The 72,089-nt window shown below is 30.7% G+C and overlaps 7 protein-coding genes across 7 annotated transcripts; 4 read left to right on the forward strand and 3 right to left on the reverse strand.

Annotated features, from left to right (window-relative positions):
• The first annotated feature begins 3,595 nt into the window (after positions 1-3,595).
• LOC107631257 (HMG-Y-related protein B) lies at positions 3,596-5,016 on the forward strand. The gene is made up of 2 exons (XM_016334641.3): positions 3,596-3,817; positions 4,307-5,016. The coding sequence occupies exons 1-2, from the start codon at positions 3,767-3,769 to the stop codon at positions 4,811-4,813; spliced, it is 558 nt and encodes a 185-aa protein (XP_016190127.1). The 5' UTR covers positions 3,596-3,766; the 3' UTR covers positions 4,814-5,016.
• A 5,429-nt stretch (positions 5,017-10,445) lies between these two features.
• Positions 10,446-12,156, forward strand: LOC107631258 (HMG-Y-related protein A). The gene is made up of 2 exons (XM_016334642.3): positions 10,446-10,767; positions 11,297-12,156. Exons 1-2 carry the CDS (start codon positions 10,726-10,728, stop codon positions 11,774-11,776), a joined length of 522 nt encoding a protein of 173 aa, XP_016190128.1. The 5' UTR covers positions 10,446-10,725; the 3' UTR covers positions 11,777-12,156.
• Positions 12,157-24,830: 12,674 nt separating this feature from the next.
• On the forward strand, positions 24,831-26,920 carry LOC107633744 (uncharacterized). Its single transcript, XM_016337344.1, has 2 exons — positions 24,831-25,363; positions 26,065-26,920. Exons 1-2 carry the CDS (start codon positions 24,831-24,833, stop codon positions 26,918-26,920), a joined length of 1,389 nt encoding a protein of 462 aa, XP_016192830.1.
• A 1,519-nt stretch (positions 26,921-28,439) lies between these two features.
• On the forward strand, positions 28,440-32,684 carry LOC107631256 (THO complex subunit 4D). The gene is made up of 7 exons (XM_016334640.3): positions 28,440-28,848; positions 29,476-29,764; positions 30,585-30,728; positions 30,829-30,897; positions 31,352-31,539; positions 31,781-31,843; positions 32,342-32,684. Exons 2-7 carry the CDS (start codon positions 29,513-29,515, stop codon positions 32,508-32,510), a joined length of 885 nt encoding a protein of 294 aa, XP_016190126.1. The 5' UTR covers positions 28,440-28,848; positions 29,476-29,512; the 3' UTR covers positions 32,511-32,684.
• A 1,205-nt stretch (positions 32,685-33,889) lies between these two features.
• LOC107633743 (alpha/beta-Hydrolases superfamily protein) lies at positions 33,890-38,208 on the reverse strand. The gene is made up of 6 exons (XM_021119562.2): positions 37,487-38,208; positions 36,734-37,039; positions 36,383-36,441; positions 36,095-36,223; positions 34,532-34,667; positions 33,890-34,415 (listed from the first exon to the last, which is right to left on the reverse strand). The coding sequence occupies exons 1-6, from the start codon at positions 37,880-37,882 to the stop codon at positions 34,098-34,100; spliced, it is 1,344 nt and encodes a 447-aa protein (XP_020975221.2). The 5' UTR covers positions 37,883-38,208; the 3' UTR covers positions 33,890-34,097.
• A 1,087-nt stretch (positions 38,209-39,295) lies between these two features.
• On the reverse strand, positions 39,296-42,322 carry LOC107631254 (glucan endo-1,3-beta-glucosidase 2-like). The gene is made up of 4 exons (XM_016334638.3): positions 41,917-42,322; positions 39,889-41,139; positions 39,764-39,791; positions 39,296-39,668 (listed from the first exon to the last, which is right to left on the reverse strand). The coding sequence occupies exons 1-4, from the start codon at positions 41,981-41,983 to the stop codon at positions 39,530-39,532; spliced, it is 1,485 nt and encodes a 494-aa protein (XP_016190124.1). The 5' UTR covers positions 41,984-42,322; the 3' UTR covers positions 39,296-39,529.
• Positions 42,323-64,904: 22,582 nt separating this feature from the next.
• Positions 64,905-66,510, reverse strand: LOC107631253 (uncharacterized). Its single transcript, XM_016334637.3, has 3 exons — positions 66,244-66,510; positions 66,030-66,159; positions 64,905-65,849 (listed from the first exon to the last, which is right to left on the reverse strand). Exons 1-3 carry the CDS (start codon positions 66,374-66,376, stop codon positions 65,159-65,161), a joined length of 954 nt encoding a protein of 317 aa, XP_016190123.1. The 5' UTR covers positions 66,377-66,510; the 3' UTR covers positions 64,905-65,158.
• Between the last annotated feature and the right edge of the window lie 5,579 nt (positions 66,511-72,089).

Consider the following 72,089-nt stretch of genomic DNA (forward strand, 5'->3'; position numbering starts at 1 on the left):
TCCAACGACGATATTTTGCGATAACAAGTCAGCTATTGCACTTTGCAAAAATCTTGTGTTTTATGGAAGATCGAAGCATATTGATATTCGATTTCACAAAATCAGAAAGTTGGTGAATGAGAAAGAAGTTTTTATTGAGTACTGTCCCATTGATGACCAAGTTGCAGATATCTTTACAAAACTGTTAAAGACCGAGTTATTTTACAAGTTGAAGAAAATGCTTGAAATGATAAATTTTACAAGCTTAATTTAAGGGAGGCAATGTTGATTAAAAATTTTAAATCAACTTGCATGGACTAAAATCTTCATGAAACATGGTTAAAGAATTGAAGAAGCAAAGTTTGAATTGAAAACAATAATCGTCTATTTACTAGAAGATGTTGAAAATTTGAAGAATTATCAAGAATATTCAAGAGATGTATTTGATTATTAAAAGAAGGGTTAAGTATTTTTTTTCTTCCTTAACGTCTTGGGTCAAAATCAAAATCGTCCCCAACCTTTTTTGTTATTAAAATCATCCCCAACGTTACAAAACGTTATAAAATCATCATTTTTACAAAAAATAATAATGCTTTGACAATTTTGCCCTTAAAACAAAAATAAAAAAAACCTCTTCCCCTCCTTCGCCACTAACCCCCTCCCTCTGTCTCCCTGCATCTTTATCATCTACGCATCAGTCACCTCTCTCTCTTTCTCTCTCTTAACCACCACCACCACCACCACCACCACCACCACTACCACCGCCCCACCCACTATCCTTAACTCTTTTCACTTGAATCCCTTACCTAACACAACTCCAACAACCAACATAAAACCACACTCAAACTTCAACAATGCACAATCTGGTCAGGAATCCATATAAATACCAGGTGCATTTTTACATATATCACATCGAGGAACATCACTAGGATCAACAAGTCCAACTCGAACATGTCTACATAACTTAACACAATTCAATTCCATTAAATCTTAATTTTAATTCTATTCCTGCTTAAGATAAAAATAAAATAAAACAAAACTCAATTCAGCGGATCAGTAGACTAATAGAGAAAAGCTTTAGATCTTGTTTAGCAACCAATGGCCTGAACAATTGTATTCATATAAGTGAATCAAGTCGAACGATGCAATATACTTGTCCTAGGCTCTTAGTATACAATAAATTTTAAATCCGTGCTAATAATTTCATCTATTATTTTTGCTCAATAACAATTCAATTTGTGTAGTAAACTAATCGAAATGACTAGACATTAATGAACGGAAGAACAATAGCTTGATAAAATTGAAGTCAAACCTTGTCATCGCAAGAGTGGCAAAGAACAGCCTCGTCGATGGCCCAGAATAAAATTGAAGCGGCGTTTTGGCATACATTGCAGAGGATTCTCATTGTCTCTCTCTTAATAATTATGCCTTTCAAATGTCAATTATTCTTCAGCTGCACTGCTTTCTCACTCTTTCTTCTTCCACAATGACAGTGCCTCAACGCAAACTTTGCGATTTGAACAAGTGATTCAGGTAGTTAGCATCATTAACAGAAGAAGAATAACGAATAGAAGGAATGAATAAGAAGGAAGTTGAAACTTGGAAAGCAGGGTCAGGGGGTCTGAGAGTTTGGTTATGTTGGTAGTGGGGCGTGTCTGAGAGTAGGAGGAAGGGGATTGGGGGAGGGGTGGGGGAAGAGATCGAAGAGATGCTGGGGAGTGGGGTGGAGTGGGGTTTTGTTTTTTTTTTTTAATATTATTTTTATTAATAGTGAAGGATAATTTGGTCAAAAAATATAATTGAAGTAGAAAAGGACGATTTTATAACATTTTGTAACGTTGGGGATGATTTTAATAACAAAAAAAGGTCGGGAACGATTTTGATTTTCACTTCAAACCTTAGAAACGAAAAAAAATACTTAACCCTTAAAAGAATGATGACAAAGCATGCAAGCTCTACAAGCTTCATGATCATCATCAATGTAGTCTTAGTTGTTAAGAAAAAAAAATTATTATTTTTTTAAAAAGTTTAGTCTATATAAAGCCATAGTGAATTCTATGGTGCCTAACTTTTGCCTAACTTATTTTTTATGGCAAATTTTGAATATTTAATAATTATTTACTTTTATATTTTTAAAATTAAATATTAATTTTTAACCATTTTTAGTAAATTAGACAAATATTTTTAGACATCATAGCAATCACTCAAAGCCATACATGCTTTGTGTATTATGTGTGTTCTAAATAATAAAAATTGTGTTATGAGAATTGAGAGGTGCTCCTTTGTTTTACAAATATTTGTGAATTTGAGATGAAAAATATGATAGTGGTATGTGAGTGAGTGATTCTACTGTCAATATAGTGTGAGTATTATACTGACAAAATCGAATGAGACATTATTAATATAGCATTTTTGGTAATAAATCGAGTATACCTGTTTTAATTTACTATCAAAAATATTAAATCATAATGTCTAATTCAATTTATATAAAAAAAATTCTTTGAGAATATACACCTAACGTAATTTTGTTTAAGTGATCTACGTAATTTTTAAGTGCCATTAGTTTATTAAGATGATTTGTCCAATTTTTTTCATATACCTTTTAAAGTATTATCTAAATAATAGTCTTGTAAAATTAAAATCATCAAATACACAAATAATTTATCAAATATAAAACTTATTAGTTACTTATAAAAAAATATATCATATTTTCATAATTTCTATCACTTTTGTTTTTTTGGATGTATTTTTATCGTGTTAAAATATATTTTAGTAGTTTACTCAAATTGTTTTAAGTATTTGTGATTTTAGTACCCGGATAAAAGCGTTATTTCGTTAAGTATACTTATGACTAGAGCCTTGTAATAATAACCGCTTACTTGTTTTTCTAATTCCCTTAACAGGCTAAAAATCTAATATATATTTATTATTTTAAAAACATAAAACAGAAATACAATTTTCCTTGTTTAGAATTAATGATGATTTAATATGGTACTAGACTACTAGTATATCATTATTCATTAGTCCTATGCTTGTTGAACCTAATCAACCTATATTAATTGACCTCACTCTCTTTCAGTCACTTGGATGGAACATCATTATCATGTGTGTCAGTATGTGATACCTTCTTGTTGGTGGTGTTGTACAAATAAATGCCTGGGCGTAGCTGCCACTTATTACTAGTGACTAGTGAGTGCGGAGTAGTGACTACTGACTAGGGAACAACCATATCTGAATCTAACGGACTCAGAACACACGTGATCCTCCCCCCATAAAATCGTCACCGTCGGTTTAGTACGGCTCTCTTACATCAATTTGGATGCTACATCTGTTGAGGTCACGAAAACAAGGAGCTCCCATTCCGGTTTTGGGCTTCCAATTGGGCCCCACCTTTCTACCGAGTTACCCCGTCCACCTTCAGGGACATCTCTGTACTTTCACACTATATTATTAAAAACAATAAAAAAACATAAGCCACGTCAGCGATCCGTGCGTTATTCCGGTGGCAATACCCCACCGTCTGATCACTCACCCTTCTGCGAATCCCAACCGTTCGGATTTTTCCCGAAAACATCAACAACAGCAATTGCAAGAAAAAGAAAGAAGCTCTTGCGTTTTTTTTTTAATTAATTTATTTTTTATTTTATCTTTTCTTCCTTCAAATCAGATCCTCAATTCTTTGCAGGTTCTGCTCAAACGAACGAGACAGTTCTTGTGTGAGAGAAGAGAACCTTGAATCTTGGAAGTTGTATTTCTTTGCGGGAACGAGTGTTCTGCCAAACCTTTAATGGCGACTCCAGAGGTTAATAAACCTCGTTCACTCCCTCCATACCCCGAGGTAACATTCTTCCCTTCTTCAAATCTCCATTTATCTGTTAATACTTTACCTAATTCAAAGTTTTCAGTTATTATTTGATCTTAAAACTTTCAGCTATGTTTTTAATTGTTATTATTATTATTATTATTTTTAGATTTTTTAGATGATTTCAGCTGCATTCAGAATCTTCCCTTCTTGCTTTTTCTTTCTTCATTTTCTTGTTTAGGTTTAATCTTGATCTGAATTCTGAATATTTACAACTGTTCTTGCTATGCTTCCATTGGAATTTCAAAAACTTGGAGAAATGAAAAAAAAAAGAAAAGAAAAATATATTGATTAATTAAGCATCTCCCCCGATTTTGCATTTATAGGAAGCTAGAGAATGGAAATGAAAATTATTTCACTGTATTACGGGTGAAATTAACTAAACAAAAATGACTATAGATTATTTTAAATCAGTGGAAACTGAGTGAGCTTTGTTTACGCGTGTTTTTGTTTGGATTTTCTCAGATGATTTTGAAGGCGATTGAAGCTCTTAATGAAGAGAACGGTTCGAACAAAACGACGATATCAAAGTACATAGAATCCACGTACGGAGGTTTGCCTCAGGGGTACAAGGCACTGCTCAATGTGCACCTTGCAAAGATGAGGGACAGTGGTGAGCTAGTGTTTTGGAAAAACAACTACACCATACGTAACCCCAACACGCCGCCACGGCGGGGCCGGGGCAGGCCCCCAAAGCCCAAGGACTCTCTCTCCCCGGGCATTATCATTGCACCCTCCAGGCCCCGGGGACGGCCCCCAAAGGACCTAAATGAGCTGCCACGCCCACTAAAGACTAAGACCTCGGGTGGGAGTGGCAGACCGAGAGGGCGGCCAAGGAAAATGGCCCGGCCCTCTGGGGGATTTGATGGCTCTCCACCTCCAATGGTGGTTGGGGGTACGCCTAGTGGCAGGGGGAGAGGGAGGCCTCCCAAAATGAAAGGTCCATTGGCGGAAATTAGTGTTGACCGATAGGGTAACCCTTTTTTGTTCTTGGTTGTTGAATCATGGTAATGTTTATTTGGAGTGTTGGGGTTAGAAAAGTGTCTTTGAGTGTCACGTGTTTATGTACAATTTGTGTAGCGTTAGTTGATAATGAAGCTTTGGTGGTTTGTAAACTGTAACTGTGAAAATAGGACAATCAACAATGGATATATAGGACTTCATGGACTCTAAAATCTCTGAAATTCATGACAAAAAATTTCTCGTGTGTGTAGATTATTCAGTTTAAGATTTTTTTTTTAATCTGAAATTACTAATAATTAAGTTTGTATTAGTGGTCTGAGCCTCTGAGGCTATGTGCTGGTTTACAAATTGTGAATTCAATTATATAATATTATTTGAACAATGCTAGGGCCAGTAACTTTTGTGATTGGTAGTCATCAAATAGCTATTAATGATGATTTAATAGTGTGAGATTTCATTCAATAACTCACCTTTCTCTGCTAGTTACATGCTGCCGAAATTCAATAAAATTGCTTCTTAGACTTTTCCATATTATTTTTCAAGGCATGTAGTTTGTTGGCGAAACATTGTTTGAAAGTTGAAACACATTTTTCTGATTTCCAAAGCAATTTATGCTTTTTATGTGTTAGAATATAGAGAAAATGACAAATAAGTCCCTGACTTTTTGTTCTGGGAACATTTTTGTCCATCACCATTGAAAAATACTTTTAAGTTTCTGACCTTCACAAAACTTGGACAGATCAGTTCCTCCGTCCAAATGCCTCCGTCAGGGACTGATCCGTTCAAGTTTTGTGAAGGTCAGGGACTTAAAAGTATTTTTCAATGATCAGAGACAAAAATATCCGCGAGGCAAAAAGTCAGGGACCTATTTGTCCTTTTCTCTAGAATATATTAGGATAATTCTAATGAATGCTAATTGATATATTATAACATTATGGACTATTGTTTTTTGAATAAGAAACCAAGATGACCACATTAACAATCTTCACTAGTAACTAATTTGGATTGGTCGATTGGTTAGTTTATTCGTTTACTTAAATAAGTGTTAGTGTGTGTTTGGATTTACGTTTGTGAAATTGGAGTTCGAATGAAAATGATTTTGTAGAATTGATTTTGGATAGAGGTGAGTTTATGCTAACATGATTTATGTTTGGCAATTTTATATTAAAATTGATTTTGATAAAATAAATATTGTTTGGATAATATTAGTTAAAATCACTTTTAGATAAATAATTAATTCATTACTAAAAAATATAATATTAAATTATAATATTATTTTTTAAGTGTATTTAATTTTTTTTATACTTCTTTTAATATTTTTTTATATAATATTCTTTATAGTACTCTATTTTAGTATATTATAATTTTTTACTATTATAATAAAAATTGATATTTATTTAAGAAATTAAAAATAACATATAAAAATTGACAATTTTTTAAGTAATTTTTTATATTAAAAATTAATATTTATTTATTAAATTAAAAATAACATAAAATAACACTTTTTAGTATTTTTTTAAGTACTCTTAATAATCTTATTTTTATTGTTATTTTAGATTTTAACTTTTTATTAGTTATATTTTTATTATTATTTATTATTAATTTTTTATTTAATTTATCATTTTTAATAGGAACAATAATACATATTATAAAAAATTAAAATAATAAATAATACACACAAATTAGAATAATTATTTTAATACTCTTCGTATTCTTTTATTTAGTATTATTTTGGATGATAAAATTTTATTACTTAGGATTCTATTGTTATATACGATCAATCTTTTATTTATTTTGTCTTTTTTAATAAAATCAATAATTGATATTATAATAAAATTACAATAAAAAATGTAATAAAAAATTAAAATATAAAAAAAAGTATTAAAAGTGATTAAAAAAATTATGGAGAAAATCTACAATGAATGACCAGCAACAAACCTAAACGTACGTTGAGTGAATGCAGAAGTTATAATTTTTTGTTTCAAGTGAACGGTTTTTTGGATACAAAATTACTTCTGCGTTCAGAGAATAAAAGTTGCTAAATATCAAAGAACAACGTTAAATGAACTTAAAGGCAATTATATCCTCTCCAACGTGATTACAAAATACACCCTTAAAAATTTAAATTTTATTTTGTATATGCAACAATTAGTCTTTAGTATGTTGAAGATGTGGTGTGCATGCTTTTAAGTCATTTATATTAGAATAGGTTGCGTGATTAAAATAGTTATATTTGTGTCTTTCTTTTAAGTATAATTATGGTTTTAGATTACAATTTAAAAATATATGTAATAAGTAGTTTAAAATTATGATTCACTAAAAAATTTATTCTGAAATTTTAGTAATTTTTCATAGAATTTAACAAATGAACAATCATAGTTCCCTTTCGGCTTTCACTCTTTACCTTTTCACAAAACCTATCTCATAAAGACATAAATAGTGGATCACATCTTCTAAAGTTTTCTTTGTAAAAATAAAACTTATTTTAGATTTTTATACATTACTAATCTATTTAAAACTGCTAAATCATATTTGTTAATAGTAATGTAACCATTGACCGCATAATTAATAAGCTCTTTACTCGAGAAAAATAATGTAATGAAAAAATGATTTTAATAGAAAATAAGGAAAATATTTTGTTAGATATATAGAAAATCAAAGGAAAGAAGGTTGACAAGGAACATTTTGATTCCGTGTCGAAAATAAAATAAGAGGAAGTATAGAGAGTCAATAAAATATTTGTATAATATATACAATGAAAGTTTAGGGATATTCAAAAACTCACGTGCAGTTATTTTCGTATAAAGTTGATATTCAAAAATTATTACATGATTTGATAAATTTGACTAAATTATCATCTAACAACTATTAATTATCAACTTTATATGAAGACGACTGCATCTGAATTTTCACCAAATAAATAAAAAAGTTGGTCCCACAGTTATCAAACTAGCCCATCGATGGAACTGAAAATCCGGTTTGATTTGATTGTCAATTCGAATTGAGTCATTATTTAAATCGGTGAGAATTAATTCAATCAAATTTAGTCAAATTCAATAAAAATTAGTCAAATCCAATTTTAATTCGGTAAAATCCAATTAAATTAAACAAATAATTTATATACATGAAATTTTTTTATTAAATATATTATATAAATACAATTAAATTATATTTTTAAATTAAGAAAATAATATTTAATAATTATAATATATTTTTTATTTATATATTATTATTTGGATAAAATATATTTTTTGTTTCTAAAATTTATTAAAAATATTTTTAAATTTTATTTTATTTTAATTTTGTCTCATAAATTTTGTATTAAATATATTCTTGGCAACCTTTTTTTTATAATTTAGGACTAATTCAGTAATAATTTTACAAGAATAATTTTCAACACATGTAAATTAAATATAGTTGTCATGCATAATTAGATTGGCCCTAAACTTTCTGTAAATTTAGCTGTCAAGTATATACTTGATGCAAATTCAAAAATTTTTTAGACAAAATTTAAACAAAATAAATTTAGGAGCATTTTTTAAACTTTTTGACAAACTTCAGGAATAAAAAATATAATTTATTCTTATTTTTATTTTTTCTATATATACTTAAACAGTATAATAAATATAAACTAATTGATGAGTTATTAAAATTTTAAAATAATAATGAATTTAATACAAAATAAAGCTAAAAAGATATTTATTATGAAAATAAGAAAATAAATTTAATTTTTATATAATTATTTAATTATAATGAGATCAATCGTTTTAACCTATAACTTATAGATTGAACCGACAATCTAATAATTCAATAGTCTAACTAATTTAATTGTTTAATTATCGGTTCGATTCTGATAATTATAGTTGGTTGAAATTCGATATATATATATAAAAGAAGGTCGATCTGAATATTTAGATACATATTGTAGATTGATCTATATTATATTATAGAGTAAAAGTTTTTGCACTACAATTATAGAATAGATAGGATAGATAATATGGTAGAAAGAAATCAATGGTCTTTCATTTGCTTCTCTTCGATGGAAGTCTTATTTTCTCAAAATATATCCTAATTTTTGGCCTAATTCTTCTTCTGATGATCGATTCAACCTCTGATAAAAAAGATCTATCTTGGTTCTATTTAATCACTAAGAAAATCCCACACCTAGAAGCCCATTTACTCCAAAATTTAGACAAAAATAGAATTGTTATCCCTGGATCTTGGTAGAAACGGACGATATTTTAGTAGGGAAATTAACGCCTCATAGTTTCGAATCGAATATCTTTAAAAAGATCTTTTGTCTCATGGTAGCCAACTCCAAAGAATCATTTGTGTTTAAAATAAAAGTAGAACAAAAAAAATGTGTAGACTAATGATGTATTGACAATATAAAACGTTTTATAGAGTTATGTAATAACAACAGTTTTTTTTATGATCATTTACATAAAAAGTAGTTATTTTTGTCAACGTAGTGTTATATAATTAAATGTACATATAAAACGATTTTACGCTCACAGTGTATCAAAATTAAATTCTTTTACCAGTGAATCAAAACTTTTGGAGCTTAGTAGCTTACAACGGATGCTCTTATGATTCAAATCTAACACCAAATATGGCATTCGTATATGGTTTTGGAGAATCTAAAAAAGCCAGAAAAAAAAAGTGGATAGCATGTTTCTCCAATAAAAAACAACACGAGTGTTACCTAATTGTTGCTAATAATCTGTAGACTATGGGTAACGGTGACAAATTTTGATAATAATAAAAGAAAATGGATTAGTGTGTTGGTGCTTTTTGTAAAATATTATTATGTTAGTTGGTCACATAGTGTGTACGTAATATTCCCTTCCATCTTTTTTCCCCTATTTTGTTTAAGAAGTTGGGGAACACAACACTATAGCTAGAGCATATGGAAAGTAAGATACTAAAATTTATAATAAAAAAAATATAAAAGTAACTAATTACATTTCAAAATTAATATCACATCAAAAGAGCATATGTCTATGCTAGAAGCGATTCCTCACATATATAAATCTTGGGTGGAAAATTATTATTAGGTGCGAAGTGCGAACAAATTTTATGACTTACAAATCAAAGTTTATTATATATTATTAATTTGTCTAATATGTATATTAAAAATTTGATTGAAAGATGAATCAATTTGTCTGACAATAATAATTCTCAAAAATTTATAAACAATAAAAATTTATACTAAAATAATCTATTTAAAATGATTAGGAACCAATTTGAGTATTTATTTATTTGTTTAAGTGTTGCATAGTTAAACATATATGACCCTACTTTCATATCATCATACATTTATACTCAATTTTTTTGGTGACATACATTTATACTCAATTTTATAAAGAAAAAAAAAACGGAAAGAAAAAAAAAAAAAAGGTTAGAAAAAAGAGAAAAAAGAAGAGAGTTAAGAGGGTCACTTCATCCAAAAACAAAGCCCAAAGAACAAGGGAACCTTAAAAAAGATCTTTGAACTTCAACATAATTGCCATGTCATCGATCAAGGTTACCCTGTAATAACGGATCCATCACCGTCCGATCATCATCCATCTCTTAAATCCAAGCTGTCCATTATAATCCCCAAAAAGGATGAAGGAAGAAGGTGGGTGAAAAAGGGGAACTGTTTGCATCTTCTTTTTTTATTTTATTTTTATTATTTCCTCTTTTTCCTCTGCTTTGCAATTTTTTTAATTTATTTATGTTACCTCTATATCACACCATTAGATCTTTGCAAGTGCCACCCAAACCAAAAACTGTTCCTTTGGGTGAAAAAAAAAATTGAACCCTTCCTCTTACAACCCCAAAGTTTTCATTTTTAATATTTGGAGTTAGTGACTTAGTGGGGTGTGCACTGTGCCAGCTAGCTACTCAGCTGCCTCATCAACCTGCAACATACATCAATGGCGACAGAAGAGGATACTAAACTTCCTCCATACCCTGAGGTAAACTTAGCTAGCTTTTAACCAAGCAATTTCTTCCCTCTTTTTAAACCCTAATAAATATATAAATCAATATCCAAAGAATGTTCCTAGTGAAGCAAGTAGAATTTTATGAGGATCAAGGTCGTTTGAATGTTTTTTTTTTTTTTAAAAAATTGGTTTCATTTTCTTTTTTGGCCTACATCTTCATTTGAGTTTCCATGTTCCCTAACCGTTATAGGCTGATTTGGTTTTGTTCATCAACTTGAATCTACTTAGTTGAATTAGAAGGCATGTTAGGAAAAAGAATTTAGGGTTTGTAGAAATTTTAACAAGAATGCAACACCCCAAAGTTGTTGTAATTTTGACTGGGAAAAATATTGTTTATCGTTATTATGGGATCTGAGACTTGAGACTCATTTCATGCAATTATTACAGTTCCCATATGAACATGGCAGAAACTCATCGATTTTATTTTATATATATTATTTTTGAATAATACATGTATTAAGTTGTATCTGTTTTTGTGTGTTGGGAATGGCATATGGTGCAGATGATAATGAAAGCAATTGAAGCTACGGGGGACAGCAATGGCGCAAACAAATCAGCCATATCAAACTACATAGAGTCCACCTATGGGGAGCTGCCAGCAGGGCACACAGAATTACTCTCCCACCACCTCAACAACATGAAGGAGAGTGGCGACCTCACGTTCTTGAAGAACAACTACATGAAGCCTGACTCTAATGCCCCACCAAAGAGGGGCCGAGGCAGGCCTCCAAAGCCCAAGGCCCCTCTCCCTCCGGGGACAGTCCTGTCCTCACCAAGGCCCCGGGGACGTCCCCCCAAGGACCCTAATGCCCCACCTACTGCCAAAGTGTCAAGTGGCAGGCCTCGAGGCCGGCCCAAGAAGGTTCCTAGGACCACGGACGAGTCTTTGTCATCGGTGTCACCTTATGCTTCCTCCACTGGAAGGCCAAGGGGCAGGCCTCCTAAGATGAAGCCTCACATGGCAGAAGTGAGTGTCGAATAATGAGAAATATTTTGTGTATTTATTTTGTTGAGTATGAGTATGTCAAACTAAACATACATTTGGTTACTTTTAAATGAGGTATGGATGGATTCTACATCCTATTTGAGAGTAACCAAGTGTATAACATAAAATAAGTACGAGGAATATCCCGGTGAACAATTGAGATATTAGAGTTGGCCCTTTCTTGGGGTGACCAGCGCTGTAGGACAACTTTAATTTCCTCTTTAGTAGTAGATGTGGACTTAATTATTAGATTTGTGTTTAATTTGCAATGCTGTTTTGTAAAATTTGTGTAGTGAGTGATTAGCTTTTGAATCTCAGATTGTTAGCCAATGAGGACAATGACTAGAACTTGTGATGATTTGCACTGGGTTCCTGTCGATTGTGGTGTTATAAGTCTTAACATCTAAATTATGATAAAAATGGGTGCTGTTCTTGTGAAATATCATCAACGTTAGATGAATGTAAACACATTTAAAGTTGAAAAAATATTTGATATACAGTATCTACATATAACATTTTTATATATAAACCTTGTTTATCATTTAGCTGGAAAAAACGCATTTAACATTATGGATAATGGGGATCAGGAGTTAGAATAAGAATTATGACAGGCAAGAAGCGGGAAACGATGTTATAAAAAATTGTTTGACGATGAAGTTTGGTGGATATTAAGATGTGGTGTGCAACTGCAAAAAGTTATTGCTCCTAATCTGTTCCCTTTAATATGGTCCCAGCTAGCAGAGTTGAACGACATTAGTGAACAAACTGGTGTCACATCTCGCACCACCCAATTAATTGTGCATCTTCTTGGGCATTACCTATGGTAGTAGACTTATAAGGACCGGTCAAATCTTTTTTTTTTATTTGGACCGGTCAATTTGTCGTTGCCAAATTTAGTGTATACTGGGAATTTGTTAAGTTAGAGACGGATTGTTTAGATTGTTTCCCTGATTACTGGGGTACATCTCTATTTTTTTTGGGGAAATCAAATAAACAACTCATTAGGATTTATAATTGACGTGAATGTTCTAAATATAAAGAGTGGACGTAAATGTTCTAAATTGATGTAAATCGAATCTATATAATTCGATTTATCTTATTTTATGTAAATCGAAGTAAACTAATTTGATTTATCTTAATTTCATATATATATATAGAAGTCATTACATTTGATTTATGTGAGAGATTTTTAATGGTTAATGTATGTAATTCGAATCAATATGATTCGATTTACACGTAAAACCTAATCATGGTATATCGAACATAATAGATTTATTAGCAACACTAATCATTGTGCATCTTCTTTAGCATCCGTTACCTATGGTAGTAGACTTGTAGGGATCAGTCAATTCTTTTTTTCTTGACTTGAGACCGGTCAATTTGTCGTTGCTAAACTTAGCTTATAATAGTAATTCTTAGGTTGAGAGGGATTGGTTAGTTTGTTTCCCTGAGTATAATAATACGTTCTCTATTATTTTTCTTTTGGGGTAAAAAATTAGATGTAAGTGAGAGAAAGAGAGAGAGCGTGGGTGGGAAATACAGAGAGGGGTAGATCTAGGAACCATGGCAATGATCCCAGGGTTTGGAACAGAGAAGAGTATCGGCGGCTGGAATATGAGTCCTATTTGGTTTTTGTGAGCAACCTCCCTGCAGACATATCGAAGAGAGAGTTATTCCATTTGTTCAATTGGACAGGACGCATCAATGACATATACTTATCCCGAAAACAGAAGAGTGGAAATATATACATTTTTGCTTTCATTCGCTATACGACGAAAGGAATGGCGTTGAAAGCTATAGCGGAAATGAATCAACTGAGACTAAGAGGGAAGATAGTGTTTGTCGGAGAGGCTAGATACAGAAGAATGGCGGAACCAACACACAAATCTCTGAGACCAGGAGGAGATGACTTGCAACACCACACCATTTAGAAGCCGCATAGAGAGGTAGTGCCGATTGATGCTGTGTCAGATGGACGTGCTTCACGAACGAAGAAGGATGGAAAGGACCCGCATGGCAATGGTTGGACGAAGGAGGTGGAAGTTGAAGTGGAAAAGGAAAATTTGGAATGGCTGCAGCGAAGTCTTGTTGGGGGCACGACGAAACCTATTAATTTTGAATCTCTGAAGGAAGTCATGGCTAAGAACCTATCTAATGTCGTCCAGGTTAGGGAAATGGGAGTGTACAAAGCTCTACTGACTTTTGATAGTGCTGTGCATGCTGAAGAAACGTACACCTTGAACTTGAATTGCCTCCTACGTTTATTCCACAGTGTATGGCGGTGGGAAGAGTCGGAACATAGTGAAACTCGTAGGGTGTGGCTTGAGTGTTTTGGGGTTCCGTTATACGCATGGTCTGCGAAAACTTTCACCACGATAGGAGGCCAGTGGGGGGAAGTAGTTGGGTGTGCTCGAGAGATAGAATTGTGCAATTCTTTCACGGTAGGTCGCATCTAGATTGATACATGCATAATGGACGTTATTCAGGAATGGATCCATATAACAGTGGGTTCTGGGGGCTTTGATGTGTTGGTAAAAGAAGTTGGACATGAGACGTGCAACCTGCAGTGCACGGAGAACCTGGGTAATGAAGTTATAATAACCGGTGGAAAAAGAAACTCTGGCAACACAAATACAAGCTTAGGAGTGGGTATGGAGCATGGATTTCAAGTAGGGCCGGCGCACGGGGTCACTCAAGACGAAGCCATGCTCATACAGGTTAACCGGGAAGAGGAAGGAGACAAGGGTAGAGTGGTAATTCCAATGACAATTTTGAATGAATGGTTTAATGGTAGTAATTCTCAAAATCGCTTGAATTTTAAATCAATTAGTTAAGGGCGATAATCAAGGGATGGCTGATTTAGGGGGATGCAGCTGATTCAGCGAGGACGTTGTCTTATGATTATAATGGGCTGAATGGGGGAGTCAATAAGGGGAAACAAAAAAAGGCTTCCCATAACTCAAATTGGGCCTGCCAAAACAAGGGGAGAGGTGTGGACCCCTTTAGTTGTTGATGGCAATGCCGGAGATGACAAGGGCAATTCTTTTAATGTTACTGCATTTATTGTAATTTTTTTGTTTTTGTTTTATTTCTATTTGACTGCTCCACTGTACTGTGTTGAGCTCTTTGCATTCAAAAAAAAAAATTTCTTTTGGGGTAAATCACATAAACAATCCATTAAGGTTTATAATTTCTAAATATAAAGAGTAGATGTGAATCTCCTAAATTTATGTTAATCGAATCCACATAATTCGATTTACCTTCCTTTCATTAAGCTAATTCGATATACCTTGGTCATGTAAATCCAAGCCACTACATTTGATTTACTAGCAACACTCGTAATTCGAATCATATTGATTTGATTTAATTATACGCCTATAATTCGAATCTTGTTGGTTCGATTTACATGTAAAGCTAATCATGGTAACTCAAAGATAGTAAATTCAATTTATTAGCAAAGCAATGCATGTGATTAAATTAAATTGACTTAATTTGATTTACGTAAGGACCCCGTGCTATATAAGATCATAACGTGGAATGTTGAATAGAGATAAATTTACAATGGCAAGTAAAGAGAGTTTTATAGTTCTTGTGCACTAGAAAGACATGATTAAGAAAAAAATATTTACTGATAAGGATCTGTTGAGTGTTTTTATCACCTTCTACAAGCCTTGTTGATTTTCAGAATATCGTACTACAGAAATTAGGATTGCATGAAATGAAACGGATAGAGAAGTTATATTATAGAATTCCAAGGTATGTTGTTAGCGATGGGGTGAAGTACGACTCATTTGTGATAGACAGTGACGAGGATCTACAAGTTTTATTTCACTGTCGTCGCCAATTTTCGAAGGTGAGAATCCCTGAACTATTGGCCAAGCTTGTGGATGTGGTCTCTAGCTCAAGAAGATCAAACTGGAATCATCAATTAGTAGCAATGGCAACAGCCTCCAATTCAACTCTATTGTTGTGTCTTCATCTATCCTGGCATCTGCGGGAGATTCGGGAGATTTGGTGGCATTTTTGTCTTTCGCATCTGATCTACACCGAGAATGCGGAAATAGGTGCTAATTAACATAAGTACTACTGTTATGATCCCAATTTCTAGAAAGATTGGAGAACCAGATACGGTGGAAGACGTGCTAGGGGATGATGATAATGTTGAGCCTACCATGATTCATGACGACAACATGATAACATAGGGAGGAGTATTCCTATTGGGGCTGGTGGAGCATGGAGCTCGGGAACTCAACAGTACCACTACACTTTTCGACTCTAGACTTAGATGCCATGAGACAGCAGGTTCCAGATGTAAAAGCTGGTTTTGGGCCAAAGGTTCACAGGATACCATAGGTCTAGCTGAAGTCCAAGCCAGTCAGCAGTTTTAGAATAAAGAGTAAGGCGTCCTGTGTGAAGACTTATAGTATCCGCCGTGGGATTGAGTACAAAGTGCTGGAATCGAACCATGCCAAGTAATACAGAAAAGCATATGAAGTTTGGAAACAATTGCAGATGGTTGATTCGAATCACTCTATGGCAGTGGAAAGGTATCTGGGAGCACTACAAGAAAAAGTAATATTTGTAAGAAAAAATTGTTAAAAAAAACGAAATTTTGAAACAAAAAGAATTTGTAACAAAAAAAGGGGCTGTTGTAGTATGGCCATTACAAAAATTTTTTGTAACAAAAAATGAAATTGTTACAATTCAAAGTAATATTTTTTAACAATTTTTTTTATACAAAAATCAAAATTAGTTACAAAAGTGATAACAAATTTTGATCTTCAAAATATTTTTTGTGACAATATATTTTTTCTATCATAAAATTTTGTTACAAAAAATAACCTAATTTTGTAACATTTTATTTTCTTTAGTTACAAAAACACAATTTTTATTTTGTAATATTTTTTTATACAAATTACATACATAATTTACCAAATTAATTTTTAATTAATTAATATATTATCTACTTTACTGAACAAATCAACATTTACATAATATGTAAAAACATAGATAATTCAAACATGCTTCATTTAACTAAAATTGTTTTAAAACAAAATAACATTAATGTCTACATTGATTAGTTCTACAAGTTATATTTATTACACAAGTTCAACCAAAAGTTAAAAGTCTAACATAGATTAGTATCTCTATGAATCAAAATATTCTTGAGTTCTTTAGGTAACATGTTGTCACCATTTTAGCACTCTTGTAAATGAAAAAAACCGAAACAAAAAATTAGAAACAAGATATAACACCAATTATAATTCTTTCTATTAACTTCTATTCTAAATTTTTAGAAAAATTTTGACAGAATCTCCCCTAAAACTTGGATATTTCTACAGTCTACGGTTCTATCAATAACAACCAATTCATTACTCATTTCTCAGCTATTACACAATCAAATTTATCAAACCAAATAATAGGACATTTGTCATTTATCAACCATGACACAAGTAAAATGTAATAAATAGATCCATATACAATTAAACTATACTAATAATATATGAATCATCTATGAATATGTATTAAAACTATAAGCAATTTTAGGGGGTACCTTTAATTGTTTAGTTTCTTTCATTGTCAAAGCATACTATGAAAGAGTTCACAACGGCTTGTTGAGCTTCCAATTGAGCTTTCACTCGAGCTAATTCTTCCTCTTGCCGTATTCGTTGCTCTTCAAGTTTTTCTTTGAGCACATCATTACACAAGCAAAATTCAACTAAAAAATTCAATAAATAAATTCATTGTATCTACCAAACAAGTTAATGTATCCTCTAATTTGATGACCTTCATCTAAGTTATCACATACTTAAATAATTTAGTTAGATGATTTATATGAACAAATACAAAACTTTTTTTTGTATAATTATTCATTGATAAACAGTAAATGCTACCTTGTTAGGTACTTATTGCAGTTGCTGCACAAGATGGATTTGTAAAATCTACAAAACAAAGAATAAGAGGATCTCCACCACGCTGCAATGAACATGCATTTCAAACTAAAAGAAGTCACAGTGAATTTCAACTAATATTCACACACTCAAAATTGAAAAAGCTAATAATGTTACCAACAGTACACTTACATGTTTGGATAACATCAAAGAATGTGAAAAACTGAATTAAAACTAAAGGAAAGCTCATAAAACAAAAGTAAATAAGAGAATTGAATCCTAAAGCAGTGTATCTGCAGAAAAAGGATACGAGCCACTTTCCTTCTTTTACTATCAAAAGGGAGACCTTCAACATATAAAGTACTTTAAGCATCCGAAGGTAGAGGAACCGTTTCTGACCTTGGCCCGAAAACTGCATCTCCTAGTATGCCCAAACAAAATTAAAAGAATCCAACTTACCAAACTGCAGAAATATGTCCAAAAAAAGTGAAACCAAATAATTAGATAAAAAATTATAACTGAGAACAAATTCAGAAAAAGAAATCCTAAGGAAATAACAATCAAAAACATCAAAAATTCAAAAAACTTAAAATGACCAGAGGAAAGTGCTGTTGGTAACATTATTAGCTTTTTTAAGGAAAGTGGGATTCTCTACGTCAGAGTGTAGAGAATTCCCAACGAGGCAACCTGTGTAAAGAAAGAGTAAAACACTAAACAATTAAAGCTACAAATTTTCGAAAATGATGACTAAAATTAAGCTAGGAAATTCGAAATTTATAAAAAAAAATTAAACAGAAAAATTAAAATAAAACTAACTAGGTAACACCAAACTTAATTCAGAAATTAAGAAAAAATAATAGCACCAAAATTTCAAAAATTATAAAGCAAAATTAAATAAAATTAAAAACTAAAATTCCTAATCTAAGCAATCAAACAACTAATATTTGTCCATCACAGTCAATCCCCGACAACGGCGCCAAAAACTTGGTGCGAAATTTATAACCCACAAATTAACCGGTAAGTGCACCGGGTCGTACCAAGTAGTACCTCAAGTGAATGAGGGTCGATCCCACGAGGATTGATGGACTAAGCAACAATGATTGAATGATTTACTTAGTTAGACAAGCAGAAAATGGTGTTTTGAGAATTCAAAAACATTAACAGTAAATTCAGAATATCAGACAGCAAGCAGTAAATGGTTTGTGAAATATATGGAGAAAACAGTTAAGGCTTCAGAGATATCTATCTTCCGAATTGACTTTTCTTACCAACTATTTTAATCATGCAAGATTCAATTTATGGCAAACTATATGTGACTAAACCCTAATTCCTTATACCTTCTTAGTCTCCTCTAACCTTCATCAACCGCCAATTTCTTGGTCACTTGATTTCAATTAGAGGGTTAATTTCAATTCTAGTTTATATGCCATAGAAACCCTAATTACCCAAATATAAGAGGATTATATGTCACGTATCCCGTTAAGTCCAGATAATTAGAAATTTAGGAGAAATTATTTTCAAGCTGTTGTTCAAGTAAAGAGCTTTTTCAAGTTTTACAAGAACTCAATTAGACAAGGGTCATACTTTCGTTCCACCCAGATTCATAAGATAAAGAACGAAAACAATTCTTGAAATAGAAATCAGTACGTGAATTAAAATAGAAAAATAATAGTACCAATCCATATAATAGACAGAGCTCCTAACCTTAACAGTGGAGGTTTAGTTGCTCATGGTTCAGAGAGAAAACAAGGATTCTGTAAAACTGTAAAGTGCGGAATGAGGGAGAAATGAAGAGATGAGCTCGAAGGGCTGATTCTTTTCCCTTTTATATCTAATCTTAATTAATGTAAAATATATTTTCTAAAACTAAAGAATATCTTTTCCTATTTATAAATGAAATAAAAGTTTAATCAAAATTAAATGATGATCTTCATGCATCTTCAATTGATGAATGGAGACCACTTTGATTCCTATAGCTGGCGCCTAACTTAGAGGACTTGGCGCCTAACTTGGAGGTGGCCGAATCCAAGTGAATGCATTTGTTGTACTTGGCGCCTAACTTGAGAAACCTCAAGTTAGGTGCCACCTTGGCAGTGTCCCTTTTAAGATTTTCCTTTGTCCTGGCGCCTAACTTGGTAAAACCCAAGTTAGGCACCACCTATGCAGCCTTGACTTGATGGATTAAGTTTGTCTTGATGTCTAACTTGGAGAATCCCAAGTTAGGCGCCACCCTTGCCGAAGTGCTGGAGAAGAAGTATGAACTATTATACATCGTTGAAAAGCTCTGAAAGTTAGCTTTCCAACGCTACTAAAATCACGTCAATTGGACCTCTATAACTCGAGTTATTTATGTTAGAGTGCAGAGAGTTCAGGGTTGACATGTACAGCATCATTCGCTTTCTTCTCTTTTTCTACAAAAACTCCATCAAATCCATCTGAATGCCACCTAAAATAAACAGAATTGCACATGACTCAAAGTAGTATCCATAGTGGCTAAAAAATATTTAATTCTTTAGTAAACTCAACAATTTGAATGCATATTCACTAGGAAAAGATAGGAAAGATGCTCACGCATCACCTTAACTCCTGGTTCGTATCCAAGTTCAATACTACATCCAATATTTCGAGTCCTAAACTTCTCAATTCTGTTATGTAACCTAAACGAAAGGAGGGTCCCAGCTCCGAACAGAACAAATCCGTTCTACGTATCCAGTATCACACTTACCTCGATCCTGTTGCGGCCAACCCGCACCTATGGCTCTTCCTTGCGGACAATCCTTAGACATGTGCCCTGGTGCCCCACATCGGAAATACATCTCCAGTCCGGCCCTGTGCGGCTCATCTGGAGTAGTCTCACCATAACCTTCCTGTAGCAACGCCTACTTCATGGAGCAATCTTATGCGAACTGGCTCTTCTTAACTAACTCAGTGAAACTCGTTAGTCTTTGTGGATATACATAGTTGAAGATATCTCTCTTAAGTCCTCTTTCATACTGATGAGCACACATCCACTCTTCATAATCGGCTGGATTTCCTTGACAAGCTTTTGAGAAACGGCACAGGTTATTGAATTCCCGGGTATACTCAGTAACATACATATCCTTCTACTTCAGCTACATTAGCTCCAACTCCTTTTCAGTGCAAATTGCATGCAAGAAATATTTTTCGTAAAACTCTGTCTTAAATCTGTTCTAAGGGATATCTGTTAAATCTACCTGCAAGGTATGACATAGCTCCTGCCACCAATTCTGAGCACCTTCCTCCAACATACAAACGCTCTGTCACAGTGGATACTAACTTCCACCTGTGCAACAGCGTTAACAACATATTAGCCATGTTGACCGTAGGACAACATTGATTCGATTTAAAAACGCTAGGAAAATAATTAAATATGACATTTTAAATGTTAACGACAAATTTGAGACTTACCCCATATGTTGGAGACAAAAATGATACTTTACTCATTAATCATTATTAATTAGTGTTGTTTATGTTATTTAGTGGGAGTGTTATTTCCTTTGACTTTTCTTTCGTAAAATGTACGTTTTATAAAAAAATTTAAAATTTTGGCCTTTTGCAGCCACTGCAACATTATTTTTGTTGTAATTTTCAAAGAAATGATAATTTTTTAAGAATTTTTAAGTTATTATAAAATTTTTCAAAAATTCATTTATTTTTTTTCTTTAGAAGCCTTCAAGCTTATAGCAATTGTTTTCAAAACCTACTTATCTTCTAAAAATGTTTAATTTCAATTAGCATTACTATGTCTGTATGCCATTTTTTATTATGGGTTTGTTTGGGGTCATTTTCAAAAAAAAAAATTAAATGATATTTTTTTAAAAGATTTTTTATAAAAGAAAAAAATAATTTTTTGTTTTGATATTTCATATAAAATGATCTTTTTATCTATCAATTATATTTTGGTAAAATAAGATAAAAGTACTTTTTTATTCATTTATTATATGAAAAATATTTTTTAAAAAAAAAACTTAAAAAAAATATAAATTATAACTTTTCAAAAAAGATATTTTTTATTTTTTTAGTACTTTTATTTTTATTATTAAAAATTTGTCAAATATATTAAAATATAAAATATTTTTTTATTAAAATTTTTTTATCGATTTAATGACGTTTGAATATACACTATGGTAACGTTTGGTAGAGAGACAGAGACAGAAAGACTGAGACTAAGAGACAGAGACTAAGAGACAGAGATTAAAAGACAGAGATTAAAATAAATCTCAGTATTCTGTTTGGTGCAAAATGGGAGACAAAAATTGAAACAAGAATAAAATTCTAATTTAATTTGGACAAAGGTAAAATTAGAATTAATTAATTGAAATGAGGGTATTTTAGGTATAAAATGTTATTAAAGTTTCAATCTCTACTTTTTAGAAGTATTGAAATACTAAAATTTTGGAGATAGAGACAAAAATTTTAGTATCAATCTTTGAACCAACAAACATAATACTGAATCTCAATTTTTTAGTCTCTGTCTCAGTACCTCAAAATAAACGCTACCTATGGCTGCGTTTATTTATTGTCTTTTAAATACATGGACGCAGACAGAAATACACAAAGAGACATATACACAAAGATACACAAATTTTTTTATTGTGTTTGGTGATACTGGACAAAACACACAGTATAAACTAAATATCAATTTTATCCTTATATTATCACCAATGGAATAAGGACAAGAGTAAATTACTAAGGATAAAAGAGTAAATATTTGTGTCTCATCAATGTGTCTCCGTGTCTCATTTTTTTTAAGGACACCAAATACATGTATTTTATGTATGTTTGGATATTACCGTATTCTTGAAAATTCCGTGTCTCAACAAATAAACGATGGATGTGTACCATCGTATCTATATATTAGTGTATGTGTCTCATCAAACAAACACAACATATCTAATACTAAACTATTAAGAGAGGGTTGTCAGGTAGTGGAAATCCAACGTGTCTTGAAAGAAAGAGCTTAAGAGTGGGTTAACTGTGGTACTTTCTATAAGAGTTGTATCATCTGTGGTCTCTCTTCCTTCATTTCTTGTGCATCATTATTAGGTAATATAAAAGGTAATATTAGCTTCAATGTCTTTAATACTTTCTAACAAATCCTCCTCTTATTCTCTTTAACCATTAATAATTTGTTGTATTGTCTCCCTTATTTCAATTAATTTTTTCTTTTTTTCGTACATATTTTTCAAATTATTTGTTGATTTTCAAATTTTGAATTTCACCCCATACATCATATCCATTACTCTTATTTATTTATAACTCCATGCTTTCATTGTATTTTGGCATTTGCTTCTCCCCTCTTCTATTTTTCCAAGTCGAAAATGTTAATGTTAATGTTCCTTAACTACAGGAGTAAAATACAGAAAAAAAATGACCATTTATGTTTCTAAAATGATTTAGGATTAAAAAGTTCTTAAAAAACTTGCTCATGTGATTGATAAAATGTTCTTGAAAGAGTTGTGTGCTAATTTTGATTTGTCTCTATATATCTACGTATTCTTTTTTATTTGTTTTTGAAAGAGTTGTGTGCTAATTTTTATTTGCCTATATATTGTATTTTCATTTTTTTTATTTGAAGGATATAATTTTGGCTTTAAAAATTTTTTATTATCATATTATTAAATTGGTTTATAACAATTTATAGAAATTAAAATTATTCACCATCTGTATTTTTGGATAATAGGTTTGGTTTGATAGGACAACTTATTCTATTTATTTATTTATTTATTTTTTTGCAGTTTTAGTTTAGTAGCACTTACCCAAAAGAGTACTTTGAGAGGCTTCTCAACTTCAATCCATTAAGAAGTAGCCTATATATACAAATTAAAATTTGTTGTATCATTCGCTTTCATTGTAAATCTAATAAGAGACCAATATTATTTCTAAAGTTTATAGAATATACAAGTACATTATTGATATATTAAGTAATTATTGACACAAGTATTGATGGTTTATTTTGAATTTAATCACTAATAAAATGGAATACCACGCCTTTGTGTTTATTTTTAGTATGGTCAGTGACATTTTACAATTTTTTTTGCGAGATTTAAATAAATGGAACAAGTTAAATACATATTTTAGTATTGTAATAATTATGGTTGCAATCTTTAACAAATTGTCTAAAACTATTATAAGTAATCTATAAAATTTTTACAGCACCCCTAATATTTTTAAGTCATTTTTTAAATTTCACTTAAATTTCACACACGCTTGCTATAATCTTATTTTTAAGCGTGTGTGAAATTGTCTAATTATGATATGATTTTTAATATTTTATAATTTATCTTTTTAGTATATAAAAAATAATACATGTTTAACATTTAATTCTTTTAACTATTATAAAGATAATTAAATTTATAATTCAATATGCATTATGTTGTATTGTCTATGCATATTATCAATATTACATCGAAGCAATATTTTTTTTAGTAGAGGCTAATATTAGAGTATAACTAATAAATCATGGTTTTAATGAAATCCTAAATATTTCTATATAATTATTAAAGTACTAACGTTCTCCTATGTTTTTTTTATTATGTACTTCTAAATAAAATAACTCTTCATCCATTTCATGTTTAATTTCATTTGCTTTCTTATCAACTTTTGTTTGTCTTTTTTTTATATGCTTTTGAGATCCTTTTGTTCCCTAATGCATTTATGGCCTTTGTGTATTTATCATTTACGATATATTTTGTAATCATTTCTACCTGTATCTTTAATATATACCCTTTTTGTTTTCTTTGATAATCGTAATTGAATCATGCCGCATGCCTCCTGCATATTAGCTTATTGGGTGGAATATTGCTTTAATATAATAGCTCTTCAGTTTTCAATTTAATGCAAGGAGATGAGCATGATTTGATTATCCTTACTCCTAAATAAATATCCAATGCTCTCCTTAAAGTTATTACTTTCTCTTTCCATCTGTTCATTTCCTCTTTCCATAACTAGCAAGGATGTATGACAACTATTTTCAGGCTCCTTATTTCTTTTCTGAAAATTAATCCTGATATGGTTATATTCTATCCTTCACTTGATCTTGCATAATGCTTTTAATTTTTTAAATAGTTTTACTTATTTTTCAGTTTTGTTTTTTTCTCCCTGTTATTTTCTTTTGATTATCATTTCTCCTTTTTGTTATGATACAAATTCAGGACGTTGAAGAGATCCCTGCATTGTTCTGTAGGAGCTTTAAGGACGTTATATCTAACTCTTTGTTGTTAATCGATGCTAATGGTGATGAGATCAAAATAACAATTCAAAAAGGGGATCGAACTGCTATCATAGTTCAAGGTTACAAGCAACTATTGGAGAGATATCGCCTTGACCATGGTGGTTGGCTTAAGGTGAAATATGTTGGTCGTGACAAATTTCTTATTGATCAAGCAATGGACCACAACATGCACGTAGTTTCTAACTATGTAGTCCCCTTCAAGTCTTTATTGGATAATAAAAAATTATTTGTCCATGAAAATAATGTGGATTCAACTGCTCATACATCTGGATTAATGGATGGGGGCTTATACGTTTCTTCAATTGATATATCCCCTGCATTTCCAATGGATCTTCCTGGTGATATGATTGAATCAATAGATCAACCTTCATCTGAAAATGTGCTATCGATGCCTTCAACACTGTCCAACGAAGTTCCTGTCATTGTTCAGAATGATTTGTCTTTTATACAGATTTTAGAATTTTCTAATCATCTCATGAATTCCTTTTTCGGAGATTTAGCCAATCAGGATGTACCCAAAACCCCTTCTAATGTAAACATCTCTCATTTTACTCCATGTGTAGACGAAATATATGAGAATAATTCCGTATCTCTCATTTTATATAATACTATTTTATGCGCTTTTTTATCTATGATAGGAATGAATTTAAACCATTATTTTTTATGTATTGTAATTATAGGACTTGATCATTCTGCATGATTAACAGTGGTTTTTACTATGTAATACATATTTTCTGCAGATTTTTTTTTTCATTTAACATTTTATAAAAAGAAATTAGTGAAACTGATTGCATTAATTTGTTTCCTAGGTGTTCAGTAGCATATTGAATTTAAAACTACTCTTCCATTCTTATTATGCAGAATAAAAAATGTTGCAATCTATGCTTCTTTTACATTGATTATTATTGATGTATATTAACTTTTCTATCTTTAAGACTTTTAATTTCAGTCTTTTCTTACCTTTTTGTATTAAAGTACCAAAGTTTACACTGTTTCACCTTTTACACCTTCATCGTCTTATTCATGTTTTCTTATTCAAGTACATGATTCTTCTTCAATTGTCCTATTTTTGAAGTATCATACTTTTCCAAGCATTTAATGTTCTCATTCATATACACCATTCCTGCCAATTGGATTAGGTATATAGCAGCTAATTTTGTTTGTTTTGATAATGATCTCAAAGAGTTTGCACAATGGTTAATTCAAATTGGCGATGGGTTGGCAGGTGATTCAACAGATGGTGAGTCTGAGGTAGTCATCTCTAAAGACATTCTAATTAATGATACTGATGATGGGTTTCAGAATTTGGTTACATTTGTCTATGCGAATTTATTGTTGAACTTGAATAACATTGATTACTTCAAGGAGCGCACAATTCTAGCACCTACACTCGAAGTTGTGCATGATGTCAACAATACAATAATGCAATACATTAATGCTGATGAAAAAGTGTATCTTAGTTCAGACTCATTGTGTGCTGAAGAGGGCAACATGGAATATGAGATGGATGCTATCACAACTGATGTGTTGAATTCGATAAATTGCTCAGGCTTGTCTAGCCACCAGTTGAAACCCAAAGTTGGTGTACCTGTTATGCTATTGAGGAATATAGACCAAAGCAATGGACTTTGTAATGGTACTCGATTACAGGTTCGAAGATTAGGTAATCATGTCATTGAATGCAATATCTTGACAGGTGACAAGTGTGGCAAAATAGTTCTGATTCCACGGATGAATATGGTGCCTAACAATGAAACACTTTCATTCAAGTTCCAACGTAGACAATTTCCTCTTATATTCTTCCTTGCAATGACCATCAATAAATCTCAAGGTCAAACTCTAAGCATAATGGGGTTATACTTACCCAAACCTGTTTTTACGCATGGTCAATTATATGTTGCTTTGTCTAGGGTCAAGTCTAAAAAGGGCTTGAGAGTTTTAATAAAGAACAATGGCTCACTAAGTGATAGTTCTACCTTGAATGTTTGTGTATAGGGAGATTTTTCATAATCTATTACTCGGAGCATTAAATTTTTTATGTGTAGAGAAATCTCTATTTGTATCATTCAGTATTATTGATTAGTAAATTGTAGATGACATTTTTAAGTTGAAGTCTTGATATTTTTATTAGGTGGTTCAATGTTTCATAGGAGGTTATTAGGTAACTCTATCCAATGGTAAACCTATTTTTTTGTTGATTGTTGAGCAAATATATAAAATTATGTTTTTGTTATATAACATGACATGAAGAAATTTTTTTACATTAGTAATGAATATGCAAGAAACAATTTTCAGTTTTTTATTTATGTTAAAACATTTGTATATATTAATTTAATTCAATTAAGGACAGACATTAGGGGTGGCAATATGTACCCTACCCGGGTACCCAATTCGATCCCACCCGATCGGGTAGGGTTGCCAACCCGATCCGCAGCGGGTAGGGTAGGGTTCTCGTGCGGGTCGAGTAGGGTGCGGGTTGAGCCTCAACCCTATCCGACCAACCCGCACTCTATATATGTTTATGTTATATATTTATATAAAAATATGTTTTAAGTGGATGTTAAATTAAAGATCTCTCATTAAATGCAAAAGATCCTTAACCATTAAAAGAAAATCATTAATTGATAATTTAATATTTTTTTTACATAAAAATCAGTTCTATTTTAAATTATCATCAAGTTATATAATAATGTTGTATATTTTTTGTAACCCGCGGGTAGGGTCGGGTATCCGCGGATTAAGAACGGATAGGGTTAGGGTTGAGATATTCTCAACCCGCGGATATAGTAGAATTGAGTTTATATAAAAATCTCAACCTGCAGGTAGAGTTAGAATTGGATCTAAACCCTACCCAACCCTGTCCATTGTCACTCCTAACTGACATTAGGACATTTAAGTATAATTTTATTTGATTATGATATACACTATTATGTATAAATGATGTATTTTGTTAATTCAAGTATTAAATATTTTCTGTGCATCGCACGGATCATTCACTAGTATGTCTGGAAAACAAGGACACAACAGACAAGTAATGTGACGGAAATCATCCAATTAAAAAGAGAAAGTATAGGGAGCCAATGACCTAAGCGTACAATGTGTACAATGAAGGTTTGGAAAGTATTAGAGATATTATTATTAGTGTTACATTGTCTTGTCAAGTTATGCTTTTGGGATGAGTGGTTTCAGGATATGGTATAAGAATTCTAGATCCAAAAGGTCAAGGGTTCGAACCTTGGTGAACCCAAAATTAACTTTTTATAATATGAGATGTTTATTATCCTTGGTATCCGGATGGGTATCCCTAGCAAAGATTTATAAGTGATGTTCATTTGATTCATAAACCAAAGATTTAGCCTATTGTACACATTGTACACTTAAGCCATTGGCTCCCTAGCACTACTCAATTAAAAAAGAAAAAAAATGCAAACAAGGGGGAAATAAAAGTTGCGTTGTTAGCACTTAGCACAGTTGCACACTGCATTAAGAAAAGCAAAATGACAAGGAGGCCCCTGAATGGGCACTGGACAACCCAAAAAAAAAAAACGCCTTTCCGAGGGGCCAAGCAATTACGCTAATATATATATATATATATATATATATATATATATATATATAAGAGTGATAAATTAGACCCAAACCAAAATCGCAGTGTTACTCGTTTCGCGTGCTGCATCGCGGAAACCCTACAACCCCCTTCTCTATTATTACCAATTAGCATGGATCCTTCCCCTCTCTTTCATTAGAAACCCTAATTCGCCTCTCTTGTTATTCACTGCCTCCGATTCGAGATCTTCCCCCCCCAGAAAGCACACACTCACGCGCATAACCTCTCTTTCCCTCTCTCACTATTCACAGATTTACGCTCCATACACTCCGTTGCGTTCTTCGTATACATTCCTCACTTCTCTTCTCATCTCCAGGTAAAATTCCCCTCTTCAATTTGTTATTATTGTGTCCGCGCGCCATGTGAGTAGATTAGGGTTTCGGTTTCTAATCTGGTTCATTTTTTTGTCTGTTCGAGGAGGCTAGAATTCTGAACTAGTATCGTGCCTTGATTTGCTTATTATTCTTCTATTGCATTCTAAATACGGTGCTGAAATGCTTTGATTTGGTATTATTAAGGTTACGGTTTTGATACGGTTGTTTAGCCGGAAGCTGGATTATTTGTGGAAAATCATGTGCGTTTGTGTTGTCGGAAAACATAGGAAAATGTTTGTCTTTTAGCAGATTATTCGTTGTTTCTCTCTATTTCAAAATATGAGGACAGTCTTCCATGGAAACCGAGACTTATCTGAACTGTTCGGCTAGTTTTAACAGAATGCTCTCTTGCAAAGATAATCATTGAAGTTTTTGTGGGGTCTGACAGCTAGATGTGTTTCAAATGTGGTTATGAAATTGACGATAATGACTATTGGATAACCGAATCTTCTAGGAACATAACTTTTTCTTGGTTTATTTATTCTTTGTTGTTAAATTTTACATTTTTTTCCTCATTAGGGTAGTGATATTTTATATATCTAACTTGGCTTCATCTTTCTTTTTAACAGGCCTACTTTGTTGACATTTCTGGAAGAATTAAGATCAATGGCATCTTCCTTAGACATGTCACTTGATGATAGAATAAAGAACAGGAGTAACAGAGGGAGAGCTAGAGGACGTGGTAGAGCCCGTTCTGGCCGTGGAGCAAGCGGGACTCTTGGTGGTGGGAGAATGAATGGTACTGTTAATGGTAGAAGAATGATGACTGGTGCTGTTAGTGCTGGAAGAATGACTGGTGCTGGTCGCAGAGGTCCTCTAATGGTTAATGCTCGGCCATCGTCTTATGCTATCGCCAAGGCAAGCTCAAAAACATGGACCCTTATACATGTGCTTGAGATTCTGAATACTATTAAAACTAATTATGAGAGGATTCTGCAATATAGAAACTCAAAACCAAGAGGAACTCCTACTTAGTATATGATCCATGGAGAAGCTCATGCTCGATCATTTTGCATCATCAATGCTCTTGTCATAGTACCATGTTACAATTAATATGCACCTAAGAGTTGTTTTTGCTTTTGATTTTGGGGGCTTTGCTACGATCTCTGATGTGTGCAGGAGTTCTTTGGTTATTCCTGGCATATTATGTGAATGAACTTCATTAGTTGAATTTCAAAATGGAGTTCTTACCTGTAGCACAAAAATGATATAAACTATAAGCGGGGCTAAATTCTCTAAACCATGCTAATCCATTTCATTTAGATGAGATGATTAAATGTTTGCTTGGTATCTATGGACTGTTTTGGTGGATCCTACTGCTAAGTTGGTGATGCAAGAGTTCAGTTTACTTCCCAATTTCATGGTATTTTGCAAAAGGAGCTTTTCGCTTAACATCAGAACTGGAGTTCTCAGTTGTAGCGTAGCACCAGTTTGTATGCAGTGGGTTGAATTGTTACTCCCCGTTTACTGTCTTTTTACCTAGAAAATTCTTGAGTATGGGTATGTTTTTTGAATACTTTGCCATGGGCAGATCCACTTCATGAACAACATGTTTTGTTTATTTTCTGGGGATTATCCTGCTCTGACTAATCTTGAAGAATGGTGAATGTCTTTTTTGTGGTCATAATCTGATGTGTTCTTATGCCACTCTGGAATGTGTTCTCTTTGCTTTGGCCAGTCGATTCGCAGAGCCAGGCCTTTTCCATGGCAGCATGATTTATTTGAAGATAGTCTTCGAGCTGCTGGCATACAAGGAATTGAAGTTGGCACCAAGTTGTATGTGTCGAACTTGGACCATGGAGTAACCAATGAAGACATAAGGGTACATATTGCATCATATCGTATCATATCATAAGCTCCCTTAGCCTCTATTTCTAGCCAATTTCTCTGGACATCCACTTGAAACTTGATTTGCAACTCAGGAACTTTTTGCCGAGCTTGGAGAGTTGAAGCGCTATGCTGTTCATTATGACAAAAATGGTCATCAAAGTGTAAGCATCAGATTTTTCATTTTAAAAGTTGATACTGTTTTTTTTCCCTTTTGTTCCATTCTATTTGTTGGGCATTTGGGAATGGGTTACAATATACAAAATGTGACATCTTTTCTTTCCCAGTTTAACTATGCAATAACATGGTTTGCCATTTCTTTTGAAGTTCAACAATGTTGTATAAATTTGATTGCATGCCTTTATTTGGTAATCTATCTCATTGAAAAACGGAGAAGTATATACCTTAACACATCCAGAAGAATTGAAGTTACGTAGGCTGCTAAATTAATTTCTTAAGAACTTGTGGATTGACAAAATACAGTTCTCGATTCATTTGTTCCAAATTGGAAGCCTTGAGGTTGCCGAATGCTAACAGATTTCGAAGTCTAATCTCTGCAAAATGAGTTTTAGAATGTAGTAGCATTTTGGAAGTTCTCATTTATCTTTTTCTTTACAGGGTTCTGCAGAAGTTGTTTATACTAGAAGAAGTGATGCATTTGCTGCTCTTAAACGATATAACAATGTGCTTTTGGATGGAAAACCTATGAAGATCGAGATTGTTGGTGCCAATGCAGAGTTACCTGTAACGGCTCGTGTGAATGTCACTGGAGTTAATGGGCAGAGGAAACGGACTGTTGTGATGGCGTAAGTTACATTAATTAGCAATAGAGGTGTTTGACACATCTATATGGCCATGTCCATGTCTCTGCATCTTTTGTGTAATCAACTAATGATGCCTTTCTCATTCTGGAATTGTGAAAAATGTCAATTACTATTTCAACCCTTGATATCGCTATCCTTCAAACATATAAGCCTATATCTTTCCGTGTTGATGGAAAAGTAAGTACTACTTCAAATTGTGAGCTGATGTTAAGAGTGTTTGCAGGCCAAGAGGAGGGCGAGGTGGAGGTCCTGCTGTCCCTAATCGTGGTGCTGGCATTGGTGCTGGGTAAGTCTGTTAGATTGGCAATTGCACTATGTTGATATTACTATGATTTCTCAATGGCATGTGTGTATGAACTTCATAGGCATTATATTTATCTTTTACTACCATTGTCAAAGCAAAGTTAGGTATTGCTTTTGATCTAACTTGGTCTCTAAACCTTCAGTTTACAATTAAATGTAGATGGGATGTTTATGATAGTTTTATTTTGATGTTTTTGCCACAGATGTTAATATCTGTTGGGTTTATTATTTACTTGTTCATTTTCTCGAGTTTGGAGAAGAAGCTTGTGTTAGATTTTCTTTATTCTCTGATCATATGATACTGCATAGTGAAGGCGTGTATTTGATAACGGATGGCCTTTTGATATGCAATCATATCAGCAAAAAGTACCTCGCTATATTTTCCTTTTTCCATAATCCAATTTTGACTTGTTTAAATTTTGTTCAAGCTTATTATATTAGCTACTGAATACCTTGTTTCTATTGGTTTACTATATTACAGTTGGGGACATCGTGGCGGCCCCCCAAGGAGTGGGAATGGACGAGGTCGAGGTCGGGGGCGTGGCAGGGCCGGCGTCCGAGGTCGTGGGAAAAAGGATGCAGTTGAGAAGTCAGCCGAGCAACTTGATAAAGAATTGGAGAACTATCATGCTGATGCCATGCAGTTCTGAGGAAGCAGTGATATTAACTTCGTAGTACCGGTTAATATTTGCCATGTAGTATGTCCTTGTACAAAATCAGTAGTCTGCCGTTATTATATATCCTACACTGCTATGAGATGCCTACTTGTTTTGCGACATTATCTCGTTAGAGGCTGAATGACTTTTAAAAGTTGTTGGATGATATTTTTCCTGCCCATTTTTATTATTGGTGTAAATTGCAATTGCTTGCTAGAGCTTAAGGTAGTGTTTATTTCGAAAGATTGGAATTGAGACTGGTGATTAAAACTCATTATTGTGTTTAGTGGTAAAAAACTAGAATTAAAATTTTAATTTTGAAACAATTCCAGGGTTTTCAGTATTGAAGTAGGAACATATGGGATTGAAATTTCTAAATATGGGGATTGAAATTTTAACATTTTTTTAATAGTTAAAAGGTATTTTAGTAAATATTTTTATTTTATTTTTATATATCTTTTGAATTAAATAGATATTAAGACATAATTCAATGTTGTATACATCAAATATAATATAGAGATTTTTAGTTTCATTTTTCTAATTTCTGTTTCTGTTTGAATCGCTTTTTCAATCTTAGTCCAAGAGTGTTGGTCGGTCCTTAATCCCTTAAACCATGTTTGCATCGAGTGCCTCTTCTATCTATCAATGTAGACATTTTCAATTTTATGGACGCCAAAAATGTACTTGTAGGTCTTCGTTAAATGCTGTCGCTATTAAACTACAATAATAACCATTTCGGGGATACACAAACATAGTAGAAACTAGAAAGATACCTATATGCATATTGGATAGTTCGAGTGTTTTGAGATATTGCTTTCGACTGTGGTTGTAGTAAAGTGTCGATGTCGAGTTATATTTACTTCTCATTTTCATGGTCACCAACTTTTAACTGGGTGCAGCCTAGATATTGTTAAACTTATCCAAGCAAGAATTTTGAAATTGAAGGACTACGGAATGAAACTTTTATTATGAAGAATGCACTGATAAACTGTTATTATGTGCGCGACGAGTTGGCGCAGCTCCAAACTTATCTACATCTTGTTTACGCAATACTCACAAAATTCAATTTAGTTTCAAAATTGCACAGTTAAATTTAATTACTTCTAAAGAATAATTGATCGTATTTTTAATTGTACAAGTAACCAGATTTCCTGCCCAATGCCATTAGAAGTTACTTATTCTCATAGGATATAGCATTAGTATATACAGATAAATTTGGTACTTTTATGGTTTTAGTCATACAAAATTTTAATAAACCATTTTCTTCAGAGTATCTAGCAGATCATGCATCCCACTATGTTCAGACACCTTTTGTGTGTTCGGTTCATCCAAAATTAGAAAGGTTTGAAAAAGATTGATCGATATACGTTTCCTTCACAGTTTTAACATTTATTTCATGATCAAAACATTGGATTTTGAGACAGCACTTGCCGTCATATTATATTAATCTTAATAATACAAATAATTTCTCGTAACGCTGTACACACCATCATTTTACCTTTTACATTATACAAACACTGAATTATCTAAAAATACCAAAAAGCGGTTGAAAAAAAAAAAGAAATTCTCACCTAGAAGATGTTATTGTGGCAAATTTGCAACATCTTCTGACTCATTCTTCTTCTTTAATAGCTTTTGGACAACATCATCCCAGTTTGGTCTTCCACCACTTGTTCTTGATTCAGAACTTGAGGCTTCTTTCCCGTCACTGGTGCTACCTGTCTCGGCTTCATTGTGTTCACCCGGTTCATTCTCTGCAGCATCCACTGCATGGGGTACATTCAAGCTAACAGCTCTTTCCAAAGCATTCCTATGTTCTTTCTCTATGGTCTGCAATCTCTCGAACTTTTGCACCGATGGAGGGACTATCACGGTTTCGGTACTATGTTCCTTCATTTGCTGGAAGAGAAAACCAAAAATACTTCACTTTTATTGACAGCATATCGCACGCAAATGTAACTAACTAATAGATCAACACAAACAGCAAATGGTGCTCTCACACTAAATTTCCTTACTTGTAAAGCTTTCTCTGCCTCCCTTTCGATCCAAATAATTCCATGATCTGATGTTGCATTGCAGGATAAGACGATATGCTCAAATCTTCCATCAACAGGAATGGCAGTTCTCACTTCAGGAGGAAATCTCCCACATCTGTGTTTACCAAGAAATTAGGAATTATATTACAATATATTATCAAATAAATGGTCAAATTCGTACCTAAAAGATCATTTGTTCTTCAAATTGGTCCCGTAAGAATTTTTTTAATCAAATTCATCCTTCAAAAATTTTAGACTAGTTTGGTAAAGTTTTTACTTTTTAAAAGTAGCTTATAAAAGCTAACTTTTAAAAGATGGCTTTTTAAAAGTTGTAGCATTTATGTTTGGTAAATCAAATTAAAAATTATTTTTAATAATCACAAGCAACAATAATTGCATTTGGTAAAATAGCTTTTAAAATTTAAAAATACTATAATAGACAAAAATGCAAGCATTAAATTTGAAAATTAATTAACATATGAGGTTATATTAGACTTTTAAATTTTGAAAAGCACAAGCCAACTTTGAAAAGCTCTATCTTAAGGTGCTTTCAAAAGTACTCCGATCTTTTAAAAGCTACAAGCACAAGCACATGATCTTTTTTATTTACCAAACACAAAATGAGGAGCTTGAGCTTTTAAAAAGCACAAGCACCTCTTCGAAAAGCTTTACCAAACTAAGCTTAAGTTAATCGCATTAGTCTTTCTGTCACTTTCTTTGTTGATGGTGTCAAAATTGCTAATGTAGCACGTTAAGTGACATTACAACACACCTAAGAGTCTTAATTGATTATTAACATAATAAGTTTATTTTTATTTTTTTGGTTACTAACATAATAAGTTTATGAAATTGATTAAATCAAAATCTAATTGTCTAATTGAGGAGAAAACTTGAGGCATTAGAATCTCTTAATTTAGGATTGATTTGATCTAATTTCATAAATTTACCATGTTAACCACCAATTAGGACTACTAGGTGTGTGTTGCAATGTCACATAACGTGCCACATCAGCAAATTCTAATGTGATTAGCAATAAAAGTGACAGAAGGACTAACATGAGTAATTTAAAATCTTTGAAGGGCGAAGTTGATTAAAAAAATCTTTTGAAAACTAATTTGGAGAATGAGTGATATTTCATACACTAATTTGATTATTTACTCATATATTATCTATAGCAACAATTCAGGATGATATTGAACACTCACTTTATGATCTATCGCAAATTGTCTACATTACTACAATTGGGTAAAGTAACACAAATTCTAAACAAACTCCTCAATCATAAACCAAGATTTTCTATAATTCTATTATTGTTTTTGAAGTATTTTTCTAGGTAGGTAGAACCCAAAAAATATTAACAAAAAACAAAATCACTCAATGTTGTGTTGTTACTATATCTGATTAACACTACATCCTTGCGGTATATATTCCTTACTACAATCAAAACGAGACTACTTTACCAAGGGAGAAGAAAGGGAAATTCCCACAATATTTAGGAATATTGGAAGTTTACTATAAACAAGAGTGTATGGAAGTGAATACCTGCAAAATTTTCTCTCAACAATATGGTACATTCGTCCAGGTGCATAAAGTCTCCTTGGATCTCTAAGCTTTCTATCGTCTGGTATGAAGGTGTCCCTCAAGCAAACCAAGAATAATAAGCAGGGCAAGCTGTTTAAATCATCAAGGCCTGGTGTAAGAGATCATTGTGATAATTTACTCCACTCAACAAAGATTAAAAATATGAATGGAGAACAAATCACATGCACTTGAAAGTTGAAAACAATAGTGCTCCCACATTGCCGTTATACGATGAAGGACATTACTAACCAGAATATGGATTTGAATATATCTTCCAATGGAGTGGCCGTTCTTGGCAAGAAATCGTCCTGAAGAAGAATAAAAGCAACTATAATTAGAATCAACATTGTCAATGATCAGAAAGTTGAATAAGCAATTAAATGAGCATCTTTTCAATTCCATTGAGATTAGTAACAAAAAGCTTGTTGATATAGAATATCTTCCTCGCCAGATTAACATACAAACACAAATTCTAGCTTTAGAATAAACAAAGTAATGCCATATAATAATTTGTCTTCAAGAATTGTCATGATTGTGACACACTAGCACTATATTAGCAGGAACACAAGCAGGAGTATCGAATAGAATTTGATTTGTTACCTGCAGCACAACAGAGTGTATGACATTGGCATACTTGACAGCCAAATTGAGTGACATACACCTTGCAGGAGCAATGGCATAGCACCGAATCTTCTCCTTTGGTATCCCTCCCAACCTCTCCCTATGATTCACCACCAGTATAGTCAGCAACGACACAACCCCGGAACCAAGGGAGTGCCCCACGAATACCATATCATAGCTGCAACCATTATCCACCCACAACTTCTTGAGGGTCTCTGATTCCTGGTTCAGCAACCAAACCGCCGACTTCAGCAAACCATGGTGAACATACCCGCCATCAAACATCTGTAACATATTTGGTAAGTGGTAAACACTATCAAGGTTTTATACAATAGCTACATTCATCCTGAATAAAAAAGGGTCCAAGTTTCCAACAATTAAGGCCAAGGCATATAAAAATATTCATCATAGTTATAATAATTCAGCATGTCCTTTAATAGATTATGAGTCCTTATAGGCAGATTCAAATAAAACAATTTTTCTTTGTTTTAATCAAAACCAAACATAGGCAATTCAAACCTCTCGTACCTAGCTCAGCCCCCAGCCAGCTGATTTACGCGCTCGTTAGTAATCTATACCTAATATGAACAGTTTTTCTTCTTATTATTAGAAGGGACGTTGATTAATTAATTCATAACAAAGTTTGAGCATTAGTTTTCTTATAGTTGCAAGCAATATTAGTATATTACTATGTTGAATAAATAAATGTTATTCCAAAATCCAAATACAAACCTGCTTCCCAAGGCGGTTATCCAAAAGGAGCTTGTAGTCGCTCTCTTTGGCGAGGTTGAGGCCGCGGACGGCGAGCACGATCTGGCGGTGCTGGTGGTCGGCGTATATGAGATACGGCGGCACGCGGCCTTGGGTTTCAGAGTGGCCGACACGCTTGACGACGCAATCGGGGTCGACGCGGTAGCCGCCGGCGGGCTCATAGTGGGTAGGACGACGGAGATCGGGCTCGTAGATGGCAAGGATGAGGCGGCAGAGGCGGGGGACGGGCTCGAACTCGTCGGGAGTGGCGGCGGTCCACGTGGCGCTGTCGTAGGAGCCGATGTATGTGCAGCGCTTCCACAGCCAGCGTGCGCAGCCGAGCACGAAGACGCACTCCACCCCACATGACAATGACATTGGTTTCGGATGTTTTGGTCAAATGGGTCTCCGAATATGGTCGCAAGTTTGGAGTTTGCGGATGGTTGAAGAAAGGAAGATGTTTTAACTTGGTAGTGTGTGTTTTCTTCTTCTTCTTCTTATGTGCTTTTGTGTGCTGAGTTGTGACTTGTATTGTCTAGTGTTTTGGAATCTTAAATCCTTAATTGGGGGGTTAAGGGGGTGGCGGTTATTGTGCACATCAGCACATGGAATGGAAGATTCGAGTGTGAGAGGGTTTGTTTATAGGAGCTGGATGAGAGAGAAAGAGTGAGATTATGACAGATTGAATTGGCATAGCAGCTTCTGATCTTTGGCCCCTCATTCTTCTTTAAATACTCCGAAAATGTGTTTACTGTTCTGATACTTGTCTTCAACTACAGCATTAAGTGGTAACTTTTGTCTAACACCAAAGAGGCAAAGAGCATTGGACATTGGCTGCTACTTTTATGCTAATTCTATTATTTTTCTATATGTATGATCGTAAATTTAATGACAACATAATAGGGTAAATGTAGCGCAAAATATCCAATACTATATGTATTTAGTTTAATTTAATATTACATTCGAATTCATGACTTTAAAGGTTACACAAATATAATATAAGAATGTAACTATTGTTCTAATGTAATTAAATAAAGAATTTAATTTTCATATAATATTAAAATAAAAAATTTATACAAATAATTAATATTATTATATTAGTAAAAATAATTAATTTTTAAACTTAATATTTAAAATATTATCTAAATACATGAATATGAACTCTTAAAAAAATAAGTATTATATTAAGAAAATTTAAAGGTAAAAGGTTATCAATTTTAAGGAGAATTGTTAATTGTGGTTAATACAAATATCCTTCTTCAAACCAAAGAATCAAAGATGGCGATATAGTCATAAAAAGCATTTCTCATTGGCAGTATTGTTATTGTGTTTAGCAAAATCCGCCGTACCAACCATACATCGATGACAACCGGGTTTAGCTTTTTGACAACGAGTCATTAATAAGATACTAGCTTTCAGAATCTCTTTCTTTTATTTGATCAAAGTAAATAATATGAATATGAACATACAAAATCAACGCTCATTCTATATCCTTCTTTCAAATAAAAAGACTTTTCTATTTAATTATTTTCTGTATCACTTTGCTATATATCATGAACTCGTGCCTGGATTAGGCGGGTCAATAATAAAGAAATAAAATAAAAAAGCCATCAAGAAAAATGTTATTTATTTATTTAGTGTTTCCAATCTTCCTAGCTTTTTTTTTAAATAACTTTTTCCCCTTTCTTTTTTTCCATCTGGAAAATTCAATGAAGAATATTCTTTATACATGTTTTGAAGGTGAAGGAAACGCTTTGGCAGCCACCTAGTCCTTCCTTAAATCCTACTTAATTTACAGCCTGGAATATTGAATTGTATTATCCGATCACATCTTACATTGAAAAAAAGAAGAAAGGCTTCCACAAAAAAATTGGCCTAGTTAATGCCTTGTCAACTGTCAAACGATATTCTAGTACAAAGTTGAATGGACCAGACCACTTTGGACTTTGAAGTTTGAGATTGCAACATCATCATCATTTTTCACAGAATAATCTAATGAGGAGCATATGTTCCTTAAGGAATGTATCATAGCAAAACCACTCCCCATGTTACTACTCCTATCACCAATACAAGGTTTCTATGAACATTGTTAGCAGAAGAATCTAAACTTGTTGAGTTCATTGATGCTGCTGTCACATTACCAAAGGTTCCATTTTTGCCGAGACTGCACATAATCACATATTTACAAATAAAATCAACAAAGACACAAAAAAACATATTATTAATGAAATGAAGCATAAAAAGGCCAATATGTCTTACCTTCCCGGAAATACACAAGAACCGTGACCTGCATTCGTTAACAATGTCATTAGTTATGTATAATCTTAATTTTGAGAGAAACTATAAAGAAACAAAGTGGATTGATGTAATAAACAGTAACTTACTTGGATTGGAGGTAGAAATTGTGGCCATTTGATTGAAGTTACAGGCTTCAGAAGACCTTCCCATCAAATGGTAGTAAGTATCAAAAGCATAGTTAGCATGTGCAACCACATTGTCCGGTTCATAGCAGGGTTGGCCCTGAAGCAATGGAGAGCAATCCACCTTGCCAGGTCCACAAGCCCAATCTATTCCAGCCTGCAGCATCTTGGGATCAGCATCATCCTTGGCGACGCAGTAAGTTTGATTTGTAGTATCATTAGCCAAAACTGCTCCTGACCCTGTGAGATGCAATATGTAAATAGGTTTTCCATTTGCATCAAACAATCCCCAGTTCTTTTCAGACAATGGCCCTGCTTTTGTGTCCTCATTGTAGAGCTCATAGATGTAAGTACTAATGGCTATCCCCGGATGCTTGGGAGTTCCTGTCATGTTTAAAACATGTTTGATGAGATTGCTGTTATATCCATTTGCATTGTCTAATGTTGCGTCCGGCTCGTTCCGGTCGCCCTTGGAAGGCCATCCTGTCTCCGTCACCACCACCGGGATATTGGTGAAGTTTAGAAAGGACATGGCGAAATATGCTGCGTCCACCACAGCATCAAACACATTGGTGTAGTGTACAAGTGTGTTGGAATCTATGGCTTCTTTGTTGGGAGGCAGAGGCTTGAAAAGTGCATAGTCCAATGGAATCACCCCATTAGATTCCATGTAATCATAGTACGGGTAAATGTTGAGCATTAGATAGGAGCCTGTTGATTGCAAGAAATCAAGCATTGGAATCAAGATAGGATTCAGGGAGCGGTTAAAGAAGGCTTGGGAAGGAGGGAACGAATCCAGGATCATGGAAGACGAAAGGGGTGTGGAAACTTTGATCTGGCGATCCAGATTCGAAGCGACAAGAGCTGAATGAATGTACTTAAGGGCATTGACTAGGATTTTTGCAACGTTAGGAAGTGTGGTTAAAACCTCAGAACCAACACAAATGGATGTTATGTTAGTGGATGGATAATGTGCTACAACATTTCGGTAAACCCAATTGGCAGCTGTGGAATTTGATTGGGCAATTGCTAAGAGTTCTTCATTGGGGACAGAGACAGAAACTTCAATTCCTGTCTTTGCAAGTGCAATGAGCATGGCTTGGTCAGCATCATACAACCGAACATGGTGAATTTGCTGTGATTTAAGAAGTGCTACTACTTGTGTTGGATGAGGCATGTCTGAGAGAGATGTTCCAATGTTCACTCCAATGAATGCTTCAAAGGTGGTAAAAAACAAACCCAAATCAGCATCATGTTCCATTTAACATAAGGTGAAGACCATAAGTTATTGAATTGAAAGGAGAACAAAACCAACAAACTGAGGTGTCCTTCTTTATTTAATGTATCTGAATGATTAGAGGTGGACCACATAAATTGTCATTCAAGAAGAAGATCAAAGAACAAATGCCTATCTACCCTCTCATTATTTTCATTCTAAAAGAAAATATGCAACAAGTAAATAAAAAGGGTTGTGCTTGTGCACATGGGGGTATCTTTTTTATAACTTTGTTCTTTCATTCAAATGTGTAAATACATTAAAAACACCAACAACTCTTCCATTATTAATTCCATGACTAGTATTCTTAACACACTCCCTACCCTAAGATAAACACAAAGAGAAAAGCATTATTAAAAGTAGAATAATTAGTAGTTGCTTGGACCTAATACAGTGTTAAAGAGCAGGCAAGAGAAGAACTCATCCCAAAATCCACCTCTGGAGAATGAAGCAAAAGTAGTTTTCACTTTCAAAGCACACTTAACAATGAAGGCCAACTCATGAGAAATAATATATATGTTATTATTCCAAAGGGGAATGTTAATGCTATAATGAACAGTTCAAACATCAAGAAAATCTGAATGGGAAAAAAAATTAATGTTTATCCCTTGACAAAGAAAACACCCATGTTGAGAGAAAGCACAGCAGCAAAGAAGATAACATAGATATGTTTATAGTAAAGAAAGTAATAGAAGAGGGCACTACTCAGTACTCACCTTCATCAGCTGCAAGTAGAGAGATTTGAAGAAGAAGAAGAAGCAGAAGACAACAATGTAGAGCCATGTCCTCCGGGTTGAGAAACTCAACAATGGAAAGAGGAAGAAGGTGATATATGTGATAATGTGAATGAGAGAGAAACAAAACAAAAGAAGTGATGTTATGGAATTGAAGGAGCAATGCAAGTGGGGAAAAGAAAGGTGTCAGAAAAATGAAAATGGTTAAGGAATCCAAATGAATGCTGAAAAGAAGCAGAGTCAGCAGAAAACGAAACCAGATTGCAAGGACCAAGGAAAGGAGAGTGACTAATATTTTATGTTTGCACTTCTTTTTAAGTATTTGGATTCAAGATATGGTGAGTGGTGACTACAAATATGATAATTTGTTAAAGGTGTATGTGCATGTAAATTACAATTACTACATAAATTGGTATTATTTATGGTTAACTGTGTGGTAGCCGTTAAAGTAGGAGAGTTTAATTGGCTTTAGGATTTTGTCTTGTAACTTGTAACTGCAAAGCATATGATATGAGATGAGATGAAAAGAGACCAATGGATGTGGTGTGGGGCCAGCAAAAAGGGAAAAGGACCACTGCAACTTACAGACAGGTACTCTACATAGAATCAACAACGGTCAAATATTATATGGGATTTCCCACCCTTACCCCTTCTTTTCTTCTCTTCCTCATTCATTTTTAATACTTTTAGTTGGCTCAATGTGGAAAATACTTTTTTGTTAAATTGATTTTATTAAATATAATTTTTTATTATATAATATTTTCCAGATTTTACTTAAAAATATATAATGAAAAATCACACTTTATAACATCTATTAAAAAAATATTTACGCTTATTGTGTTAAAATTAAAAAAAATTATTCAATTTTATTAACTATTGGCGTATATGGTGATTAAATGTTGAGATAATAAGATATGTTAAAATAAAAATTTAGTTAAGTAAATATAATTTTATGTGAGGAATAATTTCTGACTTAATTTTATGGTACTTGTATGTTTGTCGTTGTTATGAATGAAATATAGTAACTTTTTTTAACGTCAAAATAACCTACAGTAACATTAGGGGAGAAAAATTTAGAATAAAATTGAGTATTTCCATATATGTATAACTTAAAATTAAACTTACATTTCTAATGTAGCTAAAAAAAATTTCCAAAACTTGTAATGACACATCTTCACATTACTGATGTTTTGTTTTAAAAAAAGAGGGGGAAAGAAAAACACAATAAATGACTCATGTTTTTTTGTTATTATTTGGGATGCTTGGTTTGGGAAGAATGGGCAGATCTTTAATAATAAGAGAGTCAGTGTAAAAGAAGTGTTTCACAAATTTTTGACTAGTTATAGAGAGTGGAATAGTGCAGATCCTTTTTGTTGTTGATGACAATGCAAAAAATAACACTAAAGATAGTGTTCAGCTTATATTTCCTTATATTTTGGTTCGAGTCCTTTGTTTCTGCCACTCCACTTTATTGTGTTGAGCTCATTTGTTTAAAAAAAAAATAAGAGGAAGATAAAATTAGTAGTTATCATCTTCTATTTTTTTTTTTTTTCAAAAGGATTAGATAACTTTTAATTTTAAACATTACAAACTCAGATACACTACTCATTCACACACATATTTAAGGATTCTATTCATACTTGGCCATTGTCACAGTTTGAACCTGAATACAGATTAAAGCATCGTATATTACCACTCTACCAAAGTCCTAACTTCTTTTCTTCGACCTAATGAATTTCTTGGTTTTTTGGACTTGAATGAGATCTTTTTATCACTTCTCATTAACTCTCCACTTCTTTTCTAACCCAGGAAACAAACAACATATGGCCTTAGAGAGAATAACACATCACTACAAAAATATGGGCGGGCTTAACAAAAAATATTGAGCCTTTTACCAAAAACAAATATCGAGCCTTTCCTATACTATACACGGGACCTTTATTTGGCCCAGATTATTTATATGACTCATTTGTTTGCTCTAGTAACAAGGCAAATAGCTTATATGCTATCATTGCTATGTGAACTTGTCATCAACATTTATCTGAAATCAAGTTGATTTTGTAAATTAGACAATAATTTTAACATTATTGTTTCCAACCCATTAATTATTTTTAATTCAAATCACAGCTTTATCAAAATTTCCCCCTATTAGAAATTCTTTTATCGCTGTCTAAGATAAAAAGAATGAAATGAAATAAATTAAAGTGTCTACTCTTATACAAAATAAAATTGTATAGAGAATACAAAAAAATAAAAATAAATAGTAAATCAAATGAATTTTATTTTCTTTTAAAATAAAATTTAATTTTATTATCAAATATATTCGTATTTTATATTTTATGTATATATTTATTCTGTACGTGAATAACCATAAATTAAGAGTAAAATCCTTTCCTGATCCCTAACCATTTATAAAAAGGATCTGGCACCTTCTGGCTATTAAAAAATAACAACGTGATCCTTATCCATTTTTTCCGTATGACCGAAAGGATCCTCTTGTTGGTTTTTGGATAAAAAGTAATCGGAAGAGTCTACGTGTACCGGTCACTCTTATACGTTGACAGACTATGGTGGATAAGACAAAAATTCTATACACAGTCATAAAAAATGTTGCAGTTTTGATTCCAATTCTTAATAAGAGCAAACCCAAATGTTAATGTGAACCTTAGATATCTCCTACCTTTAGTGATGAACATGAAAAAGCATTCATCAAGTTTAATCCGTCGTTCATGGAAAGAGAAGTTGCTCGGCTCTTCAAGCAACAATGCTGGCAATGTTGGCATGACGAAGAAGAAGTTCACACATCCAACCTGCAATTGTGGAGCTTATGCTATTTTTTTTTGAATCCACCACATCAAATAACTCAAATAGGTTGTTCTTTGGTTGCAGTTATTTCAAAGTATATTAATATTCACTCCATCTTACAATCTTCTGTGTAATTAGGTTGATTAAAAAATAATTGTTCATAATTATAGACTCCTTCAACACATTGCAAATATTTTAAGTGGCTGGATGAGCTCATAACTGAGTTTGACTATACGGTGGTGAACGTGTAGAAGATGGAAGTTCATGGTAGATTAAAGGAGTTGGGGGACAAAATTAAAGAAATGGAGATTAAGCTATATAATGGAGTTCAATAAAAAAGTTACGCAAGACAAAATAGATGTATCATCATAGTATTTTTTATTGCCGTTGCTCTTGGATTCTTTTTTACTGCACTTCAACCTAATAGGATGTAACAAATTGTAACTTATTTTGGATATTAATGATATAAACTAGATGCATATTAAGAATGGTGACTGAGATGTAAAAATGGTTGGATTTTAATGATGGAAAGATTATTGTGAGTTACATTGCAAGTAAGAATGTGATTTATAGTCTTCTAGTATTTTTCACTGTTTTGAGTTAAAGTGACAATTTTTTGTATTTTATTATTTGAAATATGTTTTCATACAATTTCATTGAGTTAAGAATAAACCAAATTCAATAAGCAACGAAAATCTTTAGCCTGAAACATAAATATTATAATATATAGAAAGTTGCAAACTATTTACAGCATGTAATAATATCTCACAAAGACAACACTTACATGCCATTACATACTATCCCCTGGTAACTAAACAAAACAGATAATCTAAAGTATTCAAGTACTAAAAGTTCCAAAATACTTAATTAATACTATCCAAAATACTTAACTAATACTATGCACAGTTTGCATTTAGATATGAGCTACAAAATACTATCCAAAATACTAGCTATAACTATCTAGTCCTCATTTTTTTGTGAAACTTTGAAAGGTGGTGCATTGGTTCCACATTCCTTAAAGTTTGGTGGTGCTCCGAAGCTTGGTCCCTTGATTTTTTGTTTGAGTCCTGATGTTGGGGTGAATTAGAACATCCTAGCTGTTGTGCCAGTACTAGTTGCCACTTGTGTCTCGAGAGAAATTCCAATTAAGTTAGTTGATCTTGTAGCCATCCTTAGTTGGGTTAATGAGACTTGATTTGTGGGCACAGTAGGTGGAAGTAACGGCCCATGAACTTGAGGTATCGATGGCTTACGAATTGTCTGCTTCTTCCTAAATGGAGCAGGAATGATCTATGGACCGTTGATCATATTTTGCAAGACATGGTTGCTTGTAGTTGTGGTTAGGCCTGGGGCAGTTGGATTAGGTATGGTTGTTTTTTGTGCCTGTGATCCATTGTCATTTTCACTACTTTGTCCATTGATGTTTTGAACCTTTTTTTTACGAAACATAATGTGAATTAGAATATGAACATGACACTAAAAATTCAGTCACAATGTTATATTCTTTATTACTATTACTTCATTCGTAGGAGCAGACTAGAACATTGAAATTTCTTCTCTTGTTTGTTTAAGTGTCATTGGAGTAAAATTTCTTGATAACTTCTTTGTATACTTCCTTGCTTTGGCCTATAAATTTTGCATAATGTTAGATATCCTATTTTAAGTCACACCATAATTTAATACCATAAATTAGTCATGAACTAATCACAGGATCTAAAACTGCAGACGGAACAGTACCAAATTTAGGTGCAACATTAGCTGGGTTATCACCCTGTAAACAATAATAAGACATTTAGAAAACATATAAACCCCTCATTAAATCATATCTAAGACACATAAATTTCTCATTAAACCATTTGCAAGACACATAAACTCCTTCGATATTCACATTATAAGACATTTAAATATTTGTAAATCCTAATACTAGCCTAATTATTGTACCTTTGATTGTCTTGCCTTCTTCTTCTTTGGTTGCCAATTGGGATCCCTTGAAACTCCTTTACATGTATTATAATAGTGACTCCTTTTTTTTGCACTTGCTACATGTCACTTCGAAGGTCTTCTTCACTTTATTTTCTGTTAGTTGGCTCTCAGACACAGGATCAACAGTTCTTCTCTTTCTAGGACAACCAGTGGTCTCTTAATGGCAGGTGCCACTGGCCTAAGAGCATCTGATGTCTCCCAAAATTTCTCACTATTTACAGGTTGAATTGTTATACCATAAGTGGCATGCATGACATCCATAATAAGCCACTCATGCGCAAAATTTTCAGGCTTCAAGTTAAACTTCTGCAACCTTGAGATTGTAGCAACTGCATATTTACATGGCATGTCTGCAACAAATTACCTTATTACATGTGTACATAATAGAAACTACAAATTACTATTATTAGAGAATTACCAGTAAGCTGCCATAAATTACAAGTGCAGATCTTTTTCTTTATATTCACTCCAAGCTTGCTTTGGCGTCTTTGAACCTCAAAGACAACTCTTTCGTCGTCTCCAGCCCACTCAATTGTCCACTTATTGCTTTCAGACTTAAAGAATTCATCTCCAATCTTTGCTGTTGCACGAGTCAATTTTTTATGATAATTACTTAACCTCTTTTTATGTCCAGCCATTTTTTTCATTATATACCACCTCAAATCCGCACACTTTGCTCTCATTTTATGCTTTTCATTTTTTATATACTCTAACTCTTTCTCTTCAAAAAACAAACATGTCCTTCAATGCTTGCTTGAATTGTGCTAGAGTGTCAAACATTTCTCCAACTTTAAAATCCACTTCACCATAACTAGTGTCATTATCAAATTCATGAAATTTAGGCTTTCTGCCCTCATCATTAGAAAAAATTGGAGATGCTTCAGACTCATACTAATATGACTTGTCAATATCAGAATCTACCTCCTCCACAATGAGCTCATCATTGGCCTCTGCTTTAGGCACTTCATTTGAGCTTTCATCCTCACCCATAGAGTCATTACAATTTGGACCATTGTCTCCATCATGTTGCCCTTGCCTTGACCCATTCATAGACTCATCCTTATCCAAAATATACCTTCTTATCCTCCTCACATATCTCTTATTTTTCTTCTTCTTGGTTTTAGGAGATAGGCCATGATCATCATTAACTTTTTTCTTCATAGGTGCCACAGTCTTCTTCTTAGGTGCTGCTCTCTTCTTTTTAGGTGTCATTGTCTTCTTTTCGGGTGTGTTCTTCTTACTCTTATTCCTAGGTCAAATCTTTGACTTTAACTCCTCACTACTACTGCTGCTTAGTGTCTCATAACCAGGTGGGGGAGGCTTATAAGCCTCATCTTTAGCGCTCTCATAGCCGTCATCAGTGGAGGAATCACTCAATTCTACAGAAATATCTTCTGCTTCATTCACAACTGGATGGCTCACAGGATGATCAAAATACACATGCAACTCAGCAATTTTCAAATTTGCCATCTTGTTATTACACATTTGGTTAATTTCTTTGTCACCTTTCAAAATATGGAGGCCAGACTCTAGGTAAGGGGCAGTGGGATCTTGCCAATATATAATCTTGTACTCTGTATATACCTTAAACCTTTGAACATCTCTTCAAAATCCTTAAAATTAACAAAGTTAATGTCCAACTTGGAGAATCTCTCTACCTTACTATCAAGGTAGCAGAGTATTCCATTTTCGTCTCTTTCAAACCACCCCATGGTGAAATACTAGTATAATCTCAACAGACATCTACAATATATAAACTTTACTCAATAAGTCACAAATAAATTATAATTAATAGACATTGATATGCCCAAAACAGACAAAAAAGCTTTATTTAAAGTAATAATCCAATCCCAATGAAAGTGATTGTTCTTCACAAATGTAAAACAATACACATATCATACTTTATGGTAGTCCATGGGAAGAATACTTGCTTCAAATAAACAAATGAAGGACCACAATGATGTGGTTTACAAACGGTTGAAGAAACTAACTTCCAAAACCGAAGTGCGGCTCTGTCAACAACACGTCACCACCTCCGTCAGCAAACGCCACGTTACTGCGCAGTTACTTTGCCCTCGCCGGCTCTTCTTCATCATCGTTTCTGACAGGAAGTCTGACCATCTCTAGGGTTTACGGTAATTCTATGTGTACGATGAGGACAAAGAGTGAGAGTGTGTGATATGTCAGAGAGAGAATGAAAAATGTATTTTAAAATCTGATTTCATCGTACATCAAAATAGCAACATTTTTAATTATTGTACATGAACCTAATTGTTTTAACAAATTGTTTGAATTCACGTCACAGAATTATCGTTATATGTAGGATTTTTCAATTACATTTTACAGAAAAATTATTATAAAGTCCTTTCGATCACACAGAAATAATGAATAACGATCGCGTTATTATTTTTTAATAATTAAAAAATATTAAATTTTTTTCATAAATAATTAGGGACCAAGAGAGATAAGATTTTACTCTAAATTAAACCTTTATAGATAAACATTCATTTGCCAATGTGTGTGATTATTGAGTTAGCATGATGTTTCGACCCACCCCTTGGCTTCCACTCATTACATTCTATAGTTTTCAAAGTTGAGGCAACAATTATTACCATCTTTGCTGATTCATCTAAAACGTGGAAGTTTCTCGAATTTAATGTTTACTTCTTGTGTCCACACAAGCACTTTCTCTTGATATCTAATCTTAATAAATAGAAAACAATTTAGTTGAGTGAGGACGTTATACGTGACATTGTCCAATGTAATATTGATCATAAATTTTCAAACATTATTTGAACGTCTAACAAAGTGTGTTGGCGTAGTGGTATAAATACGTCAAGTGCTTGTTTAGGTGTCAGTTATTAAAAAAATATTTTTTAATAAAAAATATATTTTATATTTTTTAGTATATTTGACAAAATTTTAATAATAAAAATAAATATACTAAAAAATTTAAAAAAAATTAAAAGTTATAAGTTTATATTTCAAAAAAAATTTTTATTTAAAAAAATATTTTTAATGTAATAAATAAATAAATAATATTTTTATATAAAATATTTAAATATAAAATTATTTTTATTTTTTTTAAATCACTTCTCGAAACTAAGAAGATTAATTTGTAGAAAGCATGAATTAAGTGATTTGTTAATTCTAATTGCTTTTAATTTGTTGCATGCAACATACATATAAAGTATTTGCTACTATGACATTGGAAGAATACGTACGAGTAGGGGTGTACAGACTCGGTCCGGTCTGAAGGTCCGGCCCGGTTCCGAACATTTTTGGGACTAATTTGGTGTGATTTCATCGGGTTTAGGGCCGGGTAAGGGTCTAAAAAATAGACCCGGTCATTATTTCGGGTCGGGTCCGGGCCATAGCTCGGGTCACCCGAAGTCGGCCCGGTGGCCCGGTCATCATACATAATTAATATTTTGTGTTATTAGTGATGGATCATGACTATTCTTATGTGGAATTTAAGTATTGTAAATCTTAATATTTTGTGTTATTAGTCATTATAAGACTATAAGTTAATGTTTTATGTTTAGAATGTATAAGACTTTAGACTAATGCATAATATTGTGTTATTTGTATTGATTTAAATATTTGGTATTATTAGACAATATTAGTATTGATTGTGGTTATACTTTAGTATTGATTGTGGTTATGCTTTAATTTTAAAGAAGGGTTGGTTCTTGTTATATTTTTCTAAGTAAATTTTACCATGTTAAATAATGGTTGGAGTCTTGAAAATTTGGATGTTTTTACATGCTAGCTTACAAGAAGGTATCAACGTAATGTAATGTTAACGGCCCGGTTTTCACCCGGTATAATTGTGGCCCGAAAGTGTATTGGTTTCATCGGGTCTAGGGTCGGGTTCGGGTCTAATAAATAGACCCGGTGTATATTTCGGACCGGGTCTGGGTCACATCAAACCCGGCTTCACCCGGCCCATGTGCACCCCTACGTACGAGCATAAAGCAATTTGAACCCGCACTAATAAGTATAAGGTGTTTGATATGGTACCTAAAAAGTATTGTCTAATTACTAACATAGGTAAAATAATTAATTCTAAATTTAAAAGTATAAAAATTAAAAAAATTTAAATATTTTAAAGTTACTATAAAAAGTAATTTAAATAAAAGTTAAATACCAAACAAAAGACATCATAGAATTGGCCTAAGTATAAATACCAAAAATAAAAGGTAGTTTTGAAACATGTTATACCAGGGACACGAAGTCTGTTACATGTATATTGAAAATTTATTACTAACTAGTCACGTGCAGTTATAATATATATATATACGAAATATGCATTAAAAATGTTTGAAATAAAATATATAAATATATATCATATATCATAATTAATTTTTTGTGTATATAAAATATTTTTACTTTTGATATCTATTTTCCAATAATAACAAATGTGCACACGTGTTGGAAAGTAATTGAAGAATGAACTTAATAAGATAGTTGAATACATAAAGTTACATTAGTTTCAAAAATAAGATAAGACAATATGCTAAAAATATGATAAAAAAAATTAGTATTTTTATATTTTGTTTGGTGATAAATTAAATACAATAAAAAAGTATAATCTATCTTTATTTTTTTCATATAAAATTTAAAATAAAAAATAAAATGATAAAATATAATTATAAAAATTTAATAATAATAACTATTATTATTTCTTGATAATATTTCAAAACACAATAATATTTATATTCATATTTTACTTGTTAAATATAATTTTATATTTCAATATATAACTATGATTTAGTGTCTTATTCTTATAAACAAAGGCAACCTAATTGATAATGATAAAGACCAATAAAATGCAAAGTCCAAATAAAAATGTCTGGGGCTTAGTATAGTGGTTAACAAATATTTGGTGCAACTACACCTGTATTTGATAAATTGGAGCAGCTCATATAAGATGGTACCCTCCAAAACATAATGTCTGGCTTCCATATATATTCTAATAATGACACACCTTGCATCAGAAGAATGTAGAACCCATAATGTGGCTTCATAAGATAAGGTTTCTACAAAAATGAATGGATATGTAGCAATTAGCATTCCCATATCGAAGAATAATCAAATATGGAAAAGGCCTTTTCAGTATCCATAATCATATAAAGTGATTGCTATTAGATAATATTTTACATAATATTATTAAATTTTTGAAAAAGTCGCTGAAAATATTAATGATATTCCCTCTCTTTTTTTTTTCCTAATCATTTATCTTTTTTTGTGGATTTATAAAAAGATGTTGCCGTCTAAAATGTTGACCTCTTATTTTTTATTTTTTCCCCATTTCAATATAAAACAGAACCAGTCATAGCTCCACCTTTTGGACCCATTATCAAGCTCCAATTTTTAGCTTCAAGTATATACTAGACAACATAAATGCATAATATTTAAATCACATTTACATGTAGTGGTGGGTGGGGACCAAAGATTTGTTGGGATTATTAGTTCCAAATCAAAATGTGAAAAGAAAAGTATAAGTAGCCAATGAAAATATTAAACAATGTGAATAATTTATATATTGAATGCTCATTTTATTAGGTGTGCGAATGATTATTCTAATATTAATTTAGGTGAATAATTTAAAAATGTAGTATATTTTAATTTAATTGGTGATTGTTCATGTTGTTCAAGATTTAAAGTATTGCATGCCTTATTTAGGAGCCTAACACCTCATCTCATTAGACCAATCGAATGTTGGTATTCATGAATTATTATTTGATCGTTTATTTTTTATATTTTGTATACATGGTTTGAGTTTATAGGAAATAAATAATAATTTATTTTTTATTGTCTAATTTATTGCATTATAACGTAATTTAGAGTTTAAATCATATTAATTTTAAGTATATTTTTTAAATAGTTATATTTTATAATTCAAAAATTTTATATTATATAATTATTCTCCAATAAATATTGCATTTTCTATTTTGTTTTCAAAACGCATTAGCATTAGCTTATATTGATGTCATTTTTGCATGTTAGGTTAATTCATATTCTTCTGATATGTTAAGTTAAATATTTATGCAATAAACTAAATTGAGGTGGCAAGACGTCAATTTAATCTATTATATATGTCGGCACTTAATATATTAAAATTATAAATTAACAATAAGGACTAAAATAAAACACTTTTAAATTGTATTGAATAAAAAATTAGATATTTAAAAAAGATAAAAATAAATTTATTTAAACCTACTATCTAATAAAAAAACGAAATGGATCGAACAAAAATATAAGTACATATTTAAAACGCCTCAATCTAAATATAAGCAAAAAAGAGTAGTGTTAGGAAGTTTTTTTTCAGCTAATATATTAGTAAACAAAATTTAAAATTCTTTTTTTTATTTTATTTTAAATTTTAAATATTAAATTATAAATTATAAATTTTAAATTCTCTAAAAAAAATTAGAATTAAAAAAAATAGTTAATATTGACTAAATGAAAGTTGGTTTCTATCTTTTTGAACGAAAAATTGAAAGTTATTGCTCTATAAATATGATTCTCCTGAATTTCCCTTTCGATACCCCACCTTCATCTTCAAACTCCAATTCTTTATAAACCATATATATGAATTGTCATTGGTTTTCTTTATTGAGACTTATTATTCAGGGGGAAATAAAATAAAAATAAAAAGGAGATACGAAAATGTGAACTTTTTTATATATATTGGTTTATGAGTGATAAATTTTTTAAAAATGATGTAATAAATTATGTGTTATATGTTGTTGTGGGTTTTTATAAACGTCAATAACGTTTTATTTGTCCTTTTGTAATTAAAATAATATTTTTTTATAAAATAATAATTAAATAATATATCTTTTACTTTGAAATTATCCATATATAAAAGTTGGGAGCCATTTAGATAAAGATGCTGAAAACGTCTTTTTATAAAGATATTTTTTAATAATTAAAATTTAATATATATAATCGATTAAATAGTGTTATTTTTGTCAAAATTAAGCTAGATAAATTAATTTAACCGAAAAATGGTGAATCAAATTTTGAACTGGTCTAAATTAATATCGTTTTTTTTATAGAAAATGACTAAAATACTTCTATTATATATATTAATTTTAAAAATCCTAAATTTTAGTCTTTTATTTTTTTATCGTAGGGTTAGGATTTAGAATTTTTTAAATTAATATATATAATAAGAGTATTTTAATCATTCTCTATAATAAGGGTATTGTAGTAAAAATAATAATATTAATTTAGACGAGTTCAAGATTTGATTTACTATTTTTTCGATTAAATTAATTTGTCTAGCCTAATTTTGACAAAAGTAACATGATTTAATCGATTATATATGTTAAATTTTAATTACTGAACAACATCTATAAAAAAACGTTTTAGACTCCTATAAAAGTTTTAGCTCGAAAATGTCCTTCCAACCAAGCTAATGGGACAAGCATTATTGCGTCAAGCTTGTATGTTGCTTAAGTCATTCAAGGGTGGAGAAAATTTTAAGTGGGCATAGTAGTGATAGTACACCAAGTTTAAATTTTCTGGCTTTGCCATTCAATTGTATATAATTAAGAAAAAATGTAGGTGTGATGTGTGACATTGTGAGTGACCAAAGCATTACGAGTTGGCTTGTGTCATACTGTCGTGTATCGAATTAACAATGGACACATGCAATTATGGGAAGAAGAACGCATGGTATTGCAAGAAAGTGAAAAAACAAAGAATTGTACTATAAAAACTAGTAGGTAGTCTATTTTAATGTAAAGGTTGAGGACATAACAACGTCAAAGGTGACTTGTGAAAATAATGCACTAATTGGAGCATTGATTAATTATTGTAATAATAATAATTGATGAAATGGATGCCAGAAAACACTATGCTTCATGAGGGAATTGTACCTCATATCCAATGAAATGCTTTGCTTAATTTAATTTGTAAAGCTTTTTGCTTAAATTGCAAATGTACCCCAGGGCCGGTAACTTTTATAAATATTGAATAGTATGTTGCTTACCATGCGAATATAAGAGAGTGGCATTCTCCAATCCAATGAAATCACAGAACCAGAGACGAACCTGCTCATGTAGTAATGTATTTGTTCTCAGTAAAAAAAAAAAATACAGAACTACTTGAGAGGATGAGAGCTTATTTTACGAAAGAAAAAAAAATGTGGATTCAAAGCTAATTCCAAATGTTTATTTATTGGGTTGTGTTTTGGTTATCTTGTAATTTATAGGTGCCATTAAATTATTTCTCATAAATATTTAAATTGATTGGAGGAGGTGTACAAATGATTATATATATTTTTAATTTTTTTTGAAGTAATAATTTTTTTTGAATTTGTTTAAATTTTTGTAGACTTTTTTTTTGGTCATATGTTATTTTTTTATTTTTCTTATACAAAAAGTTTGAAAAAAATATAATAATAGAAAATATAATTATAAAAAAATGATAAAAATAAGAGAAAATGACAAATCGATTTTTGATTTTTTTGTTCACGGACATTTAAGTCTTTGAGAATTTAAAAATACATTTAAGTTTCGAATCTTTTAATTTGTCATATTTTAAAAATTCTTTCACATGTGCGTTCGTATCAATCAGGTCAGTACAATAGAAGTCACGTTTGATTTTTTTGTTGGGTCCGATAGACCCAAGTGAACATAAGAGATCGATATGTCCAAGTTTTGAAAATGATTGAGACTTAAATAAATTTTCGAATCCTTGAAGATTTAAATATCCGTAGATCAAAAGGTTAAGGACCTATTTTATCATTTTTTCTAAAAATAATAATAAAAAAATAAGTCATGTTTTTAATTCAGTATTTCTATCCATATCTTTTGTTCACATTATAAAAATCCAAAAAATTTAAACCGATAAAAAAAGACAAAAATTATTATATCTCTAATTTTAATTACCTTAAGATTCATATCCCATTTACTAACTAATAACTGTGCACTTGTTACTTGTTGACATTTTTATTTTTTTTGTTTGCACCGACTCTTGATTATTTTCAGCAATGAAAAACCAAGAAAAAAAAAAGAAAAAAACAAAAGTATCATTTAATTTTTGATTATGTTATGTAAATAATAATTTTTATAAATAATATAAATAATGAACTTTAAAATGACTTAACAAAATAAAAAAAAAAATATTCTGTTATCTCTAAATTATCTCTTAAATCTTAATATTAAAATAATTGCACATCTAGTAAATTGAATATTTAATGAAAAAATTGAATAAAATAAAAATCATCCAATTAAAAATAATTAACATAATCATTTATATATCTATTAAATTGAATATTCGATATATTCATTATTTAAATATAATGGTATTCATATTAACATTTTATCAATCTACAAGAAAATCCAAGCAGATTTATGTTTGTCGGGAGTTGAGTTACTGTTTAGTACCTCATCTTGCAAATGCTATTTCCCTCTCGTTTTTCTCGACTACCTAGCTAGCTATAGCCTGTGTTTTAATTCATGATCGATATTATTGTTGATTAATGAAATCTTTTTAGAAAAATTGTTAGGAGATAATATTTTTAATGAAAAATAAAAAGTTAATTTATGCTAGTTTAAGGATAAAATATTTATTTAGTTCTTAATATTTGAATTAAGTCCTATAACTAGTTTTATTTCTTATATTTGAAATGTTCTCTTTTTATCTCAAATATTTTATTTCATCTTATTATAATTTTATAATAACTAAAACTATAAAAATTATTTTTTTATTATTATCTTTTTTTATTTTTATTTTTTATCACAATAATTATCACCACTATAATAGAAGAGTATTTTAAAAAAATATTAATTTTGATCAAAAAATTAAAATATAACAAAATAAGATGTATAAAATAAAAATAAAATGTTTTAAATGTTAAAAATAAAAATAAAATTTATTTTAAATATTAGAAATTATAATAATACTTCATCCTTAATTTAAATATAAAGTGTTATATATATAATATAAGAAGATTTATATGTATGAGCAGGCGAAGTCAACATTTGTACTCATGGGTATTGATTATGCGTTGATACATGTTTGTGACTTTTTGAGTTTAAGATAATCCAATAATTGTCCTCATAAAACAGGTCAGGTACACAAATATAGGTCTTAGCCAAAAAAATATGACAATCGGGGAGTTCTCGACAATATGCTTGAATGTTTATATATATATATATATATATATATATATATATATATATATATATATATATATTGGACTAATAGTGAGAGTTCTCGATAATTTGGGAGATTTTAGAGAGAAATTAAGTGAGAGAATATAAGATAAGATGATACCACATTCAACTCAAAACTTTAAAGTGTTAAGTTAATGGGTCTTTTATCTTATAAACTCTTTACTCTTTTTTATTTTTTTTAATGTAGGACTAATTTTATACACTCTTCAAGTTTACAACATTAACAATATATACACCGTCATCGTTTAATATTCTTATATTTCATATGATTTGTAAAATAGTTGTAAAAAGTCAAACAATCAATTTTAAAAAATATATATACGATGGTATATACATACTTGAAAAACATGATTTTCTTTTACTAAAAGCTAGTATATTCTTTAACAAAGGCATAAGCATAATAGCTTGTCATGAAATTATTTAATTAAAAAAAATAAAATTAATAAAAAATATATATAAATATTATATCTCTAACATAGTTTAAATAGTAATTTATAGCTTTTATTGATTATTTATGAAGAAACAAATAATAAATATAATCCATTTTAATCACTTTTGAAGAGATAAGGACCTAACTTGACAATCATCTACTTACTTTTTCTAAAAGGTTTTTAAAGAATAATAATATATGATTAATAAACATTATTATTTTTAATCAATAATAATTTATATTTATATTTATAGATATTTTGTATATAAAAAATATATAATTTATATTTATATTTATTAAAATTTATTACATATAAATTAATATAATTTATATTCATATTTTTAAAAAATTATAACATATAACTTAACAAATTTTATTTATTTAAAATAATTTAATATTTATACTAATTAAATAAATAAATAATAACAAACAATACTAAAAATTACTAATTCCACACGTTTCTCCTCCTTAAAGGTCTATGACATTAGGGATTCACCGCCAATTATAGCGACTTGTGGGAAGCATTCTAAGCTGTAATAATTATGGTTGTATAATAAGGAATTTCTTTTGGTGAAAAGTAATATTGGATGAAAAACAAAGTTTTTGCTAAATTATGAAAATCATGCATATCTTATATAATAATTTTTTTTGGATTTTTTATTAAAAAATTAAATTTTACTCTTCGCTAAACTATTTTTTTATCACAGTATTATCTGTATAAGTATACGTATAATTATAAGCAGTAGTATATTATAACTACTAGTAAGTCATTTGAATGAAGTTAATGACACATCATGAGTGATGATCCATGAATTGACCTTCTAACGACTGCTTTAATTTGGAAGTGATTTGACCCACTAATTAAGTATACCAAATCAACCAATCACATGCCTTCAATTATGTTTCATGGGATAAAATTCATCATCATATGGCAAGAAATTAAATAAGAACCACTAAGAATCTTGCTTTCCCATTGACAAAAGCTGTTCAACACTAATACTAATTCACAATAAAATGGAAAAAGAATTAATATTTAATCCATCATGTTAATTTTTACTTTCTAGTTTCTACTACCAAGGTGGGTTTGATTTAATAATATCCAATTGGTCCATTTTCAAATATCTGTATTTTCAATAGTAATTAATGACTTATAATAATCATAGAATATTTACTTTTAGGCTATTCTATAATTTATTCTGCATCAAAGGCAATATTTCAAAAACATTGTGTTTTTAGTAAAAATAGTTTGAGGGACTTAATTTAATTTTTTTATTTAATATATAAATTTAATTATAAACTTTTAAATTTTAAAGATCTAATTAAAATTTTAATAAAATTACAAGGACCATTAAAATAGTTAAATATTTTTTAAAACATATTTTCTTTTAAAATTAGGTGAAAATATATTTTTTAATGTTTAACTTTTTAATACTCATACAAGTATGAAATTATTTTAAAAGTTTGATTTTAAAAAAATTGAATAATTCTAAAATAATTAAATTTGCATTAATTCTTATGTCGTTACCTAGATTATTTTTTTATCAGTAGTAGATGTAGGCTTATTTGTTATAATCTTTTTTTAGTGGGAATACATAAGAAGTACATAGTATATAAAGTGTAATAATTCAACAAATATTTTTAAAGAGATTTTTCATTCTCTTCAACAATAAAAATAACTTATTTTTCTCTTTCAAAATAATAATAATAATAATCCAGGTAACATATGTTATGAAATATTTTGTTATTTTAATGATTAATTTTTAAAAAAATATAAAATAATATATATAATTATACATAAATAAATGATAACTGAATTTTTATGTTGGTAAATTATTTTTTTATTTTAATATTTAGTCATCACCCTCGTAGAGAAACACAATTATTCAGCTAGCAATGATTTTCCTCAAATAAAAATGGACACAATTGGCCTATGAGAGACACAGCCACGTATAAGATGTTCATTAGTACGTGAACATATGCCTCCAAAATTCTAATAAAAAATTATGTAACTAAATCTTTTAATATTATATGTATGTGCAATATGGAACTTGCAATTTGGGGCACAAAATATTTGGTTTCCACTTGTCTGTATATGAGCTTCAATTCAGCTTTTGATGGTAGAATCCGTAGGTGATATGGATTGAGAATGATGCGCATAGTAATGGGGTACCATCTATATATGATTCACTGTCACATCTTGTAGGGTATCATGTCCATTTTTTGTTATAGTGGATAAATGATTATACTTCTTCCAAGCATAGCCCTTATAGGTGAATTAGAACGTCAATCCGCCAAGAAATGATGCCCAATCCCACAACTTTATTAATTAGTTCTTAATTGTTACAATAATAATTCAGTGGAATATAATATACGTAAGAAATATTTATATTGTTATTTATCATCAAATGGTTAAATTTTCATATTCAAATAATTAACCGGTCTAAAACAAATTAAAGGGCAAAAAAACTGACGGTTTGTATCTTTTTAAGCAAGGCGAAATGATTTTAGATTTTACCGAAAGACTGAATCAAAGTTTGCATGATAACATTGTTTGAAATTTGAATCATAGTTTTGGTCTTCGCAGACAAGATTCTAAGGAAGAATCGCTGAACTCCATTCCTATGGAACAAGTTGACAAATGTAAACAGAAAAGAGTGATAGAAGAATTATGGACATAACGCGGAACGCGGCATTATAAATCATTTGATATGAAGAAATGAAATGAAACTTCACTTGTGTCGTTCTGAGAAGACAAGTATGCCAAAAAGAGTGTGTGAATACCATAACTTTGAAAGATTTTTGTGTAATTAATTTATTGAACTCCACTATGTAAATAAAGGTCATTTTCTTTGTGTAACGAGCTAGCCACAATTATCTCTTAACATTATATTGCCTAACACAAAAAACAAAACCAATTCATACGCGTTTTGAAGCTCCTTTGCGGATTAATTGAAGTGCTTGCATGCTATATATCTAGCTGTGATGATGAAACTTATTGCTAGAAATGAAGAATGAAGCGGCTTCAATCGATGGAGCAAAAACTTATATTTTGTTGATTAATAAATAATCCACTCAGATCATCAATACACACCTGCCGCCAATTCAATTGCTAATAAAGGGATCAAATCCACACAACATTCGTAGCCTTCGCTTTTCCATAAAGACTTTTAAATCTTTAATTTATTACTGTTATTTTGTACTACATATTGATATTTAACTTTTTCAACATCTATTAATTAAATTAACAAGATAAGAACAAGAATATTACTTTTCAATTTCAGAACAATGGGATCGATGCTGTAATAATTAATATTATTTAAGAATTTAACTTGTATTTGATGTTATTTGAAATAAAATATTTTATTATACTATACAAATATCTAATCTTATTATTATATTTTTATGTCATTAAAAACAGTTTATTATTTAATTGAAAACTCATATATATCTAAAGAAGACATACAAAACACAAATATATTTGATTAGCAAGTCATATAGTTTTCATTTTTTATTTATAGCGTGGAAGTTAAATAATAGTAATAGTTTTGTGTAGGTTTATTTTCATTAGATAATTAATCAAATATTAATTTGTCTAAGTCTCAAAAACGTGGAGATGAAAGGGAAAAGGTTTGACTAATTTAAGAGCGATGTACATACATTGACTTGGTGTATGTACGGACAATGCCCTCATAATGTATGTGCATACATGGAATCTTTCTCTCCCACTTAGATCTTATGATCCCTTTCATATTGTTTTGTCCTTCATTGTTTTCAGCAGAGCCTTAATCATCTCAAGTAGTTAAGTTCATATCTGCTTCCTCAAGTCAAATGTACAGGTTACATTTATTTTATTTGGTTAGGTTGTTTCTTGATTATCACATTTTTCAATCCAACTTATTCACAATCCAATTTTTCATGCCGAATCTTGCAAATTAAAAGTTTACTAAAAAATAGAGGTCCAAATAAAATATCCTTATTTCAGAATTTGGAGACAACTTTTGGCTTAATATCTATTTATTTTTCTTCAAATTAAAGACACTTATCTTAAATAATAAAATCTCTCAAAACATTTATCATTCATAATCTACTGTGCTGTTATTATTGTATTTAGTAAAATATTTAAGTATCATATATAAAAATTAAAATTAAAATAATAAATTTTGTTCATCATCTAATATTGTTCTAAAAAAATAACTTTGGCTTGCAGCACAAGTATATGCTTGCTGTCATCATACAAACTTAGACAAGCATATACATTCATATATTAAGTAGAGGTAATATATACAGCAGCTAAAAGGACCATTTACCAAATGTTTGTCTATATATGTATTTAATTACCACTTAATATAATTACTACCATAATATATGTACACAGACCATAATGTGTTTTAATTAGTGAAAAGTATATATAAAGTAATAAAAAAAATCAGAAGTATATATTATAATTAGGTAGAAAGTGACTATATATATATATTCAAATAAAAATATATTTATATAAAAATATAACTAAAATTGTGATAGTTTGATAAGTTTAATTAAATTATTTAATCTAATATATATTTATATTTTAATTATTATTTTTGTATAAAGATATTTTCAAGTAATGTGAGTACAGAAGACTTACACTTAGTAGTATAGCAAAATTACTAGAGAAAGTAAATAAACAAATAAAAAATGGAATTGAGTACATTAATAATAGTGATATATATATATACTTAGATAACACATGATGTATAGTATAATTTTATACAATAATATTACTTGTACACTAAAATCAATCACTAAAATTAATTATTAATATATTTGTATATATATAGTTTAATTTATTTTTAATTTATATTTATATTTATATTCTAATATATATTTTATATTGGTGGCTGATTTTAGTGACTGATTTTAATATATATCTAGTCGAATCTTATGTATATATGGACCCTTTCAATGTTACTCGTAATTTACGGTTTTAACTTTTAAGATAAGGCACCCTTTCTACTCATTCCCAAGCTAAGAAATTATATCAAGTATTCATCGCGAATTCTCAAATTTAATTTGAAATTATCATAAATAATGAACTTATAATTTTGTTAAAAATAAGCTTTAGAATTCAAGTGCAATCTTGTTAAAGTTATCATGGATATTGTGTAGCAACCCTGTTTGTTAAGGACTTTCTTTTCTTTTTCCTTTTGGAAAATGACTTTCTTGTTGTATTATCTACTTCTACTCTGTTTTCTAATTGATCTTTCATTTCTTCCTTTTTTGATGATCAAAATAATTTTGGCTGTGCTATGTGAAAAAAGTAACTCCTAACCATAAATCTTATATAAATAAAGATTAAAATAAATCCCGTAACATAATTTAAAAAAAAAAAGTTTAAAGGATCAACACTTTTTGGCTACTCGAAAAAAATAAGTTTTGTAAAAATTAATAAATTTCTCCAGCCAAAAATGTTTCAAATAGGAGAGAAATAAAGTAGCGCACTCCCATTTTTAATTCTGATCGATTTGATAAACCGCATATCAATGTGGATTTTCACGTGAATTTCTATTCATGATAACAAATTTTTGGTTATTGATCATCTTTAGTCATATGTCTTAGCTTGTCTCACTTTCTTAATCAATATATATTTACATTAAAAAAAAAGCATGTAAATTTTACATAAGAAAGTCATTCTCTTGAGGTTTGTTATCACAATAATGCATTATTATTTATTCTGATACTAATATAAAAGCTGCATCAAGTTTGTTAATTATATGGAAGAGAACATTATAAATGTATTTGACTATATCAATTTTAATTAGAGTTTATTAATGCAATGAGCAAAACAAATTATACCAGAATTAAAATATAGATTTTGTAGGTCATAGAAATAAGATGCTTTATTGTGATGCTGTTTGAGGCTAGCCGCACTTTGATGAACCCTTTGTTTGCTTTTTTGCTGCTGGAAAATATTTATAATAACGATAACACTAGGCGTCCAAAATTTTTTAAATCAAACATTTAACTAAGTCGTAACGTATTTTATTCAACGCCGTTATTATCATGGTCGTCATTTTTTTTGTTCTTTTTTAACGCCGTTATCTTCTTTTTTTATTTAATTTTTTTTATCATCCATCATTATTATTATCATTATTATTGTCATCTTCTTCATCTTTTTTTTAATATGTATTAAAAAACTTAGAACATATAAATTTTGATTCACAGTACATAAAACTTTTTATATACATCACAAAAAAATTTAAAAAATTACATGTCTAAAATATTAATACTTAACTAACAAAATACGAACAATAATATTAATATTAAACCGTTGGTATGTAAAATTAGGGGTAGTAGCGAAGACAATTTTATGTGAATTAGATTTTGTTGTAGTGAAAGCACAAAAAATTTAATACACATAACAGAAATTTTAATGTACAACAATTTTTTAAAAAACTACATATTCAAAATATTAACATCTAACCAATAAAATATATATAACAGAAAAATTTTAGTGTACAATACAAATATTTTTTATGCACATCATAAAAAATTTTTATATACAGTACAAAGATTTTTAAAATACCACATAACTATAATATTGATTTACCCAACCAATAAATTATTGATAACAAAAATTTGTGTATTATGCACAAAAATTTTTATATTATGAATAAAAATTGTTATGCTATATCTATGGGATGTCAATAAAAAAAATTTGTGTACTGAAAAAATATAAAAAAAATAATAATAATATATGTGCACATTTATTTTGTTAGATTTATACTAACTTAATTAATTTTAGATATAAAAGTGTATAGCATCAACGTTATAAAAAATTGTACAACTACGCATTAGTTTAATTTCACAAAGATAATTGATCGCCGGCCACGAGGAGATTGTATTATAAGATAAGAATAATAAATTCTACATATCATATAATTAATAAGTAGCTTCCCGAGCATATATTTGATTAATTTTCAAATATATGCGATTTGGATAAATCGGTTAAGAGGTTATTGAATGGCATCTAGTGCGCAGATTTCCGATGCTTGCTTCAAAATCCAATAAATATACACTGACGTCTACTTTTTGGATGACTTCCATTTAAATAACTTCATTATTTACTTTTATCAAAATTTTAGGTATTGGAATTTGGAACTATCTCATTTTTTCTTTTTCCTTTGTTTTCTTACCCACTTAATTAATTAATTTTGAGCTGTTTAAGTCCTGGATTAGAAATATCTCAAATGATTAAATTGGTAATCTTTCATTATTGCTAACATAGTGAAACACGAGTGTAATTTAGTAGCAACAAGAGTTAAATAGCATTTAATATATGAAGTATGGAATGAAAACATATATTTATTGAACTTGCTATGTAAGAAACAATATGGAATTCTAATTACAAAGGTTAATACTAGGTCGACAAAAATAACAGCTAGAATTTGTCTTATTTACCATTAATTAATTATCATAACAATTAATAAATACCAAATAAGACAAGTTATGATTGATTTTTTTTTGTTACTAAATATTTCGTGTGCAGGTACAAAATTTCAAGTGTGACAAAAGAGATAGAGAAAATAAAAAATATGCCTTGAACATAAGAAGCAACAAACCAACAAGTTTCCACTATCATATACAGATTTTCTTTTCCCCTTCTTTTTGGGGAAAAAGAAAGTGGATAATATATATTGTATATACTAATTACTAAACAAACTATTTGGGGTTCGGTTTCACTGTTTATTCTTTGTAACAACTTACAAGCACATACGTAAGCTGTGATCAAGTGAAATAAATAGAAAAAGAAGAGGAGGATGGGAAATTGCAATCAAAACAAGCCATAAGCCCAAGATTCTGATGAATCCATGATCATTCTTGGGTACTGATTCAGTGAAGCATCAAAAGGTTGCTGCTGCTGTTTTCTGTCACTGTCATAATAATCATCATTAAGAAGCATATCCAAACTGCTAATGAAGTCATCATCATCCCATAAGGCCATGCTGCTATAGTTGTTGTTGTTATTGTCATTGGACCACTCAGAATCTGAGAGAAGAAGGTCTTCAAGGAACTTGGATGATGGATTATTTGAATAAGAATCAGAAGAAGAAGAAGAAGAAGATGATGAAGAAGAAGAAGTGGTTGTTGCTATTGATGAAGTAGAAGCATCACCAGCACATGGAGCAAGGATCTCATCAGGTTCTAAAATTGGAACTTCATCTGTACAGAAACCATTCATCATTATTGTGTCCATGGATTCAAACAGTGGGGTCATGAATTGATCCTCTGCCTCAGGCTTCTCTGCCTCCTTAATTTCAGGTTCATGATGATCTTGTTCTTGCTCTTGAAGTGGTGGTTGTTCTGGTTTGATTTGATTTTGGTGAGTGGTATTATTAGAGAGTGGCTTGTGTGTGACAGGATCAATTCCTAATTTCTTGAGCTTTTTCTTGATGTGGGTGTTCCAATGATTCTTGATCTCATTATCAGTTCTTCCAGGCAGATGTGAAGCAATCTTAGACCACCTACCAAACAAAAATACTATTTATTATTGAAAAGGAATAATGGCTTTAAAGCCACTTGAAAGTTACAGCTTATCATAAAAATTTTGCTTTCTTTATTATTAATCATTAACGTATGCAGTCAACTTTAAAGAAGTGCAATCATAAACAAAGACTTGGTCTATTGGAGATAGAAAGAAGCACCTGTTGCCTAATTGAGCATGGAGGTCAATGACCATTTTCTCCTCATATTCTGATAGAAGGCCTCTTTTCAAGTCTGGCCTGAGGTAATTTGTCCACCGAAGCCTACAACTTTTACCACACCTTAACAAGCCTGCATCAAAATCATTTTCCAATTTCATTCATATCCAAATTCCTACATTAATATTAAATGTGGTGGACATGATAAGAAGGGAACCTGCAAGTTTAGGGACAGCTCTCCAGCAACATTGGCCATTTGTGAGGATGAAGTTGATCAGCTTCTTGTCTTCCTCTGCAGTCCATGGCCCCTTCTTCAACCCAACTTTATCACAGCATGGTTGCCTTCCCATTATGAGAATATGCACATAAACAAGGGAAGCTTTGAGATAGAGCAGCACCACCTACTTATTTATATATACACAAATACAATAGAATTGAATTGCTCTAAAGTCCAAAAGTCATCAAGCCCCCACTATCTCAATTTGCATTTTTGATTTAAGAGATATAAATAATAAAAGACAGGTGTTGGTTAGAGAAGGTGACACGGGCCACACGTGCTAGGTCATGGTCAGAAAGCGCCAACTCATCAACCTACTTTGCTTCGGTTTCAAGCGTGAGATAGAGATAATACTCCATTCCACTATCTATCTCAATTCCTGCAAACAGTAAACACCATTCTCAATTTGTGTATGTAACCCTCCAATTACTTCATATTTTCCGACCAATTGGAATCTCACCCCCACCAACACCTCTTACAATTCACTACACTCTTCTTCTTTGCCTTGTTAAACATTCATTCATTTCATTCAATCTCTTCATTATTATTTCAGCCCCTATAAACTAATTCTCATTTATTTCAACTCTAACTATTGACTTCTTTAACACTTTTTATTTGAAAATATTATTTGTGTTCACACTAAAGCCTTTAATGAATAAAGTATTTACTAAAATATAATTAATCCTTTTAAGCAACAAGGTTAATCAACCAGCATGCACTTTAATTATTAGCAAAAATATATATATATATCACACCGAAAATCAATTAAGAACTCGGGATGTATATCAAATAAGAGCCAATTTTATTTTTTTTAAGTAGAATTTTCTAGACATTTACAATTGTTTAAGGAAAATATTAATAAAAAGAAAGGAGTCACGAGGAGTGTTAGGGTCAGCAATTTTTATGATTTATAACCATTAAATAGCCATCAATAATATTTTTAATGATGTGAGATTTTATCGAACGATGTAGGATTATTTATTTTTCTTTTACTGGATACATAGTGGATAAAATTTAATAAAGTTGCTGGCTCCTTAGATTTTTTCAAGTAGTAATTATATGAAGCCATGATTGAGATTAAAAGATGATGTGATTTATTATTTGAACGTAACCAGTTTGAATTCCTTTAGTAGTTAGCTAGACTCATGAAGGTATAAATTAAAGAACAATGTGAATTATCAATTGTCTAAATAATTCTATTCAGCAATAAATAAGTACAAAAAGATAAAAAAACTAAAGCAAAAGTGGGGGAAAAAAGGGTCAGCTTTTCTTTTTCATTCCTTTGTTCTTAGTCAAATCCTATAATTTGTGTATTGTGGCCTGTGGGTGATCGATGCAATGTGAGTAATGATGAAAATTGTAGCTACACATCAATTACATGCATCATATAAAACTAACGGATCATTGGTGCACGTTCTTAAAAAAAATCATAATATCTATACTTAAAAATAATTAATTCCTTAATTAAATGCTCATAAAATCAATATTTTACTTCATTCTAAATATTATAAATGCGCAATGTTTGCAGAAAAATAAAAAGCAAGAATAACTTGTTAGAAAATGTAGTGTGTTGTTTTACCTTAAAAGCAAATATACGAAGACTCTAGCTTTTAAGACGTAAAGAAATAAGTTTTAAGGTTGTTTCCATTTATTTACCATGACTCTACATATACCTTTCAAGTACGCTCTCTTGTATTTACTTCTTGTAACCAAAGTCATCAGGGTTGCGTCATTCTCGTTGCGACAACAATATAATAAACTAATGACCGATAATGTATAATTAATTAGTGAATTCACCCACGATAAAAAAATTGCCTATCTATTATCTTCAATAGTCTAATATAATAAATTTAACGTGCATAATACATATTATAAAATTCAACCTAGGAATATGTCTCATCCATCTATCCCATAGAGTAGAGGAAGAAGTTTAGATATTTCAAAAATATTCAATCTTTTAGTGTGTTGATGTTAATTATAAAAAATATATATAATATATAATAATTAAAATTTACGATTAAAATTATTAAAATATTAATATTTTTGATACATTTAAAATTTTTTTTATAGTATAAGGTTATTTGAACTCAAAATTAAATTAAATCTCTTGTATGAGTTTAGTTTGCAAATTTATTTTTTATCTTTTGTAAAAAAATAAAAATAATAATTCAAAATAAAATTTTATAATTTTTAATAAAATAAAAAATATCCAAACCAAAGGCAATCTTACCTTTTTCTCTTACTATCTTGTCAATATATATATATATTGAACCCAAATCTGAGGTCCCAAAAAAAAAAAAAAAAAACCTGAGCTTTACCCTAGCTAGCGTGACTATATATATAAGAAATTAACAAGTTGGGCGATATGGTGGCTATGGAGAATCTGCGCTTCTTTTGGAAAATCCAACTCTCTCTCTCTGAATCTCGATCTCTATATATAGCCAGCTCAAGTAAGTTTGCAACATGGAGTAGTTGATCCACCAGGATTTAATTAGCCATGATACATATTTAATCTTGAATAGGGAGATTGTGTTCCCCTAATTTAATCTTGATTATGGTGTCATGATTCAATAATTATTCCTACTAGCAACTTGATCCATCTTCCTTTCTGCATGCATGGAGCTTGATCAGATCGAGTACTCATAAGGATCGAAAAACTGACAAAGAAGGGGGCTTAAAAACGACGATTTCTCTTCTCTTCAATTTAGGGTTTTAAAAATTAAGGGACGGATTGGACTACGTTTTTCATGGATTTTAATTTTAAAAATTTTCTCCACTCTTTCCTATTTAAATAATTATCCATTCTTCTCTAATTAGTTATATATATGTGATTATCATGATTGGTTGTTGTATTAGTATGTTCATATCTCCCATTTCAGCCATGTAGCAAAATAGTTTAGGGTTTTTTTTATCAATCTTTTTCCTTTGCTTTAATTGTTTCTCCATATTAATTTTTCGAGTTATTATTATTATTATTATTTCCTTGTTGGATTTCGTAGGTTAGTTAGCATTATTACTTACATGTTTTTACTTTCTTATGTTATTAAGATAGAGTCTTCCTACTTATCTAAATAAATTCTCTATTTTTGTGAGTGATGCATAGAGCAGAGAAGTATATTTATGTATGTATATAATGCTGCGGTGTATGTTTTTGATGGCAAATCTTAGAAGTGCCGTCTAATATGTTGTACTTAGGTTCAAATTTTAGCTGAGACCAAATAGTAGATGAGAATTTTTAAATCGAAAATGTTTAGCAACCAAAGAAAATAAGCCAAAAACAGTCATAACTTGTCTTATTTAACATTCATTAATTATTGTGATAATTAATTAATGCTAAATAAAGTAAGTTGTGGCTGTTTTTTTTGTCACCTAGCATTACCCATTTTAAATGTTGTGCATGTGAGCGTGTAGTGTATATAAGTTTGTGATGTTGTAGTGTCTAAAATTAGAGACTTCTAGTTCATCTAAATAAATAAATAAAAAGAACACAATAAGTGAAGTGCATCGTACTATTGTTAGTGGCCGGTATTATTGTTGCATATACTACTACTTACACCACCAAGATCAAATGAAACAATTTGTTGCTTTGATTTAATACATCTGTGGTGAACTTTCGATATTTATAATTAAGGATTCTTCGTTAAACTTTAAGGCAGCTTGTTACATGCTTGCAATTGCAAGAGGAAATATATGTTTAATATTCTCAGGTTGATTCTTTGGTTTCGATGTAGGAACATATGGTTTCAAACTCCTGTTTCATAAAGGAAAATAAATGTAAATAATCACCAAAAGATAAATATTTAACTTATTAAAATAGTTTCACAATTTAAATCTTAAAGCATTGAAAACCAATAATAACTATGGTCCACGGTGGTGTTAAATATACACTCTAGGGCAATATATAAGTATTGACTTAAAAAAAAAAAGACACAAAAAACGAAGATTACTATAAGATACATATAAAATTTAAGTATAAAAAGAATGTTTTAGGCTATCGTGTTTGTTTAGTGATATTCTTTTACTACCACGCCGCTATGATTATATATCAAGTTATATTTTTTGGTGACTATATATCAAGTTATATAAGTAATGATAAATCAGATTAGGAATTGATTCATAGATAGTATGAATATTTAAATGATTATATATTTCATAATAATAATTCCATTGTAAATATTAAAATGAAGATTTTTAAGTATATTTTGATCCATTAAATGATACATGGTCATTATATCTACATTAAATTAAACTGTTAGCTAGCATTGTATAAGTTGCAAGAAATATGAATAAGGCGTCAATTTTTTAAGGCACCGATTGAATTATGTATGCTTTAAGCCTATCATTTCATTCCAATGTGTTGTATATATATTAGTTTTAATAATAATATTTGAAAAATAGTAACAAATTAATCTAAACAGTTTAAAATTATTTTAGCGTTAAAATAATTGTGTATATTTAAATATAATAAATATATAATTATAAATAATATGTTTATTGAATTATAGAGGTTATATTATATAAAATAATTTTAAATATTGTATATGTGTGCGATGTTTTACGAAAAGTTGATATTGTTAAAAGAAAATTATATGGTACAGATCTAAATCTGTACAGATTTAAAGATTTGCTTACTTAAACCACATTTTCTAAAGCCACACTTTTCACTTAAAACCGTAGCTCTTCACAAAGAAAAGTGTCACCTAATGGAAAAAAGTAAATTAGAAGATTTAAGAGAAGAAATAATTAAGTTATCAAAATTAATAGATCAAAAATTAATGATTTTAACTAATGTTAACTGTAATGACACCGAATTCTTAAAATCAATACAAAATAATTTTTCTCAAAATCTTTATTTTACTATAAGCTTTATTGAAGGACTTCAAAAACCTGAAAAAACTTATTTTTCACACGGAATTTCTAAGAAATGTTATCATGGAAATGATTCCCCACATCTTTATCATACTTTTAACCCACAATTAAATTCTATAGTAGATATGCTTGAAAAAATACTAGTATCCATAAAATTTCAAAGAAATAAGGAAAAAGAAAATCCAAAAGAAGAAAAATTTAAAAATATAATCAACATAACAGATTTAAAAGTAAAACCACCACTAAAATTATGAATATTGAAGAAAAATTAGAAGAAGTTACAATGCTTTTTAAACAATTAAAAATGGCTCAAGAAAATAATATTATGGAACAGGGATTTCAGATAGAAGAAGAAATAGTAAATTCTGAAAATATAGAAAATGAAGAACACATCCTAGATTATTCAAGTGACGAAGAACCAGCAATTCCAATACAAGTAAAAAATGAAGCTGGAACATCTAAGGATAATCAATCTCAATTTAAATGGGAAACAGGTTTTGATAATTATGCTTTTAAAAAAGGGTTTATAAATAAAGATTCAAAATATACAAAAATATCATCAAAATACGTTCCTAAAATCCAGGAAATGGAAGGAGAAAGAATGCTCGATTTAGACTGTAAAACGAATGAAAAAGAAATTTTCGAAAACTGGTTGAATTCCTTCTTATTAGAAGCCTTTACTAATCCAAAACTTAATGAATTATCTGGAAGAGACATTTGGAATTACATAGGGTTTCATACTAAATGAGCTATAAGAGATTATATGACATCAATAGAAAACCAAATAATAGAAGAATTAGCAACAAAAATAACAGCTTATGATAAGATATTATATATAATGATGATTCTATATAAAGAATTTTTTGGAAAAAATATTATAAACAAGAAGTCTATAATAAAGAATATCAAGAAGCAAA

This window comes from Arachis ipaensis, chromosome B3 (genome assembly GCF_059453495.1).
Source record: "Arachis ipaensis isolate K30076 ecotype BB chromosome B3, ASM5945349v1, whole genome shotgun sequence".
Lineage (NCBI taxonomy): Eukaryota > Viridiplantae > Streptophyta > Magnoliopsida > Fabales > Fabaceae > Arachis > Arachis ipaensis.

Coding starts and splice junctions, on each gene's coding strand:
- LOC107631257 (XM_016334641.3), top strand. CDS start 3,767: ATGGCGACTCCAGAGGTTAATAAACCTCGTTCACTCCCTCCATACCCC. Junction 3,818..4,306: donor CACTCCCTCCATACCCCGAG/GTAACATTCTTC, acceptor GGATTTTCTCAG/ATGATTTTGAAGGCGATTGA.
- LOC107631258 (XM_016334642.3), top strand. CDS start 10,726: ATGGCGACAGAAGAGGATACTAAACTTCCTCCATACCCTGAG. Junction 10,768..11,296: donor AACTTCCTCCATACCCTGAG/GTAAACTTAGCT, acceptor CATATGGTGCAG/ATGATAATGAAAGCAATTGA.
- LOC107633744 (XM_016337344.1), top strand. CDS start 24,831: ATGATACAAATTCAGGACGTTGAAGAGATCCCTGCATTGTTCTGTAGG. Junction 25,364..26,064: donor GTCATTGTTCAGAATGATTT/GTCTTTTATACA, acceptor CAATTGGATTAG/GTATATAGCAGCTAATTTTG.
- LOC107631256 (XM_016334640.3), top strand. CDS start 29,513: ATGGCATCTTCCTTAGACATGTCACTTGATGATAGAATAAAGAACAGG. Junction 29,765..30,584: donor CGTCTTATGCTATCGCCAAG/GCAAGCTCAAAA, acceptor TGCTTTGGCCAG/TCGATTCGCAGAGCCAGGCC. Junction 30,898..31,351: donor ACAAAAATGGTCATCAAAGT/GTAAGCATCAGA, acceptor TTTTCTTTACAG/GGTTCTGCAGAAGTTGTTTA.
- LOC107633743 (XM_021119562.2), bottom strand. CDS start 37,882: ATGTCATTGTCATGTGGGGTGGAGTGCGTCTTCGTGCTCGGCTGCGCA. Junction 36,442..36,733: donor TACACTCTGTTGTGCTGCAG/GTAACAAATCAA, acceptor ATTCTTCTTCAG/GACGATTTCTTGCCAAGAAC. Junction 34,668..36,094: donor GTTGAGAGAAAATTTTGCAG/GTATTCACTTCC, acceptor TGGTAAACACAG/ATGTGGGAGATTTCCTCCTG.
- LOC107631254 (XM_016334638.3), bottom strand. CDS start 41,983: ATGGCTCTACATTGTTGTCTTCTGCTTCTTCTTCTTCTTCAAATCTCT. Junction 39,792..39,888: donor AATTTCTACCTCCAATCCAA/GTAAGTTACTGT, acceptor TAACGAATGCAG/GTCACGGTTCTTGTGTATTT. Junction 39,669..39,763: donor TCTTGTGTATTTCCGGGAAG/GTAAGACATATT, acceptor GATTATGTGCAG/TCTCGGCAAAAATGGAACCT.
- LOC107631253 (XM_016334637.3), bottom strand. CDS start 66,376: ATGGGAAGGCAACCATGCTGTGATAAAGTTGGGTTGAAGAAGGGGCCA. Junction 66,160..66,243: donor AGCTGTCCCTAAACTTGCAG/GTTCCCTTCTTA, acceptor ATTTTGATGCAG/GCTTGTTAAGGTGTGGTAAA. Junction 65,850..66,029: donor CATGCTCAATTAGGCAACAG/GTGCTTCTTTCT, acceptor TTTGTTTGGTAG/GTGGTCTAAGATTGCTTCAC.